Genomic DNA, 60,948 nt, shown 5'->3' with positions numbered 1-60,948 from the left:
GAAAAACCTTTGCCCTGCATTTTTCACATCTGCCTTTTATAGCGCCACCAGGAGGCCGACTTATATAAAACATTTTTTTTTATATTACTCCTTCACATTTTATCCAAATTTCACGCAAATCGGTAGACATGATCTCTATAGTCATGTGATCAAGACGGGTCTGTTAGATTTTTCATATTCCATCCTGATTGGCTAAGATTGACATCTAAAGTTTGCAAGAGTGGCCCGTTTTGAACAAAATTTTGCAAATCATGAACGCAGCGTCCGATTGCGGTGAAACTTCGCACGCACATTTGCACTACGTTGACGAATAAATGCCACCCTTTCAACATTGCCCTATTATAGCGCCACCAGGAGGCCGACTTATATAAAACTATTTTTTTTATATTACTCCTTCAGATCTTATCCAAACATCAGACAAATCTGTACACATGATCTCTATAGTCAACTGATCAAGACGGATCCGTCCGATCCGCCTGATTTTTCACATTCCAGCCTGATTGGCGAATTCCGAACATTGCTGCCCCACACTATCCTACCTGACCTGGCGGAGACCTGTGCTCCGAGGAGCACTTTTTCTAGTTGATAATATATTCACAAATGCAATAGAAAAGAAAGTAAGATAGATTGCCCAGCACAGGACACTCACAAAATGTACTTACACCAAGATACACCACAAACAGAATAAATAAACATATTGATTGTCCAGGCTGTGAGTTACGGATACATCCTTCTCCAATGCAACTGCCATGCCTTCTCTAAGAATTTTCCTAAAACAAAAAAGTGGACTGATAATAAATGACTCAAGCGACCATCTGCCAGTGTTTGCAGTCATCCAGACCTGTGCAAGGAAAAACAAGGAACATTCATTCAACTCCTTTAAAAAAAATATTTTAAACAAGAAAAAATGTATATGTGGACGATACAGACGAAGCTTATAACACATTTATGTCCATTGTAACTGAACTTTAAACAAAATGCTGCTGAAAAACCATGGTTGACAAAGGGACCTACAAAAATAAATTGATTAGAATAATGAGAAGCAGCAAAAGGAAATGTTCTTATTTTAATTTTCTTATGTTTATTATTATGTTTATTCTATGTATTCTTTGTCTTTTAACAGTGTCTGAAATAAACAAATCAATCAATCAATCAAAAACTATAAAATTCACATTCTGAGAAATAAGGCCAGGGTTGAACAACATGAAAATAAGACAGTAGGGTCTTACCTAAAAGTGAATAAAGGGAATTATTCTACGAATTCTACAATTTGGTGAGACCCCTTTCTTCCGGGAGGGGTCAATGTTCTCCTGCACAATGGGAATCATATACACCCGTTTCTAGCCAACCCCTGCTTCAGCGAGCGCATCCCAGGTCAATTCATAGTTACATTTCTCTCAGTCTATGTCGTAGCTGCACAAAGTAATCAAGCCCAGCCTTCCTTCACTCTGATGTAGCGGTATGAGCCATATGGATTCAAGTTCTCAGTCATTTGGATTCCATAGAAGCCAGCATGTCTTCTATGGAATCATGTCGTGCACCAAAAATAGCCTCTCTACACAAGCCACAACAAGTCGCAGTGTGACGCGTTGTGGGCTTGTAGATAGGCTATTTTTGGTTATTAGTTATTTTAAGATTAAAGAGTATTGAATTTGTCAAACTAGCAAATAATGCATCTTCCATAAAACTCTAATGGTCTCTGATATTTCCTAAAAGCAAAGGTTAAAGCCCCAATCTGTGATTTGTTCAACTGGCTGGCTGTATGTAGAACAGCAGGAACTATATAGGTTTAGAATGATAATATGTTTAGGTCCTAAACATAATTCTACATTATATTGTACTAATTGTGTAGGAAACAGAGTGCTCATGTGGAGAGGCTCCTTTCATGCTATTTCACAAATCACAGATTAGGTTTTGGCCTGACAAAAAAATTAAGTCATGAGATTTTACTGTGTTTCATTCCATGAGCCTGAGGTAATACCGTGAAAATGCCTAGAATGTTAGTTGACCCAGAATGTACCATACAGCTGTCATACTTGTGGACGTGTTACTCCACAGCTTGTCTTCAGGACTCCAAGAGCTCATCCAATTTTTGTAGCTTTTGATATATATATATATATATATATATATATATATATAGAGAGAGAGAGAGAGAGAGAGAGAGAGAGAGAGAGAGAGAGAGAGAGAGAGATATGTTACAGGGTGAATGGAGAACCAGGGTGATTGAAGAAGGCTCGCTCGTTTTTACCACCCACCCAGCAATTGTGTAGAAGGAACACTAGAGGGAGCCACACGCCAGGCTTGTGCACAAGCATATATGGCCGCGACCACACACACACACACACAGTCACACACACACACACACGCGCGCGCACGCACACGCGCACGCACACGCGCACGCGCTCATGCTTTCAATGGACTGTTAAGATACTTTTATTGTGTTCTGCTGGCTTTTGTTTTAGTTTCTCCCTGACACACACACACACACACACACACACACACAGTGATCCATGAAAAGAACTATTCTGTCCCTATCGGTTTACAACTCGAACGGCGCTGTGTCGACTAGAGCATCGGCCGGTCAGCGCGGGCCTGGGGCCTCAAGCTCTACTGAGTCGGCGCGCCTCCGTCATGGACAAGCGTGTGCGTGTGAACGTGTGTTCAGCGTTCCCCTAGCGTAGCTTCCTGGTTGCTATGTGGGGGGGGACAACAAAAGAAAGGTCCGCGTCGCATCAAAGCCCCGCCTCTTGGCGCCGCGTTCTCCTTCTCCTCCTCGGAGGAGGAGAAGGAGAAGGAGGAGGAGGAGCTCCTCCTCCTCGCGAGCCTCGCGTAATAAACCCCCGCCTCGCAGCGCCGCGTCCTCCTTCTACTCCTCCTCACTGACTATCAACAAAATGAAAACATGGCGCTTCATATCAACAAGGTTGCTGACCCCTGGCTTAAAGGGATAACACAAAAAGAGTCCTGGGGACTTGTTTACATTGTGGTCCAATGTATTCAATTCATCAACATAGCATAAAAAAGAACACAATAATACATGTCATCAACAAATACAAACACTATTATGTACAAAGGAGAAAAAGGAAAAACACGGCGGCAGTGAATGACACCTCCTTTCGATGGGAATTTACATTTACCTCCCCTAGTGGTCTCCTGGTAGATGTTTTTTCAGGCCAGTTATGAAATATTTTTTGGTGGCAGAGCAGTAGAATGAGAATTTCCCCATGTTTGTAAGGGTAAACATGGGTAGAACCAGATCATGGTCGCTCCCTCTAGTGTTGTGGCTGTGGGTGTCACTCACTTTGGAGAAGGCACTTACAGCGTTGGTTCTCAAAGTGGGGTCCGGGGACCCCCAGGGGTCCTTGGGGGGGTTCCAGGGGGTCCCCAGCAAAATGTGTTAGTATAGCATCACAATCATTTTAACCACTTTAACCTTTTATATTTTGGCTAGCAGATCTACAAGCTCCTAGCGCATTTGTAACTCAAATCTTTGCTTCTGGGGGTCCCTGGAACAACACATTTTGAGATGGGGGTCCACGGCCAAATACATATCATTTTGGGGGCCCTTGACATGAAAAGGTTTGAGAACCGCTGACTTACGGATGAAGTGTCCTTGAGTAAGGCGCTGACTCACCGTACAATCTCCAAGGCGCGCTGCACTCGTGCTGACAGCCTCACTTGGACTTCTACTGTACGTGGATGGTGTCCAGTGAAGAAATGATTCCCACAGGGATCAATGGTGTTACAAATGTAGTCTAGCTGTACACAGCTCACTCTCATTCGTATTACTGGCAGACTTGTGTTGAGTCATTGAGAACTTTACCAAATGTTGCAAATGTCTGTTTACATAGCACAGCTACGAGTGAGCTGTGATGCAATGCTGTCCTTTCCCAGCAGTGGTGGAAAAAGTACTCAAATGTTTTACTTAATTAAAAGTATCAATAGCAATGTCGAAGTACTCTGTTACAAGTAAAAGTCCGGAATTCAAAATTGACTTCAGTAGAAGTACAAAAGTATTGGTATCAAAAGTAAAAGTACTAAAATGTTTGAAAATAGCAGATCTACAAGCTCACAACGCGCCGCGATGTGACGCGTTGTGAGCTCGTAGATCGGCTTTTTTCAAATAGCCTAGGTATAAAATAGGGCTAAAGTGGTTAATGTATGTTTTATAATGTAAAAATGTATATCTGTAAAGTAACTAGTAACTAAAGTTTTCAAACAATTGTAGTGGAGTAAAAGTACAATATTTGCCTCTGAGATGTAGTGGAGTAGAAGTAAAAGTACAGACGATTGTAAAGTAAAAATACCTCAAAATTGTACTTAAGTACAGTACTTGAGTACATGTACCTCTGTTAATTTACATCACTGTTTCCCAGTAAGGGGCTGATAAAGCTTTCCATTATTGTGGACACAAAAAGATCATACTTTTTCCCCTTTTTGTTCTTTTGACATGCTTCTTTAAGCTTCCACCCATTTTCAACCCATCTTCATATAATTGGTCCTCACTATAAATTGGTGCTCATTATAAATCAATTAACCACCAGCCCATCTACATCGGTTATTATCTGCCATTTGGGAAACCCAGGCAATGCTAAGAATGCTATTCAGTTTTTGTACACTTCATAACCTTGCTATCAATCTCACTCTGGCCTGCGCTCTCAGAGTGGTAAACATTTTGTCTGCCTGCTCCAAACGCCATGAAAACAATCTGCTTGTATGATAAATGTATTCTTGAAATTCTGAATTGTATCATTTAAAATAGGGATGTCCGATATTATCGGCCTCCCGATATTATCGGCCGATATTAGCATACAAATCGATATCGGAAAATATCTGTATTTTTTTTTAATTATTTTTTTATAAGTTACAGGAGTTCTTACTGTATGGTGTGTGTGATATGAAATGTGAGCTTTACCATAATCACAGTTATCCCCGCATATATCGGTATCGGTTGATATCGGTATCGGAAATTTGGAGTTGGACAATATCGGTATATCGGTTATCGGTAAAAAAGTCAATATCGGACATCCCTAATTTAGAAAACTAACCCTAACCCTTTGAGAGGAAATTCAGAGGTAACAGCATCAATTTAATGGCTGAACCCTCTGTATCAATTGAATGTCTTTTATTTCTAGAATGTGGGAGGATTGAAAATTTGCTTTGTGTCCGGAAGATCTGATTTAATTGTGAAATGTAAAATGTCTGTACTGTGCCTATTACTGTATATTATGTGAGAATATTATATGAACCTCTCTCTCTCTCGGTCGATCGACCGACCGACCGACCCAGGCAAATTGCATCGTGAACAAAGATTTAACCACCAACCTCTCCGACGGGGCTGTTCACTACTCCTAACCAGGCATATTAAAAAGGTAGAGCGAGGCAAAAAAGGTGACCACTTCAGCCCGATTTCAAATAGAGGGACGCTCTCGATATATGGGCACAAAAGGGGGCATGCCCATATATGGGCATATACTGATGACATCAGGGATCTCCATAGGGATATGAAAGGGACAAGGACAGACAGATTCTGAGATCTCCATGTATGGGCATATCAGTTGGATCGGCGGTGTGACGTAGGACGTAGGTGTGACGTCGTTGTGGCCAGAACCTCTAGTCATATAAAGTGTTGCAGGCACACCATGAGGTCAGATGCAATCTGACCACGTTACCTGGAATCTCCCACTATCTCCAAGACTAGAACCTTCAAAACCATCAACCAGATAGAAGTCGCTGCAGTCAGCCTGCTAGAGTCGAGTTGAAACCATGGCCTGGCACCTGTGGTTTCTCTACTGCTTAGCCTTCGTTGGCACTGCGTATGGCTGTGGGTCGCCTGCCATCACTCCAGTAATCCCTGGACACTCCCGTATTGTGAACGGTGAGGAGGCTGTAGCTCATTCCTGGCCTTGGCAAGTGTCGTTGCAGACTCCCACAGGCTTCCACTACTGTGGCGGATCCCTGATCAACGAGAACTGGGTTGTAACCGGTGCCTGGTGCCCAACTACTGTGCGCAATGTGTCTGCCCTTGTGATCCTTGGAGAACACAACCTCACATCCAACGCTGAGGACATCCAGACCATAAAGATTGGAAAGGCTTTCAAGCACCCCCGCTTCGTATATCCATATCTAAAGAATGACATCCAGCTGATTAAGCTGGCCAGCCCCGCCAAGTTGGGCCCGCGTGTGTCCCCTGTGTGTGTGGCTGAGACTAGTGACAACTTCCCTGGTGGAATGACGTGTGTGACCTCTGGATGGGGCGTGACTAACGTGACCTGCCCCTCTAATGAGACCCCTTCTGCCCTGCTCCAGCAGGCTGCTGCAACCCTCCTCACCAATGAGCAGTGCAAGAAATACTGGCCCTATTGGATCAGTGACCAGGTGATCTGTGCTGGAGCTTCTGAAGCCTCTCCCTGTTATTTTGACTCTGGCAGCCCCTTGGTCTGTGAGAAAGATGGAGCCTGGACCCTGGTTGGTATCTTCTCCTGGGGCACTTGCGGCATGGACGAAAGGCCTGATGTGTACAGTCGCATCACCGAGCTGCGTTCCTGGATGGACCAGACCATCGCTGCTAACTAAACCTGTCAGCGTTGGCATATCCACAATCATAAAAAGAAACACTGTACAATAACTATAACAAACTAGAAAAAGAGCTCCTTGGAGCACATGTCTCCGCCAGGTCAGGTTGGTTATTTTGGGCCAGCAATGTTCGAAATGCGTCAATCAGGATGAGATATGAAAGATCTGAGAGAACCGTCTTGATCACATGACTATAGAGATACTGTGTACCGATTTGCGTGATGTTTAGACAAAATCTGTATGTCAAAAACTTTGTTTTGCAAAAATCAGCCTCTTGGTGGCGCTATCAAATGGCCGATCTGAAACAAATTGGGCAGAGGTTCTGCTCTGGCATCCAGGGAGTGTGTGTGCACAGATTCACACCGATCAGGCCACCGGTGCTGGAGATTAGCCGTTCACAGGACGGACACACACACACGGACGGACGGACATGGTGCAAAACATAGCTTCGGCCTGGTGGAGACAATTAACACATAGTACAAACAATTAATTAACTAAAAACAAGAGCTATCGCCACTTATGTTAAATTGAGTTAAGTTTGTATTAGTCTTTTTTTGGGGTTATTTGTTAGTTACAAAGACTCGTGGCAGCACAGTGAAACCCTCATATATTGGATCGGGGATGACGGCTAGCGCAGTCTTCTCTTAATGTTGATATAGTGCGGCAGTTTAAGTCAATATTCCATCAGAATCTTTCACTTGGTGATACAAGCACCAAAATTGGCACAAATGATGTACTATCTAAGAAAAGTACGTAATCCAGCTGACAATCCAAGATGGCCGCCAGTTTTCAAGATGGCCGCCTCATCAAATGCAAAAAAATGTTTTTTGAAGTAGAACAGAAATGTATTAATGATCCAAACATCAAAATGAATGTATTCTGACTGGAAGAACTCAATACTGTCAATTGTATTCCAATATGGCCGCCAGTTTTCAAAATGGCTGCTATTACGTGACTCAAAATGAGCATTTTCTGTCTGATCACAGATATTGCATTAAGTTGAAGGGAAACATCCATGATACTTCATTGAAATGTTGTGGTCAAGCTCTATTGAATTTTTATAAGAGTGATGTCGAACAAAGTTGACTTCTTTCGCCAAGAGGCAGCTGCAGCTTCCAGTGACATGAAGAAGCAGGTACTCAAAGACGACTGTCGTCTGTTCTCGCAGCTCTTTATATCCTGCCAATCACGAGAGTGTGACCTGCTTGAGTTCTTCAAGCATGAGAATCAGTCTTTCCCTGCAGCACTGAGTGACACAGGGAAACTCCACTCCGGTCAGAAGTCCCAGCTTGCAAAAATTCTGGAAGCTACCATTTCTCCTCCTGACAAACAACCAGAATGTGATGCTATTATCGTTGATGGTTCCGCTCTTGTGAATTCATTGTCTCCAAAGACATCAAAGACCTTTGAGGAATATGCTATCCAAGATGTAGTTCCAAAGATCCAGACATACTCATCAAAGTATGAGCAAACAGACATAGTTTTTGATGTCTACTAGACTTCGAGCCTGAAGGCTGAAACAAGGTCAAACAGAGGTAAGGGAGTTCGACGTAGAGTGACAGACAAAACCAAACTACCGACCAACTGGAAAAGCTTCCTGCGAGACAGCGACAACAAGACTGAGCTCTTCGCGTTCCTAGCTGACAAGATAGTGACCCTGTGTCCCGACAATGTCATAGTTGTGACCAAAGGAGAGCAGGCTCTTTCAAACAAACTCATCAGCCTTGAAGGCCTAAGCCCTTGCAACCATGAAGAAGCTGACTCCAGGATCTTCACACATGCTCTCCAAGGCATGCAACACTGATATTCTTGTTGTTGCAGTCAGTGTTTTTGCGAGTCTTCAAGATGCAGGCTTAGACAAGATGTGGGTAGAATTCGGCCAGGGTCAGTCCATTAGGTGGTTGCCAATTCATGAAATGGTAGTGAATGTTGGCCCAGAGAAATCCAGTGGCATGCTGTTCTTCCACGCCTTCACTGGCTGTGATGTCAGCTTTTCGTGGTTAAGGCAAAAAAACAGCATGGCAAGCATGGGAGGTTTACCCTGAAGTGAGCCCTGTCTTCAAAAAGCTCAGTCAATACCCACCTATCATAGAAGATGCAGACGTCAACATCCTTGAGAAGTTTGTCATCACCATGTATGACAAGCACAGCACTACAGACAAGGTTGATGAGGCAAGACTGGACTTGTTTGCTTGGAAGCAAAGGTCTTATGATGCCATCCCACCGACAAGCGCATCCCTTGTTCAGCATGTGAAACGTTCTGCCTTCCAAGCTGCCTGCATATGGGGCCAGGCAACAGTGAGCAAAATGCAAACTGAAAGCCCTGCCAACTGGGGCTGGCAAAAAGATGGAGAGGTCTGGCAAGTTCTCTGGACAACCCTTCCACCTATTGTTCAGACTTGTGAGCAGTTGACAAAGTGCGGCTGCAAGACTGATAATGCAGAGGACGATGCAAATGCAATCGCTTCATGCTCAAGTGTACACAGTTGTGTGCCTGCAATTGTGATGACTAAAAGAACAACACAATCAAAGCTGTACATCAACAGCAAGTTAGTAAACAAAAAAAAAAAAGAAAACAAAAAAGCTTTTGGATGTTCTATTTTCCTATTTATAAATAAAAATAAAGTTGTCCTCCGTAGAGGGGGGGGGGTGGTGGCGGGTCCCAAAAGAAAAAGAAAACACAAGTCAATCAGTTTGTTTATATTGTTTGTAAAACATAGAAGTTAACATTACCCTATATATCGGAAAAGTGTAATCATATTTCTAATGCACTAGTCAACCCCAGACAAGCCATACTACATCTTCCAGCACTGTTGAATTGCAATATGCACAGTTTACTGTCCTACCACATGTCTCTACATTGGGTGGTCACGTACCAAGACATCACTTCGGAAACATCACAGAGAGAGTGTTTCTTCGTTTAATTCCTATTGTATCATCATAATATTCAATAATTAAAATTTTGTAAATGCAGAATTGGTTTCACATACTCAAAAACATATATTTTGATGTATAGACCATCAAAATAGGATTATTCAATCAAAATATAGTTCAAACACGTTTAAAACCACTTCGAATGGCGGCCATCTTGAAAAATGGCGGCCATTTTGTTTTTTCAAGTGGATTACGTACTTTTCTGAGAGAGTAGGTTCTGAAGCACTTGTGTGCAAAATTTGGTGCTTGTATCACCAAGTGAAAGATCGTTTCAGCAATCTGCTCCACTACTCGCGAGCCTCGCTAATAAACCCTGTCTCGAAAAGCCCCGCATCGCCCCGAAGCCCCGTGCCTAAAAACAAGCACTCTGTCTTCAATCACCCTGGCTCTCCAAACACCCTGTGACATATTTATCAGGAGGGTCAGGTGCATCATGAGTGAGCGTGTGTGTGTGTGCGTGTGTGTGTGTGTGTGTGTGTGTGTGTGTGTGTGTGTGTGTGTGTGTGTGTGTGTGTGTGTGAGAGAGAAAGAGAGAGATAGCTTCCAGATTTAACTGATTTGATGAATGTGGGGTAAATTGTTCATAATACCTGCAGAAATTATTATTTTATTTTATACATACACGTAGTCTATATAATTCTTTATTTCTATTATTTATTTATATATTTATAGTACCCCAAAGCACCCCTAGGGGTACCATATACCATCATTTGAGAAACAGACTGTGAGTGTGCTGTGAGTTATGGTCTAGCAAGTGTCGCTTGAGCAGGTTTTATTACCAACTTAATGAAGTGCTTTATATAACAGTTGGGTAGCCTTATGACACTTTTAGGGCCTTTTTGTGTCACTGGCGGCGTTGTAGTCAAGATTCACCACATGTATAATTATTAACTTATTTTTTTTACGGCGTGACTTTTGGACAGCAGATTTCTTGCACATTCTTGGCCAGGAGCTTTACGGCGTGTAACAGGCGATTCTAACTGTGACAATGGAACTCAAGACGGAGAAGCTTCAGCTGAAACGCGAGGTGGGGGTGGTGGGAGCCGTGTCCCTCATCGCGGGGACGATGATCGGATCGGGCATTTTCATGTCCCCCCAGTCCGTGCTGCTGAACATCGGCAGCCCCGGCGCCAGCCTGGTGATCTGGGCATGCTGCGGCCTGCTGGCCATCCTGGGCTCGCTCTGTTACGCGGAGCTGGGCACCGTCATCCGGGAGTCGGGAGGAGAGTACATCTACATCCTCAGAACGTCGGGTCCGGTCCTCGCCTTCATGCTGATCTTCAGCTCCGTGGTGTTCGTGCGACCCGCGAGCGTCGCCGGCATCGCGCTGAGTTTCGCCCAGTACACGGTGGCCCCCTTCTATCTGGGCTGCAGCCCTCCGGTGCAGGTGGTGAAGTGCGTGGCCGCGGCCGCGATCGTCGTGCTGGCCACGGTGAACTGCTTGAACGTGCGCGTCGCGATGTCGGTCCAAGTGTTTTTCATGGTGGCCAAGGTCCTGGCTCTGGTGGTGATCGTTATAGGAGGCGTGGTGATGCTTATCAGGGGACACACTGACAACTTTGAAGACTCCTTCGCCGACACAAACTTGGGCATCAGTCCAATTGGCATCGCTTTCTACCAGGGACTGTGGTCCTATGATGGATGGAACAATCTGAATTATGTGACAGAGGAGCTGAAACGGCCGGAGGTAAATGGAAAGATAGGAGGTGATCCCCAGCCAACCTCTATTAGCCTTGTGAAAAACTGCTATTTTTTTTTTACTTAAGTAAAAGTAGCAATTCTGCAATGTAGAAACACAATTTACTTACAATGTACGTAAAAGTACAAAAGTAATGGCATCAAAATATACTTAAAGTACCAAAAGTAAAATTACTCATTAAGCAGATGTCCCATTTCACAAATTTGCAAGTTTGAAAATAGCAGATCTACAAGGTCACAACGCCTCGAGCTTGTAGATCGGCTATTTTCAAAAAGCCAAAGTTTAAATAGGGTTGAATAGGTTAATGTACATGTTTTGTAATAATAATTCAAATCTACAAAGTAACAAGTAGGCCTAACTAAAGTTTTCAAATATTTGTAGTGGAGTAAAAGTACAATATTTGCCTCTGAGATGCAGTGGAGTAGGCTAGGAGCAAAAGTATTGAAAACTGGAAATACTCCAGTAAAGTAAAAATACCTCAAAATTGTACTTAAGTACAGTACTTGAGTACATGTACTTAGTTACTTTCCACCACTGAATAAATCCATAAACCATCACGTAAGACCACTCTGTGACGCATTAGCCTCGGAAACCCAGGCTTTTTTTTTTAGTGACGCATAGACTAGAGGTGAATTTCAAAGTATAAATCAGGAGGGTCAGGTGCATCATGAGTGAGAAGGGGAGTGTGTGTGTGTGTGTGTGTGTGTGTGTGTGTGTGTGTGTGTGTGTGTGTGTGTGTGTGTGTGTGTGTGTGTGTGTGTGTGTGTGTGTGTGTGTGCGCGCGTGCGTGGCACAGGTTTCGACCTTTTTAGGTCTTCATCAGGCAAATATCAAATAAGTATTTGTGTTTAACCCATCCTAAGTATCAGGAGCAGTGTGGAGCTACGGGGGGCAGTTAGGGGTTAAATGTCTTTCTCAGGCCCAGGAAGGGGACCTTCTGTTTCCCAGGCGGCATCTCTACCACTCAGCTATGGCCACTCCAAATGACTAATGACTTGTTGAGACAGCAAACAAAAAGCCACTTTAAACCCACAAATAATTAGGAGTGTTAGGTGACAACAGACAAAGATATGCTTATAGCCTATTACTAGGATAAGATAAGCATTGGTGTATTTCTTGCCGATGTTGGTGTTCTTCTATAGCTAAACTTCACTTGATCATTTACTGAAAACTAATTGGAGCTTTGAAATGTGTAGATTAGACTGTCATAGTTGGATGCATTAACTAGTGTGTTGTTAATGCGCAAACAAGGTATAGTAGTCAATCACATTTCACTGGACTTTGGGTAATAAAATTGCACATGTTCAAGGGTCAGTTGGACAGCTGCTCAAGACTAACCCCTGTTTATAGTAATAGGCTGAAATTATATGGTTCAGCTCCTGGAGCATTTTCTTTTCTTCCTTGTTTTGCACCTTGAAGGAATCTAGACTAAAGTTGACATTTCTCTTCACTGAGACTGAAGTGATCTGAAGTATTTAACAACTGCCGCATGTCCTGCACACTTGTAACCAAGTGTCAATTTTGCAATAATTAACAGGCATACTAGATATTCACCGGACAGACTGGATCACAGGCGTGTAGAAATAGAAGACTTTTGAGTATACGGCGCCGAACAGTTTCAGAATGGACCATGGCACACCGAAACTCAACCTTAAGAGAGAAGTGGGGATTATTGGAGCTGTGTCATTCATTGCCGGCACCATGATGGGATCAGGAATCTTCATATCCCCCCAGACTGTGCTGTCGACCATTGGCAGCCCCGGGGCCAGCCTTGTGATCTGGGCCTGCTGTGGACTGATAGCCATAGGGGGTGCCCTCTGCTACGTTGAGCTAGGCACCGTCATCCCCGAATCCGGAGGGGATTACATCTACTTACTGCGCACTTCAGGGAAAGTGGTCGCCTTCATGTTTGTGTTAAGCTTCATCATTGTCATGAGGCCCGCCAGTGCCACGGGAATAGCACTGAGCTTTGCCGAATATGTCGTGGCACCTTTTTATGGCGGCTGCCCTCCCTCAGAGCTGGTGGTGAAGTGTGTGGCCGCAGTAGCCATCATGTTGCTGACCATCATTAACTGTCTGAACGTCCGGTTGGCCATGTTCATCCAAGTGTTTTGCATGGGGATCAAGTTGCTGTCACTGGCAGTGATTATACTGGGAGGCATAGTGATGCTTTTCAAAGGCCACACAGAGAACTTTGAGGATTCCTTTGAGGGAACGAATGTTGGTGTCAGTACTATTGGGATCGCCTTTTACCAGGGCCTGTGGTCCTATGATGGATGGAACACTCTGTTTTATGTAACAGAAGAGCTGAAAAATCCAGAGGTAGGACATTCAGCATTTGCTATTAATATGCTGTAGCCTAGTCTGTAGACATACTGGATGCAGTCACAATAACTCATATGATATCTTAGCGGTTAATGACCAGCTTGAGACATTAGAATTCTCACTGAATACTTACAACTACTAGTCCTTGTTAGTTCTGAACTCCACTGTATAATAACTTGCATGGTGTCCAAACAACGGAGTACAATAATGGAATACAAAACAATTGCTACTATCAAATGACAGAATGACACTGTCATACTATAGGCAGTATATGAGATAGGGGTAATTTGATGTATCAATCTTTAACTAACAATACAAAAAAACAATTGTTTAAAGTTAATATTAACTCACACCTAGTGACATATTTACACATTATCTTTGCTTCATCTTTTGCCATATTGCATATCTGATCTGCCAGCCACACTTCTTCAAACAAGTCTGATTTCTTCGAGTGATTCGATAGCTCTTGCGAACGTTCGGTGCCACGGGAACACGATTGCTTTCTGGCCACCATTATGGCTGACAAACAACCTGAGCGTCTGAGAATGAAGCGGTCATTGGGGTTACCTGGTGGCATCTCTCTGGTTGCAGGAACCATGATAGGATCTGGTATATTCATGTCTCCACAGTTTGTGCTGTCGAACGTAGGAAGCCCGGGAGCCAGCTTAGTGATCTGGGCTCTCTCTGGCCTTGTAGCTATGTTTGCGGCGCTCTCTTACGCAGAGATCGGGACAATCATCTCCGAGTCTGGTGGGGATTTCATCTACATATTGCGGATCTATGGCCCGTGTCCTGCTTTCTTTGCGGCATTCACCTTCCTGCTGGTTGTGAGGCCGGCAGGCATCGCAGCGATATCGCTGAGCTTTGCAGAATATGTCATAGCACCCTTTTACCCGGGCTGCCAACCCCCTGAAATGATAGTGAAGTGCGCCGCAGTCGGAGCGATACTGGTTGTGTCCACGGTCAATGTTTTGAATGTGCGCGTTGCCACACATTCAAGTGGTGTTCTTGGTGGCCAAAGTGTGTGGCTTGATCGTAATTGTGGTCGGAGGGATTGTCAGCCTCGCGCAGAGTACGGATATCATAGCACAAAATTTGAGCGTTGAAAGTGCTTTTGACGGCACTCAGTTGGGTGTAAGCACATTAGGGATGGCTTTCTATCAGGGACTCTGGTCCTATGCTGGCTGGTACAACTTGAACTATGTGGTGGAAGAGTTGAAGAGACCAGAGGTAAGACTATAAAGACAAAAATAACCAGTGGTGTAAAGTAATTAAGTACAAGTACTGTACTTAAGTACAGTTTTGAGTACTTTTTTCAATACTTTTATTTCTACTCAACTACATCTCAGAGGCAAACATTGTACTTTTTACTCCACTACAATTATTTGGAAACTTTAGTTACTTTGTAAATTTTGATTATTATATATAAATAAAACATACATTAACCACTTCAGCTCTATATATATTTCGTCCATTTGAAAATAGCAGATCTACAAGCTCACAACGCGTCGCTTTGTGGCGCATTGTGGGCTTGTAGATCTGCTATTTTCAAAAGATTTTGTATACATTTTAAATTGCACACAGTACCTTCAAAGCACCTTAAGCACCAGGACCAAATGTCAAAATGTATTGATACTGCTGCTATTCTTTGATTCTCTGATTATTCTTTTTTTGTGTGTGTGTTATTTCCTTGTTGTTCTATTATATGTTTATTATTAATGTCATTACTGCTACAGTACAATGTCTAGGGAAATTCAGAACAAAACAATCTTACTCTTATGTACCTGTGCGTACACAAGATGCAACAATAAAGAAACCTTGAACTTTGAACCTTGAACTTAGATTTTGATTAATGGTTCTATATGAGAACATTTAACTTATGCGCAAACTAAATAAAGATAAACACAAAGAAAACGTTTTGATAGACAACAAACATTTAACTAATCACACAATGAACAAACAAACAAGTAAATAATAGTGATTTATTTCATGTTATCCATCTAAAAGGGGACTGTTGCGTATATACTGAGCATAGTAAACTAACTACAGTTACATTTTTATTAATGTATTTTTATTTTTTGTATCAATCAGGTGAACCTTCCCAGAGCGGTCCTAATAGCTGTTCCCATGGTGACAGTGTTATATCTCCTGGTGAATGTGAGCTATCTGACAGTGCTGACGCCCAGGGAGCTGATGTCCTCCAGTGCAGTAGCGGTTACCTGGGGGTAAGACACAACTCCCTTTTCTGTTGGTTAGCTGGGGGTAAGATAACTCGCTTTTCTGTTGGTTACCTGGGGGTAAGACACAACTCCCTTTTCTGTTGGTTAGCTGGGGGTAAGACACAACTCCCTTTTCTGTTGGTTAGCTGGGGGTAAGACACAACTCCCTTTTCTGTTGGTTACCTGGGGGTAAGACACAACTCCCTTTTCTGTTGGTTACCTGCGGGTTAGTCCCACAACTTTCAAATGCTTCCGTCATACATTCTGTCTGTCTGGCTACGCGAGACTACCTTGGAGTAGACAACTCATTTTTTTATTGGGGTTTGCCCCTGATAGATCCAACTTAATCCATTCAATCCGGGGACCCATCTGTGTCATTTTAAGATTTCTTTGGCCGTTCAAAAATAGCAGATCTACAAGCTTAGTGCAGCGCCACAAGCGCTTTTGAAAAATCGTGTACATTTGTGCAAATCTTTGAATATATATATATTTTTAATGCGAATATTTGTAACTCAAATCTTTGCCTCTGGGGGGTCCCTGGAACAAAACATTTTACAAATGTTCACTTTCAAAAATATATGAGATTTCATATAAGATTTCACGTTTTTTTTAAAATAGCAGATCTACAAGCTCATAGTGCGGCACTCGGTGCCGCGCTATGAGCTTGTAGATCTGCTATTTTTGAATGGCCAAAGACATCTAAAATTACAGAGACGCGCGTCCCCGGATTGAATGGGTTAACCGCTTCAACCCTTTATACTTTGTAAACTGTAGTTGTCTATGTACATGGACCACTTCTACACCAAATCTCTTTGCTTAAAAATAGCTGATCTACAAGCACACATTTTTTTTTACTAATGTTCCCCCCGGATTATGGATGCTGGGATTCAAGTGGTTTGGAGTATGATTTCCAATTTGTTTTCTTTTTAACAGGAATAAAGTTCTAGGGAGCTGGGGTTGGATCATGTCAGTGGCTGCAGCGTTATCTGCGTTTGGTTCTCTGAATGGGACATTCTTCAGTGGTGGTCGCGTGTGCTTCGTCGCAGCGAGGGAAGGACACATGGTCAGACTTAACACATTCATTCTCTGCTTCTGGCTTCATTTTACCACTGGGGTAGCAGCTTGTGTGAAACGTTTTTGACCCATTCAATCCGGGAACGCATCTTTGTCATTTTTTGATTTCTTTGGCTATTCAAAAATAGCAGATATACAAGCTCATAGCGCGGCACTGAGTGCCGTGCTATGAGCTTGTAAATCTGCTATTTATTTTTAAATCAGGATTTTTTTTGGTGCAAATCTTTGAATATATATTTTTTACATAAATAAATTACATTTGTAACTCAAATCTTTGCTTCTGGGGATTCTACAAATGTACAAAAAAATGTCTCAAAATATGTTGTTCCAGGGACCCCCCAGAAGCAAAGATTTTAGTTACAAATGTTCGCTTTAAAAAATGTATATATTAAAAGATTTGCACACATTTTCACGATTAAAAAAATATATAGCAGATCTACAAGCTCATAGTGCGGCACTCAGTGCCACACTATGAGCTTGTAGATCTGCTATTTTTGAATAGCCAAAGAATGACAGACATGCGTTCCCGGATTCAATGGGTTAAGGCATATATAGTAGGCTATTTAACTTTGCCCTGTGTTTACATAGCGTCACAATATATACATTTTATTTACAGATCTTTTCCCAGCAGTCATCAGCCACTGGAGTAGTGTGGTGGTGTTTACCTGTAGAAACACATTGCCCTCTCGCTGTATTTTGGTGTTTTGACTGTTTGTTTTGGTAGCTCAAAAATGTCCCTGTCCACCAAAACAAACACCCAAATACAATTAAAAACTATTTTTTGGTTTTGTTATGTTAACAGTATGGCAAAGTTACCATGCCTTTAAACTAGTTACACTGATTGTTAATTAAAATGTAAAAGTGAATCATTATGCATTAGAACTTATGTTCACCTAAATTTAATCTCAATACCCTTTATACTAATGAGAATAAGTCCCATCTTTCAGTGCAGTATATCCCCAAATTACCATGAGACTGTTTTGCAGGGGGCCTGAAAGCAGTTTTCACTCAAGCTTCAATGAAATCAACTACTCAATGATAGAAGGCACTGGTTGCAGTAAGGATTTTAGAATTGTAATCTGACCAGGGGCCTGTTCCTCAAAAGGTGAATTAACAAAGCCTGGCCTTAAGCCAAATCAAGGCTTGACAAAGTCGGGTCCGAAAAGCCTCGTTTGTTCCGTTCCTCAGACGCCAAGCCAGGCTGAAAAGGAGCAACTTTGTCGAGCTAGACCTTGTCAAGCCAGGCTGTGTCCAGCCAGGATAATGAAGCCAGGCTAAATGGGCGGCGATTCGCCGACGACGTATTTCTATAAAAGACCATGAACTCGAGCGCAGATTCCTTGAACTTGACCAATCATGGCAGCAGGGAACAAAACTCGCGCAGCGTTTTTCTCTGTGGCCGAACAGCAGCAGCTCATGCAAGCATATGAGGAAGTGAAACATGTTATCAACAGAAAAGGAAACACGGCTGTTATTAATAAATCCAGGGAGAAAGCGTGGCAAAGTATTGCAAGACACACAGAGAGTGTGTGTGTGTGTGTGTGTGTGTGTGTGTGTGTGTGTGTGTGTGTGTGTGTGTGTGTGTGTGTGTGTGTGTGTGTGTGTGTGTGTGTGTGTGTGTGTGTGTGCGTGCGTGCGTGCGTGCGTGCGTGCGTGCGTGCGTGCGTGCGTGCGTGCGTGTGTGTCGGTGTGTGTGTCGGTGTGTGTGTGTGTGTGTGTGTGTGTGTGTGTTTGCGACGGACGGGCAACAGGACGGACGGGACGGGGACGGGACGGGGACGGGACGGGGGGACGGCGGTGTACTGCGACGGGGTCCGCAACGGGACGGACGGGACGGGGGGGGGGAGGGGTTGACCGACGGGATGAGCGGGGGACGGGACGAGACACGCAATAACCCCACATTTGCAAGACCACTTTGGTAGAGGTTTGGGTTGTGTAGTTACCTTGCCATCATGATGTAACTCCAAAGGTGGACAAGAAATAAAAAACAAAACAATTTCTCCATTGACTAGAAATTGATAATTTAAAATATGCTCCTTATTGACTTACACAGAGGCTCCTTTAAACCCGTAACTAATAATTTATATATATATTTAAATATATATATATATTATATATTTATGTATATATATATATATATATATATATATATATATATATATATATATATATATATATATATATATATATATATATGTGTGTATATGTATGTGTTAGACATTTTTTATAATATTTTTAAAAAATGGTAATATATTATCAAACATCTAACAACAATATGAACTATAGTGTTAACAGAGTGACAATGACATATCACATGAGTCATTGTGAAACAATTATGATTCATGGTCACACACTATTTCAGTAATATAATTACATTGATTATATCTTATTGTATTGATTTAATTTTATTTGAATGCAGGGTCATTAAAATGAGTCCATATACAAACACATGTTTTGAATTAACTGTGGAAAAACTTGAAGAACAAGGCACTGGCTTAAGTAAGCTTGGCTGTTAGCCTGCTCCTGACCAGGCTAACTTCACAGCTAAATTGCCATGGTAACTAAGCTAGGCTTGCTTCAATTCTCTTTTGAGGAATCGGATAAGGCTAAACTTAGCCAGGGTGAACTGGCTAAACTAATCTTCAAGATAATTCACCTTTTGAGGAACCGAGTCAGCTCTAATCCTGGCTAAATTAAGCCAGGATAGGTGGTAAAGCCAGGCTTTAGCTCTAATTCACCTTTTGAGGAACAGGCCCCAGGTCTCACATAATGGCTGTGTCTCAATAGTATGTACATCAAAACAGCCCTGCTTGGGGCTCTAAGGATGTCAGTGTCGGTCGGTCAGTGCATATGTCTGTCCAACACTTTGGTGCCAAACAACATCTTAAAAACGACTTGTTGAATTTCCATGGAATAGTTGGTGCGTCTTCATGCCCCATGGTGGTGCTGCGTGAAAGCTCAGGCCTTTCACGTAGCACCACCACTAGGCAAGATGTCCACTTGCACAAAGTATCTCAAATTCTAAACAGATGAGGAACAACCCTACTCACTGATTTGTGTGACCCCATGGCCTTTCTTCTAGCGTCCACTTGCACACAAGATATCTCCCAATCTAAGGAGTGGATTGCAATGATACTTGTCCATCCAATATTAGTGCTAGTGAGGATTTTAGACTCTAACCTGGAATGCCAGTATCATGGTTTGCATCATGGTCAGTATCATGGTCAGTACAGTACTATGGTCATTATCATGGTCAGTATCATGTGGGAACATAATGTTATTTCAAAATATTTTTTTAAATGTGCATATATTAACTGCAACTACTACTTAAATCATTTTTATAGTTCACTAACTTTACTTTTGCCTTTCCTCAAAGCCAGGTATACTGGCCATGGCCCATGTCCATAGACTGACTCCTTCTCCAGCACTCATCTTTACCACAACTGTTTCCCTTCTAGTATTGATCCCTGGCGACTTCCAGAGTATTGTCAACTTCTTTAGGTAAGGATAAGAAAATATTATTTAGGCTTTTGATTATTTTACAAAATGTTGTACATATTTATGTATTTTACTTTGTTAAGTTGTAGTATGTATACAAAGATTTTATCTTACAGTATGTTTGTCTTTGTCTAACAGCCATTTGTATTGATATTTTCAGTTTCACTGCCTGGTTTTTCTATGCGATCACGTTGTCTGGACTCGTTTATCTCAAGATCAAGAAACCAGAGCTCCCCAGACCATACAGGGTGAGTCCAACAAATGTTGTGAATAGTTAATTAGACAGAAATGCAAACAGCACGGGGTACAGTCATACATTTGGGCTAAAGGGATAACACAAACACGTCCTGGAGACTTGTTTCCATTGTGGTCCTATGTATTCAATTAATCAACATTGCATAAAAAACAACACCAAAATACAATATCATCAACAAATATAAAACACTATATGTACAGGGTAGAAAAGGGGGGGGGGGTTGTAGGCAGTGAATGCCATCACCTTTCTATGGGATAAGTGAGGTTTACCTCCCCCTGAAAGAGGGATTTTCAGGCCTGTTTTGAAGGAAGGCAACTCTCCTACCGGATCAATTCCGTCAGGAGAAGGCGTGCTCAACTCAAGGGGAGTCTTGAGGAATAGTGTCTTATATTTGAACTGGGTGCAGATTCTTGAAGATATACACTGAAAGGAATACCCGCACTCTCTTCAGTAGTTTCTTATGTTCTTTTTTAATAGGTTCACAGCAGCACGCCTTCCTCAGCGTTTAAGAAACGCTGAGGAAGGCCGACGTGCCTGTTTCTCTAGATAGACTGCTGCTGCTGTGAACCTATTAAAAAAAGAATATAAGAAACTACTGAAGAGTGCGGGTATTCCTTTCCCTGTTTTGAAGGAAGCCAGTGATTTTTTTATGGGATGGTGTCGGGGCATTCCACACTTTGGTGGTAGTGCAGTAGAAAGAGAATTTTACCCATGTTCTATAGGTGGGTGGTCGTTGTCGCTCCATCTAGTATTGTGGCTGTGGATGACTGTCGCTCACTTTTTTTAGGTAGTTAGTCAGATATGAGGGTATTGAGGGCAGAGCCCCTTTGACTATTTGAAAACCAAACCCATTTTTAATTGCTTAACCCTGTCTTCTACCCTGAGCCATCCTAGACTAGAAAGATTGCTGGAAATAGGTGGGTCATCATGTGCCCCAGGCCGAGAAGTAGTTCGAATCAGTTTGTTTTGGGAGGTCTGAAGCTTAGTCTTTAGTGACATTGATATGTTGGAGAACCAACAGGTGCAAGCATGGTCAAAGTGGCATTGAATGAGGGCTCCTGCTAGACTCCTCCTGAGAGCACTTTTGCTGACAAAAGAGGAAATTCTGCCCCAAAATCTTGTCAGTTCACCTGTCAGTTTGTTGTCAAGAATACAGCTCAAATTAGGTAACGATCATTTACAACTGCGTAAAAAATAAAACACTTGTGGGTCATTGATATTAAACTAAATTGCAGATAATTAGCTGTGAAAGCACTTAAAATTATAATGTATGTGTTTAATGTGTGTACCCACATAAGGGCATTTAAATTGTCTGTACTGCAACATCTACAATGCCTTCCAATCCTTCCAGCTGATTAATTGGATGTCACCCAGAGCATAATATGATCATGCCAGGGAGCAAGCAAACACAATGAGCTCTGGACAAAGCCCAGGTTGCCCTCTCTCCTAAATTACTAAATCATTTGTGTAGTCGATTGTTCATTTATTATTGTACATTGGAGCTAAATGTGAACACACAATGGAGAGGAAGTAAAGAAACAGGTACAGCCTGTGTTATGTTTTTCCTTTTCTCTTCGCAGGTGCCAATCATACTCCCTATACTGGTCATCATTGCAGCAGTTTTTCTTGTGCTGGCGCCCGTCATAGACAACCCCCAAATTGAATACCTGTATGTGACTTTATTCATTTTTAGTGGAGTACTGGTCTATGTGCCTTTTATCCATTACCAACTGTGCCCTGGAGTGTTGGAGAAGCTCACTGTATTCCTGCAGCTTTTATTAGAGGTTTCCCCAGCAGACAAAAACCTTTGATTTTAGCAGGTATTTACCGATTGCCTCCGTTTCACTGAAACAATTGTTAGATTTGTCAATGCTGAATCAGCATGGTTCATATAAGTAAAACTAGTAGGACCTCATAACACGCCAGTGTGACTTTTGTATTTAAAGTGTCATGTCACTGTTGTTTATTACATTTTTTTTTACTATTTTTGTTCCATTTGGTCAAATAAAGAATCTAATACTACACCTCATTATTTCTTGGCACTGACAGAAACCTGAATCATGGTTAACAGCTGAAATGCCACAGTCCATAAAAGACAAAAAACAATAGAAAAGCTTGAATAACGAATACCAATTTGAAAAACTATTTAAATGTCACAAAAAACCCACAACATGGCCCATTAAAGTTTTGACTGGCTGCACAAACAAGAAATATAGCTAATTTTGGTAGCTGTAGCGGCTAGGTAACATAGAAGTAAGTTTTCCTCCCTGTGATGACCATGCTTGTGTTTCATGAATACAATTTAGTTTTCTTAACTTCTAGACTAATGTGCATTATTTGGCAAGCAGGATAATGCACTGAGTCAACTTCAAGAATAGGGGGTGGGGTAAAGCCCCCTCTATTGTGCAGTTATTTTCTCATAACTGACTTGCTCACAATGCATTATCCCTTACATAGACATCGTTCTATTGTCGTTTTTTGAGTATTTGTCCCTTGGACTCTCTTTGGGAATCCGTGCAAAATACTTACATAGCATATTACTGGGTTCAAAACCAAACGCATTTCTGGTTCAGCCGTGATTTATTGCACACTTACCTTCAATTTTTGTATCTTTTTTTCTTTTCACCCCCCTTTTTTCCTTTGTTATTTTGTAAGTCTGCTTGGTTGTCTGTTTTGTCCATGCACTTATAAAATCATTAAAAATAAAATCCCTCCCCCAAAGAAATTCAAGTAAGACACTGGTTTCAGTGGACAAAACAGTTCATGTATTACAAAACAGATCACATTGGCAGTTATTTACAAAGATACCCAATTCCTCCATTACTTGATACTTCCACACAACAAAACCCCACATTTTTATGAAATTGCAAGAAAAGAGGTTCCTTCTCCTGCAGACACAATGGTGTCATTGTACACCTGCACTATAACATACTTAATGCATTAAACTGCATTTTCTTTTAACACTTTCTGGATGACGTCAAACCTTGTTAACCTTGTTATTCTGCTTCATGACTGTCAGGACCGGTATAGATACCATTGCATTAACTCAATGACAAACCTAATCATCCCTTACACCCTATATTGTTGTATAGGACATGCCCAAATAGGGACGCTTGGGTTCAAGTGGTTAAGATCATGTGTATTAGTAATTGTTGATGTTAAGTCCATTGGAATCCCTTACACCAGTGGTTCTCAAAGTGGGGTCCGAGGACCCCCAGGGGTCTTTGAGGGGGTTCCAGAGGGGGTCCCCAGCTAAATGATTGATAGTTAGGAACCAAATGGACCCTCACATTTGTACACTCTCTGAGTTATGGGGGTCCATAGGCCTAATGTGTATCAAACTGGGGGTCCTTAAAATTAAAAAGTTTGGGAATCACTGCGTTACACCAGTGGTTGGTTATCAGTATACAAATGGACCCGTTTCGGTCCATTTGTATACTGCGTTAAGGGGCGGTCCTTGAAATGTTTAAGTTTGAGAACCACTGCCCTACAACATGGCCTCTGTTCAACTGGTCCCATTATGAAGCCATTGTGGAAGGTCAGGAGGCTTTGTCCTCCCCGCCGGTAATGAACAGGTGCACCGTCTTGCTGGAATGCAGCATCTGCCCGGCCCGCTGGGCCCCGGTGATGGCGGCCAGCTTGTGGACGTCGTAGCGGGAGTAGAGGGCCGTGCAGGTCCAGCTGGCCTCCCCTCCCTGGCTGCCGGCCGCCAGCATGTTGCACGCCTCGCTGTAGAAGTGGGGGTAGGTGGGCAGTCCGTAAAAGACCAGGTTCTGGATCCCCCTGATGGTGTATCTGAGAGAGATAGAATGATGTGCTGTGATGATGATGGCATCAAAACCATTTTTTTAAGGTTTAACTGCAGTTGTTATGGCCTCGCGTAGATGAATTTTACAATAAATGTAGTTGGACTGCGTATCATTGGTGTCGGGCAGAAACCTCTCATCTCCATATATTTCTTTTTTTCATAAATTAATGCCCTTCTTGATCATACTAAAGCGTCGCTCATTACATTACAGTCATTTAGCAGAAACATTTTTAGCTTTTTTGAATTTGAATCCTTAAAACTAACAGTTTTGGACATATGAGGTTTCCACTCGACAGACGATATTTTAGAAGAGCTCATTCATTTCCACTATAATTACCGTTTTTTAAAATTTTTATAGCAGATCTACAAGCTCATAACATGTCGTGGAATGTTTTTGACACATTTAGAGCTAAAAAGGGGCATGAAACCCTAGGCTGGTTTTGTAGTTTTGTTTTTCGTTTCAGGTTAATAATCTACAAACGGTAAAAGCATGGCAGGCATAAGGCTGACCTTATACAGTAGTACACTGTAATGTAAGCAATGCAGCTGCAGCCATGGCTGTGTTAGATTTAGGTGTGCCAGTGTGATACTGTAGACTACCGTCTATGCTTGCACACTGGCACACAGCGTTAATTTTGACAGTACATTTTGATTTAGTTTTAGTAATGGTCTTTTGAATAAAATATAATTTAGTTTTAGTCATCTTTAAGTCATCTGAAAACTTTTAGTCGCCTAAATATCATAAGACTTTAGTCGACTAAATCTACAGTTTATTTTGTCAACTAAAATGTATTTTGGCGGGCCTTGATGGCATCGTAATGCCTGATTTTACACTTGGTTGCATGCTGAAAATAGCTGATCTACAACACGTCGTGTTGTGAGCTTGTAGATCTGCTATTTTCAGAGCGCAACACCCTAGCGCAACTGTTAGTTTGACTTCTCCACTCGTCCCTCCCTAACATTTTAGTCCAGTTTTTATTTGTTAACGAAATTGTCTATATATTTAGTCTTAGTCATAATAGTCATAATATTTAGTTGGTCAGTGAAAGTCAGTGAAGGTAGTCAAAAAGGTAGTTTTAGTCAACAAAATTAACACTGGCACATCCTTACTATTCTGAAGTTTCTAACCTGTACAGGAAAACCAATTGGGTTTCATGTCCTGTGGTCAAAACAGAAATATACCTAGAAAATATTAGTATGTTTTTTTCATTGAAGATCCAACTGCAAATAAGACTGAAGAACACACCACAAACAACCAAAGTTAAATGGTTGAAGAACTGACCTCTTATAGAAGTGGAATCGTTCAGTGAAGAGTAAGAACTGCTTCTCTCCCTTCTGGAAGAAATGCCTGGCTCTGGACACCTCGGCTTTACTGGAGTACTCGCAGATGCTGGTGAAGTTCATGTCCAGTTTCTTCATGTAGTTGCGCAGCCGAACGTAGTCAAAGTAGGAGGGGATGTAGATGAGGGTGTGGGACATGACCGAATCCCTGTACTGGGGCAGAACTTTGTCCACAAAAAACTGGAACCTTCAAGGGAGAGGGGGGTAACAACAGACATATAATCAATTTAAAGAAACTGTTCACTAAAAAATCAAATCATTTTATAATGATCGATTAGCAAGCACCTTGACAGCATGTATCAGAATTATTGCACCAATGTCTTGTTTACAATATTCATTGTATTGTTCCATAGATGTATTGCCGTAATTAATTTTGTTTTCCTTTTCGTCCTGCATATGTGCACAGTTTTACAAATCACTTTTTAAACTAGGATTTTACACCCCCTTAGCTGTTCTAAAGCTTATTGCTTTAGTAGATACAGTCATGAAAGTATTATTCCATTAAACTCTTAATAAGTTGATAAGGAGCAATCCTTTATCAGGGTCTCATAAGCTATTCCATTGAGTTGGAAGTGTAAATAGTCAGTTCCATAGAAAAACTAAATCATGTCATGACATTTATTCAATGTACATTATTTGATTCTATGTATAGGTTAGTAGAAGACAAGTCAATGCTCCAGCAAGCTGTAACTTTAGGCTGATGGCAACTAGAAAGAAACCAGATCAGAGGCATCAGGCTGTTACCTGGCATCGTGGTCCATGAAGCTGTCGGAGGAGAACATCTGGAACACATGAGGCAACTGCACCAGAACCTGGCAGATGGAACCGGTACTGGGAACATTCTTAGTGACAATCTAGGAAAGAAGCACATGAAATATTGGCCCCAGCAGAAACATTATCAAGCTGTTTTAGATCATGTATTTTTGTCAATTTACTATAGGACTCCACATTTTCTCTCTCTACATATATACAGTACATATGTGTACTGTGTATTGATGAATTTATTTATTAAAACTACATTTTATTTTGTATCTGTTATCCACACTGTTTAGGACGCTTGAACCAGAAGAATTTCACTGCCTATAATGCTGCTACCAGCTATATCGTTGAAGGCCCTGAGACATTGAAAGCATCAAACGCACCCATTGTTTCTAACAGTGGTAGCCACAACTGGAGGCGTCAAAACATGCACAGACCAGATAAGAGTAGAAGAGAGAGTGAACTGGAATGACAGAGCACAGTGCGTGTGTCCTTGCATATGTTTTTGTACGTACCCCTTACTACTCAGGTCGGTGCGATGTGGTTAAAAGCCTGCAAATATACTATAATATGTACAGTATATTATGCAATGACACGCAGACAAGACGAGTGATACAAGTGGACTGTTTATTTTCGGACTGATGTGCCGGTGTGTAGAAGATGGCCGGCTACAGGACGCAATGAGGGACATTAAAGACGGCAGGTACAGGGGCAAAATGCGAAGCAACAATAAAGTACATAACAGCCAAAAATAGATGATTTGACAGTTCCAATGTGAATACTTGATTTATGATCAAGGCAATGACACACTGACGTCACGTCAGTGTGTCATTGCCTTGATCATAAATCCCTTGAACCAGTTTCTTTTTCAAATATCGTCTCTGTCCGGTGGAAACCTCATCATGTCCAAAACTGTTACTTTTCAGGATTCAAATAAAAAAATAGCAAAAGTAGCAGATCCACAAGCTACTTTTGTGTGAGGCTGTGGCAGTTCACCCTGCCACTGATGATGCATATAACCTAATATAGTAAGTTCCTGGGTTATTTTTCCCATAACCTAACAGGAATGCTATCATACCTTAAAGTTAAAGTTTGAATTATTCTTTATTGTTTAAGTTCAGAGAATGATATTTGTTTGATTGTATTGACATATTGTTTGATGGTTGATTGTTTGATTGTACTGACTCCAGAGTAGGGAGCATGCTCAGTTCACCCATACTGAACCATACCAACTGTGGGTTGGTGTAAAGTGGGAAATTGGGTACACCAATTATTATTATGTGGGTAATTCTTTGAGTAATATTTGACACTTTAAAATGTGTATATAAATTGTAATGTCTCTGGACATTTGGGAATTAGCTGGTTTAACCTGCCACTGCTTGGCAGTCAAGGAAGGACTGTGCACCCAAGGCCAATCTGTCCAGTGCTGTACATAGTTTAGCTGTGCTTAATTTGTTTTCCTGATCTGTGAAAAAGGTGAATAAAACCCACTTCTTCTCTGCAACACCAAGGCTTCCGTCTGGCCATTTTTCAGTATTTTTTCTGAAGTAGTTTTGCTATTTTACTATTGGTTTCAAACTGTGCCTTTTGGCAAACACTACCCTCACACCAGCTTCGAATGCTATCAATGCATTGAATGGGACATTATCACATTTTATCAGACCATTGAATGGGCGAGTAGGCAACATACTGACCTACCCGCGATTTATCAGACCATTCATCTGGCGTAATCAGGAGATACTGACCAACCCGGAGGCAGAGCAGTCCCCACAACATGATTTACGATTCTGTGCCTATCGGTATATAACTCGGACGGCACTGAGTAGGCTCAAGCGAACGTTCGCTTGAGACTGCGCGCCTCTAAAACGAAACTTTAATTTAGTCCTCTCTGTCGGTAGGTCAGTATGTTCTGATAACACCCAGTGAATGGTCTGATAAATCGTGGGAAGGTCAGTATGTCGCCTACTTTTCCCATTCAATGGTCTGATAAAACGTGATAGTCTCATTCAATGCATTGATAGCCGCCAAATGAGGTGCACCATCACTAGGTCAGAGAGTGACAGACACTGTCGTATGATCAAGTAGGGCATTAATAAAAAAGTAAAACACACACTTATGGAGATAAGAGGTTTCTGACCGAAAGCGACGATATTCTAATACAGACTGTGGGGGTAGTACCTACCTGTCCATGGTAGTTAGCACAGTGTTTGGACAGCAGGTTGTTGATCTGTGGGTCGTGGATGGAGCTGAACACCATGGTCTGTCTGTAGTGTCTGGCCCAGTTGTTCAGGTTCCACATCCTCACCCTGGAGAAGTCCACCCCATGGGAGGCCTGTGGCTGCAGGTTCATGTGATTCATCACATGCTGTGTGTGGGCAGAGAAAGGTGAGCACAACATCAACACACAACTAGGGCTGTCACAATTATGATATTTTACTTGACGATGAATTGTCGCTCAAATAATTGCGATTAACGATTTAATTGTGTTTCTGTCGTTGAACACGTTGGAACATTATGAATAGAATTTACATTTCTGTTTGGCTTTTAGCCAGGCTTTGTAAACTAAAGTTGCACAGGGCAGATATGACAAATAACTTACATATTTAATAACGATACAAAAGAAATCACAAAAAAGAATAGTGGAATCCTTCACTAACAAAAATCACTACATTCCATTCATAATAGCAGGTCATTTTTTCCCCTGCAATGTCGTTTACTCTAAAAGGGCATTATTTGTTGCTAAGTCTTAGGTGCATATGTGGGTATATTGTGCCTTATTCTTATCAATGCAAGGCACTTTCATTGATTTCATTCACTTTCATTGCGAAGGCACAGGACCTTGCAAAGACATTCACATTCATTGTGGTTTAGACATTTCTACAGTTACACCAAATGAGCAGCAGAGGGCACCCATCCTCACTGCCAATCCTTAGTGAAGGATTGGCATCCTAACTGTATGCTAAAGACATGTGCCATGTTTCTCACCAACACATGCTCCCAGTTCTGCATGAGGAAGACGTCTGCCTGGTCTACTATCAGCAGCTCTATGGAGGACAGGAAGTCAATGTCTCTCTTGCTCTCTCCCTCTGCCCCCAGCACGGTGCGCAGGCCCAGTGGCGATGCAATGATGATGTCTGACGCGTAGAATGGGGCAAAGAGACGGATGCCTCTCTTCAAGATGGACAAGCCTGGTGGAGACATAAGACAGTAAGAGGGCTTCACATGGTAGATGAAGAGTGGAATACAAGTAAAACATCTTGGAAGTATAGGCTGCAGAAGTCTTGTTAAAATACACAGTGGCATGACCTATTAGAATCATGATCCATTATACAAGATCACAGTTCTAAAGGCCGCTGTGCACTGCACTGACGTAGAGTGTCTGCTTTCAATCTGCTCCAATGTTAATTAACAAGTGTACTTGGGATGGGTTTTTTCTGTGACCTACTCCACTCATGTTTTTCACAGCACTGCACAGTAGAAATACAGTGTAGATGGATATTATTAGTATCATACAAGCCTAGAATAAAAAATAAAAAAAGACACGTCTTCACTTGATCAATAAAGAAAAAACATAGTTTTAAACACACCTGTCAGAGATTTTAATCAGTTGTGCAAAAGATTTGGCAAATAACACCATACAACCAAAATGGCTGCTCAACTTCTGTATAATATGAATGTTTTTAAGGGTAAGTAAGGGTAAGTAACTCAGACATGGAAAAAGTCAACCAGCCATGTTGGTTACTACAGTATCTTGCTTGTTTGTGCTGATGAAGGCTCTAGCCAGTAGCTTAAACATCTGAATCTAGATGTTGCTTACATCATCACAATATTGAAATATTTACACAGAATAAACCTGCCCTCCACCAACAGAAACACAATTTGACTGGCAAAAGAAACGGGGCGGAAACGCACATAAAAGTCACTCAGTGTTCTTGTCGTAACAGAAAAGTGTATAATTTCAGTATATTGTACCTATTTTGAAGTGATCATCCACATTGCCAGAGAAGATGGCATGGTAGTCATCTGGCCTGTGCAGGTTGGACGGCTTGTCCTCTTCGTCATCTCCAAACTGATCCTTGAACTTCTTTTTGTTGCTGACGTCCATCTTCTTGCCCGGTGTCTCCAATAAGCTGATCAACGTCTGGACCACTCGCAGTGCTCCGTCGCGGAACGGAACCAGAATCAGCACCTGTCACAGCCACGCAGCATAGGAACGGTTGAGTCTGGCTGAATCTAAATCTACAGTTAAGTTCATCACAACTGAATATTTCAAACAAAGCCATCTAGTAATGAATCTAAATAATTTATAATCAAATAGCAAACGTTGTTAGATTACAAACACTTGAAAATAGCCGATCTACAAGCTCACAACGTGACATGTGGTGAGCTTGTAGATCGGCTATTTTTTGCAATTCTTAAAACATTTTGACAATTTGCTTGACACTCTTCGCCTATAATGACATCAATCGGAACACCTTCATTTAGTCAACATGGGGTGAGATGTATACCTTGGGTCGGGTCAGCCCTTGGTCCCTGGGCTCGTCCTGTGGCGCGGCTCCGGGTTTGGCCTGCCCCTTTTTTAGCTGGGCGTTGTGAGCCAGGACACGGGAGTTTGCCTTCAGCACGTGGTTGAGAGCATGCAGGCAGTAGGCACTGCGAGCCTGAGGGCCCTGGGCGAGGGGGGAACATTCTGAGAAGTACAGGTCTTTATAGGAGCCCATGATGGCCAACAGCTCCAGCTGGAGGGGGCTGATCTCTTCCGCCGACGCCTGGTTCAGAGACTTCCAGCGGCCATCCAGGACCTTGTGGAACGCAGGGGGGCCGGCGTCCTTCCGCTGGCCAATGGATCCAAACTTCTCTAGGGGACTGGAGCATAGCAGGGCGCCCAGTTTTGGCCACTGTGCGTGTGCAATGGGAAGGAAGACGGGTTTAAAGCTGCAATCTGGAACTTCACTGATTGAATAAAATGAATAAAATGCTAAGTGTCAGGTTGACAAGAAGCCCTGCCTGAAGGGCACAGGCAAGCACAACATATTTCCCCTGGCCCAGGGAGCGTTGCCTCTTAGCGGAGAAGTAGATGTTTGGTTTCCCGCGTGGGAGGCCCGGGTTTGAAATCCCGGGTGTTAAGATGACCTCTTTCCACCGGGAGAGGACATAAAACGTACGGATTGTAGCTTTAAACAAATTGTGGTACACAAAATGTGTTTAATCTGACAATAATACCAGAAAATATTAATGGCAGATACAAGATTACATTTTCAACAATACATAGTTCTTTATGTGTGTATTTTCATTGATGTCTTTACATTAAAAACAATAAAATAAAAAATACAATGAGCTTTTTAATGGTTTTGTGAGTCCAATAGACAATTCCTAACATTACAGATCCATGACGAAAACAGACTTTTTTTCAGGAGGTGTTACAGGAATACTAGTTTATAAATAGTATATTTTAATATGCAGTGTGTACCTTACCTTGACCTGAGCCTTGGCTTTAGCGCCAGAGGTAATCTTCATCACATCGTCTTCACTAAGTTCTGTGTCCACATGCAGCTGCCAAGTGTCTACACACACAGGAAAACATTTCCGTTGAACAACGTGCATCAAGGCAAACGGTCATAATATATCGCTGTTGTCAGGCAGAAACTCCATCTTCATATTCTCCATATTCTAACTTTTCCTGTTTTTTCATAAATTAACCTACCGTACTTGATGATACTACTTTTGCTATTTTTGAATTTGAATCCTGAAAAGTAACAGTTTTTGAACACATGAGGTTTCCACCCGACAGACGATATTCTATTCTAATAAATTGCATTAAAAGTGTCAGAAGCTGAACTTTTACCTTTACTGTGGTCTGGCTCAGCAGGGCTTTGGTCTTCCTCTTGATCTCCCTCACCAATGACGTTGGTCTCCAGACAGAACTGAGCCTCATTCTCCTTGTCGATGAACTCCTCCTCGTCTCCTCCTGCCACCTCCTCCCCCACTCCCTCCTCCTTCACCCCCCCTCCAGCTTCTTCGGTCACGTCTTCGTCGTCAAGATCTTCCTCATCTTCATCTCCATCCCGCTCTCCTAGCGGCGAGCAGTGATTTCAACAGGAGCGTTAATATCATAATGTTATGTATTATACTGTACATTAAGTATTATGTCTACAATTTAGGCATTTAGCAGACGCTCTTTATCCAGAGCGACATACAGTAAGCAAGGTAAACACATACATCAAATACAGTACATTGAAACTATAGATACAGTACTATATAACAGGATGCCAGGTAAACAAATGAACCTTGCATCTGTCTAAAAAATAGCATGCCATCTACATGTCTGAAAGAATGATCTGTGTTTCCACGATGTGCCGGAAAATAACCTGCCTTCATCAATTAGTTCTTCGCCTTCCTCTTCATCGTCTGTGCTCTCCTCCTCCTCCTCCTCACTGTGGTCATGGTTGGTGGGGTCGCTGAGAGTTGAAAGCAGCTTCTGATAGGCTGTCTTCTGATCTGGTTCGTCCTCCTCGTCCCCCTCTCTGTCGCTGTCAGAGCGGTCAGGGCTAGCTGGCTACAGCACAGAGGACGACAGCACGTTTCAGCTTTTACTTTGTACACACCCTTTGCTGAGAAGTAGTGTATGTTATGAAGTACTTGACCAAAAAAAAAAGTGCCATGCATATTAAATGTACAGTTATAAAATGCTATATATTTCAAAATGGGTACAAAATGGGTTATAACGTGATGGACTATGCCGAGGGCTTTACCATTATAAAAAAAAAGAGGTCTGCCACTGAGCTAATTTCAGAGTCGGAAAACACTTCATTGCCAAGTATGGTGCACTGTACATACAAGGAATGTGCCTTGACACATGGTGTAGTGACTGACCAGACCACCCCATATAACACCCTACCTTAAACCACTTAAGCCCTATTATACTTAATTGGAGACACATATGGAAATTGGATTTACAAAATCACAAAGTGTCACATGTGAACTTGAAGATCTGCTATTTTCACAATTTGTGACGCCCACAATGACCTTCCCATTGAATAAGTGGTTAATGCAGCACTACATATAAAGCACACAGAACCACCGAGGCAACCAGCAGGTTGGGACAGCAACTCTTTTCATCTTGGTTGTCCAACTACAAACCCCAAGCCTCTATCTCAGACTTCAGGCGTTCAGTAGAGGTTGGTCAGTATACTCACCAGGTCTATTACTTGAGTCCTTTCAGGCCTTTCTTTCACACTGTGAAAACATAAAAATAGCAATCAGACTGCAGTTACATTGTTGGCAACATGTACTCTCTTGGTCTTGGTCAATGCATCCTTCATTTAACCCGCACACTGATCAAACCCCTGACCTGGTTTGCGCTGTTCCAAGGCTACTTGACTGGCTAGCCTTTGATCAAGACTATCATAGATTTCCTTTGTCGATCCTGACCTTTGTGTATGCTGCAGCACCAATGTCAGACCGATCGATTCTGGCATTTGTGCAGTGGTGTAAAGCAGGGGTTCTCAACCGTCCTTGAGGGGGTTCCAGGGGGTCCCCAGCCAAATTAATAGTTAGAAACCAAATTGACCTTTATGTGTCTGTAACTCTGAGAGTGTACAAATGGACCCCTAACGGGTCCATTTGGTTCCATTTGTACACTCTCAGAGTTAAATTAACACTAATGATGATGATACAGTGTAGACTGGGACCCCCAAGAAATCAAAATGGTTGAGTCCCTGGCATATCTTTTCAAATGGGGGTCCCTGGGCTAATATGTGTCAATTTGGGGGTCCTTGACGCGAAAATGGTTGAAAACCACTGGTGTAAAGTAACTAAGAACATGTACTCAAGTACTGTACTTAAGAACAATTTTGAGGTGTTTTTACTTCAGTATTTACAATTTTCAATAATATAATTCTCCACTACATCTCAGAGGGAAATATTGTACTTTTCCTCCACTACAATTATATGACAACTTCAGTTACTAGTTATATATATTTAGGCCATTTGATGCCAATACTTTGTTATTTTATTCAAGTAAATTTAGAATTCCAGAATTCCGTAACAGAGTATTTCTACATTGTATTGATACTTTTACTCAAGTAAAACATGTGAGTACTTTTTCCACCACTGACTATGACAGTCTTGATCCAAGGCTAACCTGACTGGCTAGCTCAACTGATGCTACCAATAATAACAGTATATATAGTCAAAGGTCCATGAATGAGCACAAATACTTACACATCATGGAACGGATGCTCTTCTCCGAATTCTTTCAGATGCTTCTTTTGCTTCTTGGACAGACTTGTGAAAAGTGATTTCTTCTGCTTTCTCTTCCCCATGTTTATAGCTTTAATATAACATTAAACAACAACAGCTAAATCATGTATAGCTGCTGCTCAGCCCTGTGTTCAACACGTGTGTTTATGTGTCTGTCAGTGTTGCCATATTTTGTGAGAGAAATAAGCAACCAGGGTCCAGGAAAATAAGCCCAAAAGAAGCAACTTGTCTTCAGGTCACATGCAGTGTTAATTTTGTTGACTAAGACTAGACTAAGACTAAACAATTTCAGATGACTAAAATAGGACTAAAACTAAATGATGTTATTCAAAAGACTAAGATTAAATCAGAATTTGCTGTCAAAATTAACACTGGCCACATAAGCAGCCGATCTACAAGCTCACAACGATGTGTTGTGAGCTTGTAGATCTGCTATTTTCAAAAACTCTTGCAATAAAAATGTGGAATGTTTAGAATATATTTTTGAAACATTCTAATAACACATTAAAAATATAATAATAATAATAATAATAATAATAATAATGCTCCCCTGGGCACAAATGAAAAATATTTGAGAACCACTGGTTTAAATAATAATTCAAACATTTCTAAAGCAATCCTAAATAAGCAAGTACACTTTAGAAACGAGCCCAAAAAAACGCAACCCACAACTACCAATATTTACAAGCGACAGAAAAAGTATCCCAAAGTAGCTTATAATAAGCTGACATGGCAACGCTGGCAGTAATGTATGGTGTATTGGTGTGTTATTGCCATCTTCAGTGCAGGGGTGGAACTGCAGCATTGGTTCCATTTGTGCAGCGGTGTAAAAAGTAGTCACATTTTTTACTTAAGTAAAAGTATTAATATTGCAATGTAGAAATACTCCGTTACAAGTCCCGGAATTAAAAATGTACTTGAGTAAAAGTACAAAAGTATTGGCATTAAAATATACTTAAGTAGGCCTACTGAAAGTAAAGGTACTAATTTTGCCCAATTTTACAAGTGTCCAAATGTATAACAATGATTTGTACAGTAAACAGCACATCTTCAAGCTCACAACGCGTTGCTTTGCAAGAGGTTAATGTAAGTTTTGTAATAATAACCAAAACCTACAAAGTATAGTAACTAAAGTTTTCAAACAATTGTAGTGGAGTACAAATGTACAATATTTGCCTCAGAGATGTAGTGGAGTAGAAGTAAAAGTACTGGAGATTGGAAATACTCCAGTAAAGTAAAAGATACCTAAAAATTGTACTTAAATACAGCACTTGAGTAAATTTAATCTATTACTTTGCACCACTGGCACTGGCCTACTCTGACATCGTCGCATTTATTTGTGTTCACCACCAGAGAGCGCCAGAACTCTATCATCATTATGTTATGAACAACGCTTCATTAATATTATGTGTGTTAATCGATGCAATCGATTCGCCGTTATCATTCAATAATGATACATGGTGTAATTACGTATTCACCATTAAGTTTAGTGCATAGCACTTACGGTGTGTTTTCATCGCTGTAAAGGAGACTTTTTATTTCACTGCTCTTTCCTGTTTCTTATTGGAGGGTGGCGAACAAATGCGTCATCAGTTTGAACAGCTTGTTCCAGGAAGTAATGGAGGTTGAATCATATCAGAGTTAAATGTGTAGTTTATCGGTGCGTTAAGAGTGAAGACACACGTTACACACTTCACTGAGGGGTTTTATTCGGTCTTTGTTTGTATTTGTATTTTGTGTCCAAACAAACCATGACGCAGTTTGGTATGTTCTAGAATCAATTTGCTCTCTCGAGTGGCGGTGCGGTATCGCTTCTCGGCCTTTTGGCTAAGATCAAGTGTAGTATCTGTTCTTATCAGTTTAATATCTGATACGTCCCCTACCCGGGGACCATATATTAAATTGATTTTTGGAACTGGGAGATGGAATAGGGGCTTGCTCCGTCCACTCCACGCATCGACCTGGTATTGCAGTACCTCCAGGAACGGTGCACCCCCCTTTACGTGTGAAAAACAACTTATAGAGTACTCTAGGTGCGTTCGAATTCAGAAATATCAGTATCATGTTCAACCCAGATTTGGCACAAACAAGGGAATGAACTCTTTCTCATGCTATACAACAAAAATGTGGAATGCCCTACCCAAAGGAATAAAGGAGTGTTAAACCCTACTCACTTTCAAAACTGCCTTAAAGAATCACCTTCAGGAGGCTGCAATTCCAAACTGGCCCCTGTCAAAGTCTTAACCTACCCCCCTCCCCCTCCCCTCCTCCTAACTGTCTTTCTTGTTTTTCATACGAGTAACATAATTGTATGACGTTCTGCATAGTAGTGTATATTTGTATGTCTTAAATGTCATCATGATTTGAGTGCACGGGGATCTCATTTTAAATAAGCCAAGTGCTTTTTTATGAGCGATCCAGTTTAGAGGACCTTGTATTGTGATTTGTACTTCCATTTACTGTTACGTTATGTCTTTCTAAATAAAGTATTCAATCAATCAATCAGTTTGCATTGACCAGTGCGCTGAGTGCTGTATATCCGAACGCACCCTATGTGTATATTCTTAGTATGTTTGTTACATTAATCTGAGCCTAAATATCATCCAATAACTAGAAAGTACTGTTCCTGAAGAAACAGTGTGGGATCGCTAAGAATGTTGATGGTATTGGGTATTGATATTGTTAGTAGTGTTAAAGGTTTGAAAGGTTTAAAGTTCTAAAAGTTTGAAAGGTTTGAAAGGTTCTAAAGGTTTGAAAGGTTTGAAAGGTTTGAAAGGTTTGAAAGGTTTGAAAGGTTTGAAAGGTTCGAAAGGTTCTAAAGGTTCTAAAGGTTCTAAAGGTTTGAAAGGTTTGAAAGGTTCTAAAGGTTTAAGAGGTTCCAAAGGTTTGAAAGGTTCGAAAGGTTTGAAAGGTTCGAAAGGTTTGAAAGGTTTGAAAGGTCTGAAAGGTTTGAAAGGTTTGAAAGGTCTGAAAGGTTTGAAAGGTTCTAAATGTTTGAAAGGTTTGAAAGGTTCAAAAGGTTTGAAAGGTTCTAAAGGTTTTAAAGGTCTACGGTTCTAAAGGTTTGTCGGTGTTGAATAGTGTAAAATGTAGTTTTCTAGGGTAAAACTGTGGTTGCTAGGGTCTGATAGCCGGTTGCTAGGTTCTAATAGGTGGTTGCTAGGGTCTAATTGGTGGTTGCTAGGGTCTGATAGCCGGTTGCTAGGTTCTAATAGGTGGTTGCTAGGGTCTAATTGGTGGTTGCTAGGGTAAAACAGGTGGTTGCTATGGTCTAATATGGTGTTGCTAGGGTCTAATAAGCAGTTGCTAGGCTCCACTGTAGCTAAATAGGATTGCCCCATTGAAATGAATGGGATTTTTTTTTAGCAGTAAAAAGTGAAATATCTCTAAAAGTACAAATTATTTCAAAAATTCAAATGGTAGCCAATATGTCCTAAGTAGGCTGAACGTTATAGAGTTGGAACGGAGTTTCTAGCTAAAAGTATGAATTTCCCCATTGAAATGAATGGGATTTCTTTAGCAGTAAAAAGTGAAATATCTCTAAAAGTACAAATTATTTCAAAAATTCAAATGGTAGCCGACATGTCCTGAGTAGGCCGAACGTTGAAGAGTTGGAACGGAGTTTGTAGCTAAAAGTATGAAGGACTAGTTAGGGGCCAAAAAACTGTCCCAAAAACGGTGAAGATAACAGTAGTGTGATCGCTTTAGCGATCCCACAACTAGTGGTCCAGTTATTGTAGTGGAGTACTAAAAGTACAATATTCGTCTTGTAGTGGAGTGTAAGCAGTGGTGTCAGCAGGGATGTGCTGGGCCCCTAATTCAGTCTGAAAATCTCAGATAGAGAGGGCCATAAGGATTGTTTTGCCTCCGGCCCCGCAGCGAGGTCCCAAATACTAACCAATGAGCAGTATATTTTTATTTATAATAAAAATAAACAAATTTATTATTTATAAGGATAGGCCATTTCAGATGAGAGTTAGGGTTGCCAACTCCCAGAGATTAAAATAAGGGACACGTATCCTGGGCGAAAAAAATATTTTTTGTCAAGTAAAGTACAGATGCTCAAACAAAAAATTACACAGTAATATTATACCAGCTTGCAGCAAGCTTTTTTTTGGCCCCAATCCGATCAATGGGTAAAAATGTACTAAAGTAGCTTACATCAATCAAGTAAAACTTAATTGCTGTAAATGTCTATATGGTTTTTGATTGATTGATTGATTTATTTTAGATTGATTGAATACTTTATTAGAAGTTTGCAGAAAAAAGCACATGAAAGTATAGATCAATACAAGGTCAGCTAATTATAATTGAAAACCCTAAGAAAGCCATTGGCTTGTTTCCATTGGGGTCCTTTGTACTCAATTCATATTGACATTAAATGACACACAGATATACACTACTATGCAGAACATCATTTAAACAGTTTAAAAAATAAGAAAAACTAAATAATATGTACAGTAAACAATTTGGGGGGGGGGGGGGTAGGTTATAACTTTTACAGGGGCCACTTTTAAATTGCAGCCACCTGAAGGTACTCTTTTAGGGCAGTTTTGAAGGAGAGTAGGGTTGTAGGGGTTGGGTTGTACACTCCTTCACGACTTTGCTAGGGTATTCCACATTTTGGTGGCATTTAGCAGGAGAACGAATTCAACCCCTTGTTTGTGCCAAATCTGGGTTGGACTTGATCAGTGGAGCTACCTCTGGTGTTGTGATTGTGGACTTCATTTACGATTTTGAAGTACTTTAACAGGTACATGGGTATCTTAAAGTTGTGGTGTATTTTGTAGACCAGGCCCCTTGCAAGTTGCTGTACTCTGTCCTCAACCCTGAGCCATCCGACCATAGCAAAGTGAGTAGGGGCTAGATGAGTTGTAGGTGTATGGCCAAGAAGTAGCCTTACCAATTTGTTTTGGGATGTCTGGAGCCTTGTTTTTAAGGCCTTAGTGGAGTTGTGGTATCATGAGGTGCATGCATGGTCGAAGTAACCTTGGATGAGGGCCCCTGTTAGAGTCCTCAAAGTATTCTTACTGACTAGAGAGGAAATCCTATACAAAAAACGTGTTCTTTGGTTGACTTTTTTGATTACTCTTTTTATCGCTGTAAAGGTTTGCCTCTAAAATGGAACCTAGGTAGGTAATTTCCTTTTTTCATGTGATAACATTTTCACCCACTTTGATTGTGAAGCTGTCAGCCTTATCGAGGTTAAAACTAGACTCAAAGACAATGGATTCAGTTTTTCCCAGGTGTAATGATAGTTTGTTATCAGCGAGCCAGATGCGGATCGTATCGAGTTCAGAGCTGAGAGCTTTTTCAACCTGCAAACTGTCCCTGTCCAAGACCAGCAGAGCCGAGTCATCTGTGAACAGGAACAGGTTGCAGTCACAAGCTGATGACAGTTTGTCTCCATCACTTCAAATGGGGGGAAAAAGTACCATTACATCACCCCACCATTATAAAAATAAGACCTATTTGATCTCACAGGGGAAATTCAGTTTTCTGCTTCACCCAACTGATTGTTACTCTCGGAGGAACAGCTAGGGTGTCTCACTCATGGACATGTTGACATATTGCTGGGGTTGGGAATTGAACATGGGACCTTTTCAAGGTTTATTTAAAGATTCTTCAAAGTGTAGATCTACTATTTGTTGGATTTGAACCCAGGACCTTTGGAACATGTAGACTAGAGAGCATCTTAAACAGTGAGCTATTGTGCTTGCTGACTATCAAAAGCCAAATGGATTATTAACATGCTTTCCATTGTGCTCCATAAACATTCAAACATCTTGACAACAGCACAATAAACTATAAAAGGGGGAAAAAAACATTTTAATTGCATATTATACTATTTTGTTTGTTGTTACTTAAAGCAGAAGTAAAAATGTGGCGGTACAGGCAGCATGATAGGTTACTGTGTTAGCACACTGCCTAATTAGTTAGTTAGTTAGTTATTTTACTGACACAAATGTATAAAACATTGGGTCCAAACAATAATTGAAAACCCATTAATAAAAAACACAAGTTCTATAGACACAGGGGCATGGTCAGATGGCATTTCAATATTTTGGTTCACTTCAAAACTTTTGACACACTTAACATGACAGGAAAATTGAAAAAAAAAGACTCATGTCTCAGTGTGTAGAGTTCGGAACCTGTCTAAAGGGACGTTCACAACAAGCCCGATAACAATAACTATAACTATAACCATATATATGTAATCGTCCACACTGATGAACGATAACATTGATTGATTTATTAGTACCTAGAAATGTAAAAACAGCATGAGTACAGTCAAACACTTTATCTAAAAGGCTAATAAAAAAAAGTCCTTGCGGTCTTGTTTCCATTAGGGTCCTAGGTATTCAATTCATCAACATATAAAATAACACCAAACATTCAAAATCATCACAAATACAAAACACTATGTACAGAGTAGGCAAAAAAGGGGGGGGGGTGTGGGTAAAGAAAAAGGGGGGGGGGTCGCCTGTCTGACACCCCATCCGCACTGCCAACGAGCAAGCGTTCTGACGGCAATATCGCGCGAAAAACTGTCCTGATATGGAGCGTCGGCCATGGCGTTGCGACGTAGCCAATCAGATGAACTATTAAATTAATAAATAATAGTAATGGAATTGTGGAAAGGAATAAGCTACAGTGCGGCGGGCACGCAAGCACAACCACACACACACACACACACACACACACACGTGCGCTAGAGCTCCTTCAGATATTCTTTTCTCCATATGCTGTAATGCTGCACATGATAGTCTACGCATCATGCTATCACTATGTTTGACTGTTTGACTGAAATAAACGTGGCCTAAAATGAAGTGAGGGTCTCACTAACTGTAGATAGATACATAGTGCACGCACATGATCCACTCAATTCCCGCACCCTCATACAGGTGCAGGACAAACAGTTCATTAAATCGAAAAATTAAGTCTGCACACTGGTAGAAAAAGCGCCGCTATTTATTTATTGCTGCCAACGTTTTGTTAGTTAGATGTTCATCAGGAATTTTAGATTTTCATCAGGATACCCACATTTTCAGGACAATTCCAATATATTTCCAATTTTCAATACTTTGACTTCTACTCTACATCAAACAAATATTGTACTTTTACTTCACTACAATTATTTGAAAACTTCAGTTACTTGTTACTTTGCAGATATAAATTATTATATTATAAAACATACATTAACCACTTTAGACCTATTTTATACATAGGCTATTTGAAAATAGCCGATCTACAAGCTCACAACGCGTTGACCAGCGATCATAATGGATATACATGTTCTGTGGCCGATTAGGGAGGTGGGAAAGACGTGCATTTTTGACAGAAGATGCTGTTTTTGGCGCGCTGCGACAAGGTAAGGCACCATCGTGGGTGAATTATTTTTCCTCTGGGGGACGGCCACTGACACTGTTTGTGTTTACAAACGGTCCGACGATAGATCATAATGGATCTAAATTTTCTGTGACCAGTTGAAAAGGTAAAAAAAAAGAAAATCGCTGGCAGTGAGTGATTTATTTATGTATTTACTCTGGCAGTGAAAGAGTTAAGCATTTAGTCTACAAGATACGACACAACATTGGGATCCCCCTGTACCTGTCAAAATACTTCAAAAACTTAAATGAAGTCCACGATCAGTCGATCACAATACCAAAGGCAGCTCCACGGATCATGTTCAACCCAGATTTGGCACAACAAAGGGAATTAATTCTTTCTCATGCTATGCAACACATTGCCCTACCAAAAGGAGTAAGGGAGTGTAAAACCCTACTCACTTTCAAAACTGCCCAAAAGAAACACCTTCAGGAGGCTGCAATTCCAAACTGGCCCTTGTCAAATTCTTAATTGTCAAATTCTTGAGGAGGCAGTGGCTCAGGGGTAGAGTGGCCGGGTAGAGTAAACTGGAAACCGCAAGGTTCCCAATTCGATCCCGGGCTGGGGCGCTCCCCCAGAGTTAGTGTCGAAGTGTCCTTGAGCAAGACGCTGAACCCCTAATTGCCCCCGATGGGCAGGTTGGTGCCTTGCATGGTTTCCTCTGCCATCGGTGTATGAATGTGTGTGTGAATGGGTGAATGGCACAATCAATGTACAGCGCTTTGGATAAAAGCGCTATATAAATGCACCATTTACCATTTAACCGCTGCCGCTCCTGCAGCAGTGAAGTTGGGTAGTGGGCCTCCTCCTCTTAGTGTGAAACGTCCGTTCACTTTCAGCTCCCTTTTTGTTTCTTTAGTTGGTGTTGGTGTTCTCGATATCAACCTTGGATTTGCCTTGAGAACTTTTGATTTGACTTTAATTTCTGAGAAAAAAGGCTGGGAATCTGGACGGGATCTTCTCAATTTTTGCAGCTCAGCACAGAGTGTCAGAATGTAGTCGTTGGGTAGGGTGGTCTTTAATTTCAGCAGGGCGGTAACATGTTCGACACTATGGGTCAGAAAAAAAGGTTCAATTGATTATTGTTAATCTCTTCAAAATAAGAATCTTAACATATAATATCACCTGAATTAAATATAAAACATACCCTAAGACATGTTTTTTTTTTTTTTTTTTAATACATTTAGAGTAGCAAATTATTTTTTACCCCTTTTTCTCCCCAATTTAGTCCTTATGCCAATTGATTCCTCCCCACACACATTTCTGTGTTGTCACTGCTGTTGTATCCTACTGACTCACCTGCCAGTCTGGAGCCCCCATCAGGAGGACGTAGGTAGAGCCTTCACCCTACTCCTCCCGCCCAACACCCACCGCCCCACGCTCCAGCCCGTAGGAGTACATGTAATAACCAATATCACCCTCCTGCCCGGCTTCCCTCCCCCGAACACGGGCCAATTGTGTTCGTGCAGACGCTCGACAAGCCGGATGCACCACGGTGGATTTGAACCCACTACCTCTGTGGTGGTGGGCACTGGGCAGATACTTTACCACTGCGCCACCCGAGCGTCTAACTGATTATTGTTAATCTCTTCAAAATAAGAATCTTAAGATATAATATCACCTGAATTAAATATAAAACATACCCTAAGACATGTTTGTCACTATCTCAGGAAGACAAAAAAAGAAATTGCAATTATTATGGCAATCCCTTTATCACATAACACAACATGATCAAAGCTAATAAAACACAAATTTGAGCAGAGAATGCACATATTTTTAGGAAGGCAATAATTACACATATACAAAGTACATGGCATGGATAAAGTACATTACTACAGTAATTACTACGCCCGCTCCAGTGGTGGTGGTATCCCCTTCCCTTTTGTGTGTTATGTAGACTATGTTTTCATTTTGTGTGCTGTGGTTAGGGGTGCCACTGCCCTGGGCTGGCTAGTTAGCTCCCCTTTCCCCTTGGTACGCCTCAGTGCCGATCCCTAGAGGTACAATCTATATTGCTGAATCACGGTCATAACATTTTAACCTGTTGATGCATCATTATTAAATGCTACTACTTGGTATTGCCTTTTGTAGGCCTCTAACATGTGAAAAACTTGATTACCATTTGTATTGGGTTATCTGCCTTTATTATTTGAGTACAACGAACCTTGTGGGGATTTATATCATATGTTCAGGTGGTTTACTTAGATTCCCAAAACTATTTCCTAGACCTAGGGCACAATCCCCTAGGTGGCGTAGTTGGCTATACCTTAATTTATACCACCCTGTTACACTAACATACATGGTTTTACTTATTTAGTTTTGACCTAAAAGTGCATGTTAAAATGGGCATGTTAAAATAACCCTATGAATTAATGCCGGATTTGGCCATGCCCCGAAATATTCCACACCAGCAGTGGTAGTACTCTATTGCTCTTACAACGGTGAATCCCTTCATCATTTAAAACACAGAAGTGATACTATCCTAAGTGACTGCATTTAGACTTTACAGAGAATAAATGGTCACATATATTTTTGTTGATGTTAGAAAAGGACATATTGACGTTAGCAATACTTCACTTGGTCTCACTGGTTAAGGACGGACGGATTAGCCATTGGGGCCCCAGGGGCCCTTGACTCTCAGGAGCCCTTGGGGGGAACTGGGCGGAGAGGCCAACGACAATTTACTAAACTGAAATGTATAGGTTAATCAAATATCAAATATGTGGGCCCCTCCTCTGTATTTACAGCAGTGGTTGGAAGGATATTTGTCGCTCAATCATATGGTACAAGCAGCGAAATGTTGGTGCGGCATGTCCCCAAGACTAAAGTTATTATTATTTCATGCAATTTAGGTTACAGACTGCAAATCATGTATGAAAATACAGGTGCTTTCTTGACCTACACATGACTTAAAACCTGAGCAGTCTGTTTGCATGCTGCGCCCGCCTGAATGCCCGTTATAAAAAATATCGGGTGCTATAGAAGACAATAATAGACTTGCATACATTTGGAGATCTGCTTTTTTGCAGAATGTTTGCCCCCAGAATAGGGATTGATTGAATGATTGATTGATTAAACTATGCTCACTTGTATTTTAAGGTCAGTCATTCTTTTAGTATCTTTTAGTACTCTTTAGTTTGGGTAGGGAGTGGAGGTCTTTAATAGGTTTTGGTAGTTTATGGCACATTATGGTGGCAGTATAGTAGTCAAACGCATTTTCCCCCATGTTTAAGCCAAATTCTGGGGGAATGAGGTCGGTCAGTGTTATTGTTGTTTAACTTTCCATTCAGCCCATCATAACAGTTAAAGAGACAGGGAGGTCCAGGGGCCAACTAATGGATCCTCCTTTCGTCTGTGCTATCCATGTTAACGTTTAATTTTAACCAATTATGTCGCTTATATTCCTGTGTCTGTTCTTGGTTAAGGTTTTTAACCAATCACGTCACCTTTATGTGACTGAATACAATGTTTTGGGTCGCAAGGGGGCCAAGGTAATTATTCAGCTTTTTACAGATTATGAAAGTAAGTACAGAATGTACTTTATTGAAAACAAAAAGTCATTTATTGAAAACAAAAAATATTTGAGTCTTTTTGAACCACAGAAAACTGCTTCCAAAGATTTCATACATTCATGGCCTGTTACGGGTTAACAATGGGTCATTTATTCAACCCCTAACCACACCTCTAATCACTCCCCCATTGTCACCTTTCAGTCAGCTGTCAACTCTATAGAAACTTGAAGCAACATCATTTTCACAAAATACTACCATACTACTCAATAGCCTAGAGAACAGTGGTTCTCCGATTTTTGTAATTTCAAGGACCCTCCATTTTGTAGCCTATACATTAGACCACAGACCCCCATAACCTAGTAACTCTGAGATTGTATAAATGTAACCAAATTGACTGTTCCGGGTCCATTTATATTTAATCCATGGGTTACATTTATACACTCTCAGAGCTAAAGACCCTAAGGGTCTGATAGATTGATTTATAATCAATAGTGTATTAGATTATGATTATTGTATTGTATCATTTTAGATATCATAAAGTATGATGTATTTGCTCAGAAGGGACAGTTCTGTAACTGCTGATATAAGATGTCCTTGCTCCCTGGCCTACTCTTTCTTACCCATGAAAGTTGTGGCTACAGTTTATCCATGACTGTCTGTTATATTGATGTCTGTTATATTGATGAACTGTCTGTTATATTGATGAACATTTTGTATTACCAGTAGAGAATATTTTTGATGCTGTACCACCTTGTCTCTCCTGTGCAAATAATCCAGTAAACCTGATTATTATTTAAGACGGACTCCTTGTTACTTCTTTTTACTGTAATCCTTTTTTAAAGCATACTTTCCTGGGTTTCCCTAAGTTATCAGGGTCCATTTGGTTATTTTGAGAACAATGACATAATCAGCATGACCGGCAAGTACCTGAGGGCAAGAGAAATAAGGGTATAATATTGTCACTGTTGGGCAGCAACCAGCTAACTCAATTTTTCAGCTTTTAAATTATTTTCATAAATCAACGCTATTGAACACTGTGTGTTGGTTAAAAACAAATTAACCAATGAAAAGTATTAAAAAGCGCTTCTGAAAAAAAAACAGGTAACTCCATTGGATCCTCAAACTGTTGGCAAAACCAGCTAACTCCACCCCCTCTCCCCTGCGTGGCACACACTCACACAGAGCTGCTGCAGACTCGGAGTGTAAAAACTATGCAGTGCACCTGTTTATCAAACTTAGCACTGACACTAATGTTATGAAAACAATTCATTCTATTTCTAAAATCTATGCAGTGTTTTCTGAGGAGAGCAATGTGACAAGAAATGAGTGTGCAACTCCGTGAACCCCTCTTTACCGAAGTTATTGTAATATTTAAAAGGATCCCAGGCTAATAAGCAAAATATGCCTTAATACATTATAATTGTCCTCTATAACTAAAATGTAAAATTAACAATACAAAAATAAATAGAAATAGTTCATCTTTCACTCAATAGGGGCAATGCCCGTTGCAAGTTGATGATGTAAATTGTCCATTTGTGGTCTAGCCCTAGAATTTATGGAATGCACGTGAAAATAAAAAACAACTTAATACTTCCTAAGGTTAATATGAGCATCAAATCAGTATTTCTTTTGCACATGCATTCCATAAATTCCATAGGGCTAGAACACACATGGACAAATGATACCATCAACTTGCGACGGGCATTGCCCCTCTTGAGTAAAAGATTAACTGTTTCTAAAATAAATTAAATATTAAGGTGTTTTAACATTTTTATTTTAGTTATAGAGGTAATTATAATGTATTAAGGCATATGTGGCTTATTAACCAGGGATCCTTTTAAAGTCCTGCTTATTATTGTAGGCCTATATAAGCAGTGTCATGAAGCATCAGGGCATTAATTCATGCATTGTGATGCATTGTGAGCTTGGACATCCATTGTCAGCTGTTTTTTTTGGTCTTTTTTAAAGAAAAAAAATCATAGGGGGGCCCACAGTGAATCTTTGTCCCCAGGGCCCAGAATTTGGTGCTACGCCCCTGTCAATGATGGACAAAACCTCCTAACTACACTTGAGCTGGATTGGGGTAAAGTGGTGATAATATAATGACCCATGCAAGTATCTGACAATATATAAAGTCACAATACCAACTTTGATGAGGCAGTATTGCTTTGTTTTAAAAATATAAGGTTTTCTTAATTTCCTGAAACATTTATATTTCGTTTTTTAATTTCCTGAAAAACATTTTGGAGTTAGCTGGTTTCTGCCCGACAGCAGAGATATATAAAGTCTTAGACTGATCTTATTGCAAATAATAGTTTTGTAAATCCTTCAAGAGCTGTTATCTTCTCAAGTTATAAAAAATGTATGTTGATTTCCTATGACTGCAAATAGACAGTTGTGTAGAGCAGGACCCTAGGGGTCTTTGAGGGGGTTCCAGGGGGTCCCCAGCTAAACTTTAACCCTATTTTATACATTGGCTATTCAAAAAAATGTAAATGTTTGACAACCACTGTTATAGAGTGTGCACAGTGTGTACTAGGTTGGTACTGGCAGTGGTGCCGTCTTGTGTGTGCGTGCATGTGAGTGTGGGTGTGAGTGTGATTGAGTGAGTGAGGGGGGCGCTAAGACAGTCTCAGGCCTCAGGATCCGGCTCTGATACTGGTGTCTGCTATTGAAGCTCTTAAATTAAGCAAGAGGAAACATGCAGCCCAACATAAATAGATAAATAAAACTACTGTGTGCTGATTCTCTCTTTCAAAAAGAAAGTTTTTCAACTTTGGCTCTCACTGTCACTGTGTAAGGGACTTTGATATAGTAAACCAAAACATGCCTGTTTGCCCTGTTGTGGGATCCACTTGTCACATTACAAATTCTAGTTTTGTGATGTTAGAAAAATATTCAGTCACCATTTTGTGAATTGCCTAACATTGTTGACAATCGACATACATCTTCTCTGGAAGAGGACAGCAGAAGTGGGTCAATAGGTAAATAGAATGTAAAGGTTACCTCATGTCAGGGTGAGCTGTTGCCAGTGATACTACTTGTGTCCTGATCGTATCATTGTTTTGTTGTTTCAGCACTTCTGCAATGCTGGGCAGGATGTGTTTCAGCCAATCTGCCCTGGAGCCCTGTTAACACAAACTAGTTGAACCTGTTGTTTGTTGGTTGGTCAATGGTTATGAGTTGGTGGCATTTGGGGGGGGGTTGTTTATTTAAATAAAATTTAGTTGACAGGGTTAATTATCCTGTAGTTCACATTCAAAGCAAATCTTGCTTTGATGGTGACAATGAAATTCCTTTCATTAATGTGCATCTGTTATTCTAACCCTGAAAGTGAAAGCTACTGGTGTAAAGCCATGACAGCACTACTGCCAGCAGATCTCAGATCAGCCTGGAGTTTATCCAACTTCAACACAGAAGGGCCCGCCCACGAGGGTCCACTCAGTAAACTCCTGGGCCCTGTATTCAATAAACCTAAATTAAGATAATTAAGGCCAGGATTTATTTCCATTGCGGTCCTCTCAAAAAAAAAAAAGGTAACAACCCACATGTGGCAGTCATAGCCATAATACATACAACCAATTTACATAACAAAACATCGCACAAATAAATAATAATAATAATAATAATACGTTAAAAAGAAAAGGTCACAACCCACAATGTGTGGCAAAAAAACGGGACCAGTGTTGTCCAATGTAAAACTCGAGTCAGTTCCTGACTTGCCTACCTAATAGAGATACGAGTCAAATGGACCCTGGCCAGACTGAGTAGCGAGAGTGAGAAAAAGACGAACGTAGCGAATCAGTCTGGATTCAAGGCTAGGACCTTTGCCTAACCCTAACCTTTCTGAGGGGTGCAACCAAATTGTTAACCTGGAGGTTATTATTATTATTATTTTATTTTAATTAAAGCAGCACTATGCAACTTTCCTCTTCTACCCTGGATTTGAATCCGGTTTCCTGCATCTTTGTCTCCACTAGGCCGAAAGGCATGGCCGAGACTATGTTTTACAACTCTGTGAGGCCACCAGGAGGCCGCTTTTTGCACACAAATAAAATTGGCAGTACTCCTACAGATTTTATCCAAACATCACGCAAATCGGTACACAGTATCTCTATAGTCATTAAAAGAAACAGGTCTTTCAGATTTTGGAGTGGTGCCAACCACTCCTACACTTGACCGTGTGTGTGTGTGTGTGTGTGTGTGTCCGGGTCTCCGTCCGTCTGTCCGTCCGACCGTATCTTTGAGCACGGCCTCAACAGCTGCAGCTGATTGCACACACAAAGATGCAACCAGTTACACTAATTCAGCACAAACATGCAACACATGCGCCACTTAAGACATGCACACACACACGCTGGCTCAGCACACATGCACCAGAGCCCTGCAGGCCCACCCAGGGCCCAGCCCGCCAAGACGGGCCGGGCTAGGGCCGTTTCTGTATTTGACCATCGGGCCTAGGGCCGGGCTCGGGCTCACCGAACATTTTGCGCAGATAATTTCACCCTGGTAACATAATCCGCCTCTCACAAAACCCTGGTATAGTGCATGGTTGTGCGCTCTCGCTGCGGTGCCTGCAGCAGCTGCCTGCTGCACAGCACACTGCAAGTAGTAGTCACGTGACAACAACACCCGGCACACACACACACACACGTCGCACACACACCAAAAGCGTGTTACGGACTGGAATTATTTTTGCAATATTATTCTTCACAGTTTCCCTCAAAGAAAGGTAGGCCATAATCTTTTTTTTGTTGTTGCTGCGGGCTGGATGAGGATCACGCAGAGGGCACGCTGCTGCCTATACTTGATTTGATCGTTGTGTTCTTGTCTTGACTTCTTGTGGATTTGTTTTTATCAGAACGCGAGAGTGCAGCTGCTGCGCTGCGCACACCAGTGAAAGCGTGCGCTCGAAAATAATTAATTAATAATAATAAATAAATAATAAAGAGGTCTCGGACTTCGGACACGGGCTCGGGTTGTAAAATTGCGCCACCTACGGACCAGGGGCCGGGCCGGGCTGAAATACCACGGGCCAGAGCCGAGCTAGGGCCCACATTCTCGGCCGGTGCAGGGCTCTAATGTGCACACACACACATACACACACACACACACACACACACACACACACTTTTGAGTAAAAGTACTTAAAAGAAAGTCCATAAATTGAGTAAAAATACTTAAAAGATGTTAAAATGAGTAAAAATACTTAAAAGATGTTAAAATGAGTAAAAATACTTAAAAGATGTTAAAATGAGTAAAAATACTTAAAAGTCATCAAAGTCTGTAAAAAGAAACTAATTTAAGTAAAACCACTTGCAAGTTACTAAATTGAGTAAAAAACTACTTGCACACACACACACACACACACACACACACACACACACACACACACACACACCACACACACACACCACACACACACCACACACACACACACACACACACACACACACACACACACACACACACACACACACACACACACACACACACACACACTAAAATGACCGATCTGCAATTTGAGTAAACGTACTTTAAGTACATAAATGTAACTTAAGTGAGTAAAAGTATTTAAAAGTAAATAAATTTAGTAAAAATACTTAAAATTAGTAAAAATACTTAACAGATGTTTCTGCCAACATAAAGTTATTTTAAAGCAGTCTTAGGCTAATAATAGCTTAATGAAATGAACTCATCAAAAGGCACCACTCACATCACATGGGTGTGATTTTTCATATTCCGTCCTGATTGTCTAAAGCAGTGTTTATCAACCCTGGCAAACGTCCCAATATCGTATCGTATCGTTTCATGAAATTAGTGTATCGGCACACCCCTAGTGTGTGTGTATATATATATACCGTATATATATATATATAATTATATATACCGTGGCGTAAATCTAGGTGTGCCCTGGGATCTTTTGGCTATGCCAGGTGTGCCTTGGCACAAAAAAGGTTGAAAAAACTCTGGTCTAAAGGAATGGCTTCTTAAGTTTGCAGGAGTGCTCAGTTTTGAACAAAATGCCTCAAATCATGAACACAGCATGCAATTTCAGCATGCAATTTCCGTGAAAAGAAATGCCACTTGAAAATGTTCAAATCAGCCTCATGGTGGCGCTATAACAGGCCAATTCGTGTTTTTACCTATAACTGCACCGTTCTGTGTAAAACTTTGTATGTGCACTCCTGCCTTTTATAGAGCCACTTATGGAGGCCGACTTATGTAAAACACATTTTTGGATTTTACTCAGATTTTATTGAAATTCACGCAAATCGGTACACATGATCTTTATAGTCATGTGATCAAGACGGATCTGTTTGATTTTTCATATTCCATTCTGATTGGCTAAGACTGACATCTAAAGTTTGCAGGAGTGGCCCATTTTTTACAAAATGCCGCAAATCATGAACGCAACGTCCGATTGCGGTGAAACGTTGCACGCACATTCGCACTACGTTGAGGAACAAATGCCACCCTTTCAACATCGCCATATTATAGCGCCACCAGGAGGCCGATTTTTGCTAAACCATTTTTTTATATTACTCCTACAAATGTTGCCCAAACATCACGCAAATCGGTACATATTATCTCGTTAGTCAAGTGATCAAGATCCGTCCAATTTTTCACATTCCAGCCTGATTGGTGAATTCCGAACATTGCTGGCCCACACTAACCTACCTGACCTGACAGAGACCTGTGCTCCGAGGAGCACTTTTTCTAGTTTACCATTGAACCTGCCTGCTTGCTCGGGGGATACATTTTATCATGACCATCAGGTCAAAATTCGTGTCAGATCTTGTGTCTAGGTGAGACATGACCTTTGACACAATATAAATGTCTCAATAGAAGAGCAGGGAGACACAATACAGCCACCCCAATTGTATAAGTTATATTGTATTTACATACTCTACCATATAAATTGGACAATTAAAAAAAAAGAGTCACACTCTGTGTAAACTGTATAAAAAAGTATAACCTCTTACCGCTTCAGAAAACAGCTCACGGAGACTACTTCCATCATTAGACACAGCTGTGGCTGCCTGCTCCTGCTTCTTCTCGTTCTTCAGCTTGTCCTTGCTTTTCAGAAGCTTCTTGACATACTTCCGTGTCACTTCCTCCTCCAGACGTCCCATCAGCTCCTGCAGTAAGTTGATAAAGTAAACCAGTTGAAGCATCAATAAATCAAGCAAACAAACAATCGGGCATAGAGTCAATTAATCTCCCTTTATTTTTTAATGATCTGGTTGTCCACCTTTCTGCTATTATTTCACAGTTAAGTTAGATTTGCCTCCCTTAGAATGGGTGGGCCTATTTGAAGGTTATTTGCATTTCAATTAACTTAAACACCAATAGCAGCAGGACAAAATATATATTATTTTTAGCCTGCAAAGGTTATTGTTGCAAGTAGCTTATGTCTATTACCACTCGTTTTTACACCCATACACACACATTCACATCCAACTCTTGACTGTTGACAGCTGAGTAGCTCTATTAGCCCATTTAGTCCCGAGGCCGATTTAAAAACCTTCTAAATCCTAACCTAAGTTTTCTGAAAAAAATATATTTTTTATTCAAATTATTATTATTATTTGTATTCATGTCTGGGGTTTAGTGCTTTACTTGCTCAAAGGTCTGTCAATGATAGCTGTTGATGGTTATAGGAGAACATTACACCAATACATTTATCACCCTAATTTTCCAGGCCAGTAGTCAGATTAAAACCAATGACTCCTTTGTTGCAAGGCTATATCTTTTGTTTTAAATTGAAACGGTAAGACAAAAAAAATTATGAATGTAAGATGTATTGTATTTACCTGAGGGCAGGATGCGTTCAGCTCCTTGAGATTCTGAATATGTTTTTTCAGACTGTCCAGCAGCTTCTTAAACACAGTTTTATCCTTGCGCCACTCACAGGTTCCTAGTTTTTTGTACTGAGGCTGTGTGTGTGTGTGTGTGTGTGTGTGTGTGTGTGTGTGTGTGTGTGTGTGTGTGTGTGTGTGTGTGTGTGTGTGTGTGTGTGTGTGTGTGTGTGTGTGTGTGTGTGTGTGTGCGTGCGTGCGTGCGTGCGTGCGTGCGTGCGTGCGTGCGTGCGTGCGTGCGTGCGTGCGTGCGTGCGTGCGTGCGTGCGTGCGTGCGTGCGTGTGTGTGCATGTGCGTGTATAACAAATTTGGGGAAAAAGCAGCATTCAGACAGAAGATTAGATAATAGATCTGAAGTAAAGCATAAATTATGTGACATCTCTCTTCTTTTCAAATATTGCAGTGTTGCCTTTCCTGAAGAGGAACAATGAACTTGAGCCAACCACTTGACCCCTATTTACTTTGTTGACCGGGGTCCCCCAGTGGTCTGTATTTGCCCCCTTCTTTTTTCCCTCTACACACAATCTCTAACCCGAATGTTCAACTGTTTCCCCCAAATGTTGGCCTATTATGTAATGGCCAGAATGTAGTCACTATAGGGTTCATGTGGTTAAACAGAGCACTCATCTAGAAAGCACACAGAGGAATGTGGGTACATTTTTATACTCTCAAGACTGTTTGTAATCTAGCCTGCACCTGCTCTACATCAGAAATGTAGTTTTGCACTGCAATATTTACACGTTTCTGTACATTTGCTATACATGCTGAACAAAGCAATTCTGAAAGCACATACTATAGTTTAGGTGCAACATTGTTGGAAATATAAAGAATACCTTCAAGTCCTTGTGTATGGGGCTCAGTAAGTATGTGTATCCCGATTCTTTCATAGCAGTCACAGTTTTCAAACAGCTTTCTACTTTGTCTGGGAATTGACTTGCTTTTGTCATTATGTATTCCCTGTGCAGAGGTAAACATCACAGTTCAATGGCTATAATACTAATAATAATAAATAAATAAATATATAAATATATATATATATATATATATATATATATATATATATATACTCTTTGTCTGGAGATATACATATATACAAAATAAAACAGACAAACCAATCTTAGGCGGCCTAAGCTTTATATCTATTTATCTATCTATCTATTTAAGTACTTTATAATGCAGAATTTTCCGTACATTTAAATGTGACTAAAGCTGTGTTACATGACATACGTAGATGACCTGCTACAAGGTTATTCATTTTACAAATTTGTCATATAAAATGTGTTGCATCGGTTTAAATGGATGGGATATCATTTTCTTCTTGTATTTCTGAGGATACAACTTATTTGTGGAGACATACTGTACTGTACCTTAACGTTTCTATGTGGAGGAGGTTTGCCATAGTTTTTTTTGGTTTGATGTTTGCATGGCTTCTATTCAGAAGCGATAGTGGCGAATTTCTTAAATCTGTAACAAAACAACAATACAAGATTAAAGATTGCTTTATTTGTCTTTTTTATCTTCAAGGAGAAGCATCAGAAAGACAGCAACATTCTATATCAATCTAAATAAATAAATCCTAAAACTAAATAAATTCATGACCAGTGTTGGGCAGTACGAGTTACTTTTCATATATTACTGTGATAGTATAATTAACAGATTTACAAGCTATCAGCACTGTGCGATGGTACAGGATGGTAAGGGAAAAAAATCATATGGGGGCCCACAGTGAATCTTTGTCCCAAGGGCCCAGAATTTGGTCACAAACAAAGCCATATACATGGTACGCGATCTGCAAGCTGACAACATGTCGCGGACGCGACGCGTTTGAGCTTGTAGATCGGGTAGTTCTGCTGTTTGGTTGATTTTTGACTCATCCTGTATTAGGACAGGGATGTTTTTAATGTCATTTTAGAAATGACTTTGGGCTGTGTTATTAATTTAGGATACAGGATAGGTGGATACTAGGGACATATCTGAACATAAAATTGGCTATTTTGTCCAAAATGTTAAAACATTTAATATTTGAAAAATGGTATTATGTAATGTAAAATAGGCTATACATGATTTGAACATCATTATCAGACTTAATTGTATCCTTCAACTTCTTGTTTCTGCAATTTGTAGCAATTGTAGCAATATTAGACATTAATTGTTGAATGTTTAAGCATGTTCTAAGACCATTTTTAAAATATATATTTTTTAAATATTTTGGACAAAATAGCCAATTTTGCATCAAGGTGCCCATATATATTAGCCTGGTAAACCCTCCCTCCGGAAATCTAATTTCCAACAAATAGAAATGAGATTTCCGGAGGGAAGGTTTACCAGGCTACATATATATATCCAATATGGAACAATAAAAAGTAAAAGTAATATAATATGTAATATAATATATTACTCTTAATACAAAGTAATAAGAAATATATTATTATTACTTTTTAAAGGAGCAATAAGAAACATATTACTTTCCAACAGTAAGTAGTATTGCCCAACACTGTTCATGACATAAAAGAAAACAAGCATAACCAGATAAAAACAGTATAAAAACTTATTTCAACTGCTTTTGAGAAATGCATAGAGTTCATCTATATAATTCATCTCATCTAATGCATAGATCAATACGATTGAAACATTTTATAGTATCCACTGAAATGTGTCTGGGAATAGAATACATCTGGTAGTTCAATGTTATAAATATTGTATTAAAAAAATAAATAAAAATGATTTATTTATGACTATTAAATAAATGCAACTGAAAGGAATCAATAAAACATTTGACAGCAACTACTTCGGATTAGTGCTATAGTATATCAATTCTACATTAGATAATATTACCTTTGTAGGAATTCTTCAAGTAGGCACATTACTACCTGGGTCATCTGTTGTTCTCCTACAACATCTTTTGCTGAATGAATGGCATTTTTCATACACTAAACCAATGGTACACCAGAAAAATAAAAAGCATGGGGAAAAAACACATTCAGGTAAGAGTATTAAAACCATAATTAAATCAGAAAATGTCCAATCTTCCAAGAGAGATAATGCTGTGCATGTTTGTAAAGATCCACTTCTTGATAAACTGACATTGTAAGATTACATAAAAATGTCTTTGTGCCCCGCATGTAAGCCCATAACTCCTATACTGTAAGTTGTATAATGTCTTCCCCATAGTATCTTTATTTCTAGTATCATAGGCGTATTATTCTAACAATCACTCATTTGCATTTCTTACTATCATTTTCATATTTGTGATCTGGAAACTGATGTTTGATTAGTTGCACTTGTGAAATGCATCACTCAATGATGACACCTGTGTCTTCTACCCTGACACTGTCTGGCTCCTCAATACTTCATCAACTGTGGGCCTCTGATATCAGTATGATATAATATACTTACAGTACTTATTCTTGGACTGTTCTCCAGTAGCTTTTAAAATACATTATTCTATTATTTACAGTACTTTGCATCTACAGTATATAGGTTTATCTCTCTTTGCTTGATGAAAGGTGAAGCGCAGTGGTGTGCTTTTCAAATTGGTGTCCTTCAAATTGTTGGCATAATTTAGAAATCTGTACCTGAACTACATTGTCGGCCAAATATTGACTGGAGTGATGTTCAGATTGTTTCTTCCATGTCTCTGTCTCTTTCGTCAGCTCTTGTTTGATTTGGATTGTGATGTCCTCCTAGAAATGTCCACACACACACACACACACACACACACACACACACACACGCACACGCACACGCACACACACACACACACACACACACACACACACACACACACACACACACACACACACTATTAATTTTAATAACTTTATTCAAGATTATCTTGAATAAAGTTTTAATTTAATTTAACAGTTGGCCATAAAACTTCCCTCCATGCATGCAAAAACATGCATGTATGCATGCTGTGCTCACAATAGTCTTCAAATGGCATATTGTTTTAAAATTAGCCAGTAACAGAACGGTCATTGTGGCGAAAGGCAAGCATGCAGCCAATACACAACAATGATTGCGCAACACCGTGGGAACAGTGAGGTGCTAGACCAGCGCCAGTCGGGGGAAAAAAATATACAACAGCAGTGACAACACAGAAATGTGTGTGGAGAGGAATCAATTGGCATAATAACTACGTTGGGGAGAAAATGGGTAAAAAAAAATGTTAAAAAAAACAATTGGCTTGCACAGTTTGCGGTAGTGGCCTGTTTAGCTGCAAATGTCACAAATCAAGAAAGTAGCGTCTGCCCCAAATTATTATCATACATTGAGGAGTCTCTAAACAATACAGAGCCAAAAGCAATTTCACTTCCACCCATATTGGCACTACAAATGTCACTGTCTGTTGCATCAAATTAGTACAAATGGTCTTGTGAGTTATGTGACAATGGCCGTCAAACAAGGTTTTATGTTCCATACTGTGTGCCTGTAATCTGCTTAAAAATGTGTGGCTGGAACTGACACAGCCCACAGTACGCCACCAAGCTTGGCAAATATCTCCCCTCCAAGGAGTACCCTTTTCTAATTTAAATCTGCGTCCATATGTGATCACATGAGATGAGAGAATGGACAATCGTGGTAAAAAATGTTTTCGTTCAGGTGGATAGACGAGACCCTCCCCCTCCCCCAGACTGCTTTTGTTTACATCCGTGTTCACATCATGGCTTCCGTGGCTCTCAGAATGTGTTAACCATGTCCTCAGATGGGAATAGTTTGTATACCTCAATCATCAACAGCTGCTTAAAACCCACGTAGAATTAATAATGCACATCTCACTGTATGCTCACTAAACTATCTCTGATTACCTTTGTGTTGGTAAGATATAGGTCCACCATCGGTTTGTACAGGTCATCAGGCAACAGCTTCCCCAAAGTCTCACATGATGCCTTGGTGTATTTCTCGTGTTTTTTAAGTATACTGACAGAGAGAAAAAGTCAGTTACATCAGCACCCTCCCTAACCTTTTCAGAAATAATGAAAATGTTATATTCTATACAACACTCAAATGACTTACAAATGACTTACTCTATATAGTCACGATTCACCCAGCGGAGGAAATAAGTGCCTTCTTCAAGCACAAAGTTGTTAAGCACAGATCCTGCGATTTTACTTAGTCTGGAACTGAAGGCTTGGTGGTACAGCCTGGCGAATAAGTTACAAATATGCATCTCCTCTGGGTAACAGTCTTTCAAGACCTCCACCACCCTATCGAGGTCTTCTTTGAGTATGTTTCCCATCCCTTCTATTCTCCGTAATCGGTAACTGTTTCTCCTGGTCCACAATTGGAGCCGCATTCATTCGCTCTTCCACAGCCTCCTGGAGCTTGTCTTGTAGTAGTTGTCTCCAATCACTTGGTCTCCATGCTGGGGGAGTCAGTGTTCTCCTCTCTGCCGAAGACCATCTCTTGTCCTGCTCCTCATCCTGAAGAACAGCATCCACGGCAGACTTTAAAACGGCATTTTTTTTATTCTCTGGTTCGAGAGACTTCCTAAAAACCTGTGCCACCCGCTCGCGGAGGGTATTGCGATCAGCACGTAGTTAAGACATGAGCGGTTCCATCTCTCTCCTTGTGTTTCTTTTAAAAAGGCTCTCCTCTATTTTGATCAGCAGCTTTCCAGCCTCTCGCAGACAGTCGCGATCCAGATACTGCTGAAAGGTGAGCTTTCTGCATGGGAGCTCTGAGATTGGAGAGAGAAACAATGTCCATTGTTGTAACAGTTTGGTTTGGGCATTTGTTTAAGTGTTTGAGTGACACTAATTGAATAGCTAGCTTTCATGCTGTCAAGTATCATAACTTTTTGCCAGACCCAGAGGGTCGGCCTACATGAGGCTTTGTCGGTCTGTCCCTCTTTTCCTACCTGTGTCCCTCTTTTCCTACGGTCTGTCCCTCTTTTCCTACCTGTGTCCCTCTTTTCCTACCTGTCCCCTTGATTGGCCAAGCTTCGCCTGACGTAGTGCTCTGATCTTCAACCACTAGGGGTCTGGCAGTGCTCTGAGGAGCACCTTTTCTAGTTTTTTTACACTTTCATTTAAAGTAAAAAAGTAATTGTAAAATAAATAAAAAATATTTTGTCCAGTAAGCGGTTGGCTCTACTGTGTTCATGCACCACATGAAGCTACAGAGAACACATGCCCCCATTCACATCAAACACTGCACTGGAAACTGAACAGCATCAGATGGGGAGTATGGGGTGGCGGTTGGGGGGTATGGGGGTTGCGGGAGTGAGGGGTATGGATGTGTAGCCTGGAAACCAGACGAATCTGCCAGCGCAAAAAAAAAAAAAATAGCCCTCGGCAGCGGTCGATTTAAAAAAAAAATCTTTGACTACATTATTTATTATTTTGTTCAAATGTAAATTAATTTGCATGAGTATGAATAGCAATGTACTCGTGTATAGAATGCAACACGTGCATTCAAATCAAGTTTACAAGCTCTCACATTTTCCAACACAGCGCTCCGCTGTCATTTTACCTTTTGTAACAGATATCGCAAACATTTTTGGCATTATGCATGACAGTTTTGCCAATTTGTGATGTGTGAAAGCACATTTGTGCTGTTGTTACAACTGATTTGATAGGTTGTAGTGCATGATTTTAAGTTGTACTGGAAAACAGGCAAAACATGTGAAAATGTAGGATAAAAAATGTGCAACTGTAGGTTTACGTGTGTGAGTATATGGGCATATCGGTTGGTTTTCAAATAAGAGAACTGGTGATTGTCCATATGTAACTCCCCGGGATTCGAACCCTGGTCTCCCACGTGGAAAGCCAACATCTTAACCATTAAGCCAAAGGAATATACTTATCGCTTGGGGGAGATATTAGACTTTCATGGAATCAGGCTGAGGTAGTGAACCACTCTGTTACACTCACCCCCCTTTTGACCTCCTCCCACGGGGAAACCCAATCCGGGTCACGGTACCATTGTAACGCCCGGGATTCGAACCCAGAGAGTGTGCATACAAAGTTTTACACCGATTGGTGCAGTTATAGGTAAAAACACGAATCGGCCTGTTACAGCGCCACCATGAGGCTGATTTGAACATTTTCAAATGGCATTTCTTCCTCGGCCTAATGGGAATGTGTGTGCAAAATTTCACAGAAATTGCATGCTGTGTTCATGATTTGAGGCATTTTGTTTGAAACGGAGTACTCCTGCAAACTTTGAAAGACAATTTTTGCCAATCAGGATGGAATATGAAGAATCTGAAATGAGACGTTTCTTTTAATGACTATAGAGATACTGTGTACCGATTTGTGGGATTTTTGGCCAAAATCTGTAGGAGTACTGTCCAAAAATGTGTTTAGCACAAATCGGCCTCCTGGTGGCGCTATAAAAGGCCCATGTGAAAAATTTGGAGCAGAGGTTCTGCTCTGGCATCCAGGGAGTGTGTGTGCACAGTTTCGCTGTGATCGAGCCAACGGTGCCAG

General features: G+C 40.8%; 3 protein-coding genes across 3 annotated transcripts; 2 read left to right on the top strand and 1 right to left on the bottom strand.

The window, feature by feature from the left end:
* Positions 1–5,766: 5,766 nt before the first annotated feature.
* Positions 5,767–6,576, top strand: LOC308074959 (chymotrypsin A-like; the record flags this gene model as incomplete). Its single annotated transcript, XM_080414527.1, has 1 exon — positions 5,767–6,576. The coding sequence occupies one exon, from the start codon at positions 5,767–5,769 to the stop codon at positions 6,574–6,576; it is 810 nt and encodes a 269-aa protein (XP_080270653.1).
* A 3,922-nt stretch (positions 6,577–10,498) lies between these two features.
* Positions 10,499–22,392, top strand: LOC308074392 (b(0,+)-type amino acid transporter 1; the record flags this gene model as incomplete). Its single annotated transcript, XM_080413832.1, has 6 exons — positions 10,499–11,197; positions 15,626–15,759; positions 16,687–16,816; positions 20,204–20,328; positions 20,486–20,573; positions 22,162–22,392. The coding sequence occupies 6 exons, from the start codon at positions 10,499–10,501 to the stop codon at positions 22,390–22,392; spliced, it is 1,407 nt and encodes a 468-aa protein (XP_080269958.1).
* An 880-nt stretch (positions 22,393–23,272) lies between these two features.
* utp25 (UTP25 small subunit processor component) lies at positions 23,273–34,875 on the bottom strand. Its single transcript, XM_080414932.1, has 12 exons — positions 34,713–34,875; positions 33,686–33,725; positions 32,862–33,045; positions 32,335–32,562; positions 31,965–32,053; positions 30,998–31,387; positions 30,462–30,678; positions 29,475–29,677; positions 28,672–28,854; positions 26,475–26,584; positions 25,672–25,917; positions 23,273–24,376 (listed from the first exon to the last, which is right to left on the bottom strand). Exons 1-12 carry the CDS (start codon positions 34,811–34,813, stop codon positions 24,121–24,123), a joined length of 2,247 nt encoding a protein of 748 aa, XP_080271058.1. The 5' UTR covers positions 34,814–34,875; the 3' UTR covers positions 23,273–24,120.
* Between the last annotated feature and the right edge of the window lie 26,073 nt (positions 34,876–60,948).

The sequence above is a fragment of the Gymnoscopelus braueri genome (genome assembly GCF_963280865.1).
Source record: "Gymnoscopelus braueri genome assembly, chromosome: 19".
Taxonomy (NCBI): Eukaryota; Metazoa; Chordata; class Actinopteri; order Myctophiformes; family Myctophidae; genus Gymnoscopelus; species Gymnoscopelus braueri.
Note: the sequence above shows the minus strand (reverse complement) of the source record. Positions and strands in the feature narration are given on the sequence as shown.

Coding starts and splice junctions, on each gene's coding strand:
- utp25 (XM_080414932.1), bottom strand. CDS start 34,813: ATGGGGAAGAGAAAGCAGAAGAAATCACTTTTCACAAGTCTGTCCAAG. Junction 32,563..32,861: donor CGAAGAACTAATTGATGAAG/GCAGGTTATTTT, acceptor GCTCGCCGCTAG/GAGAGCGGGATGGAGATGAA. Junction 26,585..28,671: donor GTGCTAACTACCATGGACAG/GTAGGTACTACC, acceptor CTTCTTTCCTAG/ATTGTCACTAAGAATGTTCC.